Source organism: Neoarius graeffei, chromosome 4, assembly GCF_027579695.1.
Source record: "Neoarius graeffei isolate fNeoGra1 chromosome 4, fNeoGra1.pri, whole genome shotgun sequence".
Lineage (NCBI taxonomy): Eukaryota > Metazoa > Chordata > Actinopteri > Siluriformes > Ariidae > Neoarius > Neoarius graeffei.
The window spans coordinates 91,028,173-91,088,993 of NC_083572.1; the positions used below are offsets into that span (position 1 = coordinate 91,028,173).

The 60,821-nt window shown below is 40.8% G+C and overlaps 1 protein-coding gene across 4 annotated transcripts; it reads right to left on the reverse strand.

The window, feature by feature from the left end:
- Nucleotides 1–6,004: 6,004 nt before the first annotated feature.
- On the reverse strand, nt 6,005–54,759 carry pomgnt1 (protein O-linked mannose N-acetylglucosaminyltransferase 1 (beta 1,2-)). Of its 4 annotated transcripts, XR_009654584.1 has the most exons (23): nt 54,625–54,759; nt 46,109–46,262; nt 45,897–45,999; nt 42,252–42,367; nt 41,360–41,425; nt 30,429–30,542; nt 30,203–30,337; nt 29,912–30,005; nt 29,531–29,658; nt 27,887–27,957; nt 27,730–27,805; nt 21,190–21,273; nt 21,038–21,079; nt 20,883–20,941; nt 19,894–19,966; nt 15,915–16,043; nt 15,655–15,780; nt 11,525–11,589; nt 11,346–11,390; nt 10,940–11,075; nt 8,823–8,932; nt 8,452–8,725; nt 6,005–6,535 (listed from the first exon to the last, which is right to left on the reverse strand). XR_009654584.1 is itself a non-coding variant. In XM_060919999.1 (22 exons), the coding sequence occupies exons 2-22, from the start codon at nt 46,226–46,228 to the stop codon at nt 8,644–8,646; spliced, it is 1,962 nt and encodes a 653-aa protein (XP_060775982.1). In that variant the 5' UTR covers nt 46,229–46,262; nt 54,625–54,759; the 3' UTR covers nt 8,452–8,643. The 4 variants fall into 4 exon arrangements, 3 of the variants coding, with proteins under 3 accessions (XP_060775982.1, XP_060775984.1, XP_060775983.1); XM_060919999.1 differs by lacking the exon at nt 6,005–6,535 and having other exon boundaries at nt 29,912–30,010; nt 30,220–30,337; XM_060920001.1 differs by lacking the exons at nt 6,005–6,535; nt 41,360–41,425; nt 42,252–42,367; ... (1 more) ...; nt 46,109–46,262; nt 54,625–54,759 and adding an exon at nt 35,219–35,277.
- Nucleotides 54,760–60,821: the final 6,062 nt, after the last annotated feature.

Sequence of the window (60,821 nt, forward strand, 5' to 3'; positions counted from 1 at the left end):
AGTCACACTTTTATTTACCACCAAAAGTTGTAAAATGAATAGAAAATATAGTCAAGCCATTTTTCTGGCCATTTTGAGCATTTAATCGACCCCACAAATGTGATGCTCCAGAAACTCAATCTGCTCAAAGGAAGGTCAGTTTTATAGCTTCTCTAAAGAGCTCAACTGTTTTCAGCTGTGCTAACATGATTGTACAAGGGTTTTCTAATCATCCATTAGCCTTCTGAGGCAATGAGCAAACACATTGTACCATTAGAACACTGGAGTGAGAGTTGCTGGAAATGGGCCTCTATACACCTATGGAGATATTGCACCAAAAACCAGACATTTCATAGAATTTAGCTAGAATAGTCATTTACCACATTAGCAATGTATAGAGTTTATTTCTGATTAGTTTAAAGTGATCTTCATTGAAAAGAACAGTGCTTTTCTTTCAAAAATAAGGAAATTTCAAAGTGACCCCAAACTTTTGAACGGTAGTGTATATTTAAAAAAAAAAGTCAAACTTCAAAAGCTGCATATGCGCATGTATTAACAGTGTGGCGCAGACTTGTATCACTTCTCTATGCCGACTCATAAAATATTTTGTTTTGAAATGGATAAAATAAATCACAATTCCACCTTACCTTTGAATAGTTTTCGATCAACCTTCGTAGCATCTTTAGTGCTTTTAGGAACAGCGTCTTCTTTCGTAACTTGTAATTCTTCCTCACTTACGGTGACAAAGCGATTGGCTGCCATTTTGCTGAGTCACTCTAGGCGATTATCGAGAAATAGTCCAGATTTCTCCACCAATCAGCGTGTGCAATTTCCTATAAAATCACCTCTGTATTTATACTAATTCAAATTAGTGAAAGTCAAAGTTTGTAACACAAACTATATATGCACTACTGTTCAAAAGTTTGGAACCATTCAGAAAATGTCACAATTTTCATGAAAACTCATACTTTTAAGTTGCAACATAAACAAAAATATATATTGAAGACACCAACAAGGTTAGACAAACTGATTTCGACTTGAAATAACAACTCTGTGCTTAAAACTTTGCTTTCATCAAAGAATCCTCCATTTGCAGCAATGAGAGCCTTGTAGACCTTTGGGATTCTTGGTGTCCGTTTATTTGGAGAATATGCAGAAATTTCACTCCATGATTCCTGAAGCACCTCCCACAAGTTGGACTGGATGGCTGGTCAAGCTAGCCCTGCGATGATCTAGCGACTTGTCCAGGATGTACCCCACCTCTCACCCATAGTCAGCTGGGATAGGCTCCAGCTTGCCCACGACCCTGCACAAGATGAGCGGTTACAGATAATGGATGTATCTGGTGAAACTACTCCCAGAACAGCTGAATAAGGTTGAAATCTGGTGATTGTACTCGCCAGTCCATTACAGACAGAATTCCAGCTGACTGTTTCTTCCCTAAATTGGTCTTCTATCATGTTTAAGCAGTGCCTTAAGTCATTGTCTTGTCTTAAGATGACCATGGCTCCAACCAAGCACTGTTCACAGGTTACGGCATGGAGTTGGAAAACGGAGCGATGACCACCTTCTTTGTTTAAGATTCCTTTCACCCGATACAAATTTCCCACCATCAGTACTAAAGCACTCCTGGATCATCAAGCATTGCTCCAGCATCTTCGAATTTGTTCTGCGTCTCACAAACATTCTTCTGTCATGCAAACACCTCAAACTTTGATTCATCTGTCCACAGCATTTTTTCCAAATCATCCTCTGTCCAATTCTGCTGATTTTCATCTTTTATTGTCTAGTCACAGATATGGCTTTTTCTTTGAAACTCTGACCTGAAGGCCAGCATCCTGGAGTTTCCTCTTCACTGTTGAAGCATGGGGTTTCACAGGGACGGTTTATTAAAACTCCTAGTTGAGGATCTGTTTCTTAAACTAGAGACTCTGCTGTTTTTATCCTCCTACTAGTCTTTGAAAGGAGGAAGTACACACAGACACTTGTAAGATATCTTCAGTTTCTTGGGAATTCCTCACATACAATAGCCTTTATTTCTCAAAACAACAACAACAGGCTGGTGAGTTCCTGAAGAAAGCTCTTTTGTTCTTACCGTTTTGAGATCGTAATCAAACCCACAAACGCTGATGACCAAGATACTGTAGATACAAAAATGTAAAAACATTCTGTGCACTTTAAGTATATCATGTATACTCCCTCCGTCCAATCTTGTCAACTGTCTAAATGCAGTTAACAATTGGATGGTGCAGAGCTTTCTTAAATTAAATCAAGACAAAACAGAAGCCATCCTCATTTCCACCCCTTCTATCTTGAAAAAACTGGAGCACTCACAGTTATCTATTCCTGGTTATTTCACCTTCACGACTGTTGAAGTAAGAAATCTGGGTGTTATTCTGGACTCTACTCTCTCTTTCGACTCACACATTAAAAATATTACTAAAACAGCTTTCTTTCGCCTGAAAAGTCTCTCCAAACTCCGTCCCTCTTTAACTTCATCTGCAGCTGAAACGCTTATACATGCTTTTATCACCTCAAGATTGGACTACTGCAATGCCCTACTCGATGGCATTCCAGCCAAGCGACTAAATAGGCTGCAATATGTCCAAAACTCAGCTGCTAGGGTACTCACTCACACCAGGCCCTGGATCATATTACTCCTATTCTCTACAACCTGCACTGGCTCCCAGTCAAATACCGCATTCAGTACAAAATTATCCTACTTGTCTACAAATCCCTACATAACCTGGCCCCTCACTATTTATCAAATCTCCTAACTCCATATCAGCTACCTCTAAATCTTCGCTCCACAGATGTTCACCTATTAGCAGTCCCTTACTCTCGGCTCTGCTCTATGGGTGACAGGGCTTTCAGTGTAAATGGCCCCAAGTTGTGGAATGCCCTGCCACTAGCGTTGCGCCAATGCTCAACACTGTCCACTTTCAAAAAACAGCTAAAAACACATCTCTTTAGCTTGGCCTTTTCTCTTTGATTTTTAATAACGTTATTATATTGATTTCTCATGATCTTATTATATTGTTCTTATTCTATTGTTTTGCTTTTTATTGTTTGTTTTTTACTGTTCAGTGTCCTTGGGTACCTTGAAAGGCGCTTATAAATAAAATGTATTATTATCTCATCTCATCTCATCTCATCATCTCTAGCCGCTTTATCCTGTTCTACAGGGTTGCAGGCAAGCTGGAGCCTATCCCAGCTGACTACGGGCGAAAGGCGGGGTATTATTATTATTATTATTATTATGTACTGAATATTATTATTTTACCATTGTAAAATATGACAGCATGCAGACTGGAAACAGCTTTAAATGCTACTGTAGAGTTTGTGTTTTAATAATTGAAGCATGTTGATAAATTAGGTTTACAAGAAGAACCATAGTAGTAAGAACCAAGAGCCACGTTCTAAGATAGGTGCCAGTCCTGAGAGGAAAGATCAGCGATCATATATTCACTGCTGCAATCAATAAACACAACGTCTGCTCGTTATTTTGTTGTATGAAGCTTTTTAGATTCACTCACTGGAGGAAAGTCTATTGGCCATTAATTTTATAGAACTGCAGTGAATAAATGTTATTCGAGACAAAACAGATGAATGGCTATGGCTCCTGGTTAAATAATACAGCTTTCTGATGGAACGCAGATTTGGTTTATGGTCTTAAACAAATAAGCCCAAATGACGACAGGCGGCTGTCTACTGTTTCTGAACACAGCTAATATATTATAGATCATATAGAATATTAAAAAAAAAATCTTACGATAAAAACAAATGAAGATAAAAATTACTATAAAAGGGAAAAAATACTGCAAACGTTATTGTAAATGGAAAATGAAACTTACTGTAAAAGGTTGAGTTTAAAAAACAAAAACAACTTACTGGATAGGAACAAAAAATGTACTATACAATGGTAAATAAAAACCCTTACTCTAAATCTTATTCTGGGGGAATAAGGGGTAAAACAAAACAAACAACCCCTCATTTTACCATAAAAACTTTTGTAAACGAGCAAATTCAAACCATCAATCTGAATTAAAGTGTGACACTGTGACTATTTGTTGTTCCGAGTTATCTTAAATCTTAAATTTTCTTTCTGAGGTGGTAGGGAACTAATTTTTTTTTTTTTAAGTGGAAGCTGATGAATTCCTTTATTGTTATTTTTTTAATACCAGAATAAAGATATAAACTCAGTGGATTGTAAAACGTCCACGCAGATAAATCCACAGACCCAACTATATTTACATCAGAAACCGAGCTTAGGACAAATTTGCCTGGATTTTAATACCCACACAATTTCCTATTCAGAACTGATTTGCTTGCGGTGCTGTGCTTACCAGAACTGCAGTGAGTCACACGGTTCTGTATACACAACTTTCACGAGTAAAATACACAAAGAACTTTTGAGTATCAGTATCGCAATACAGCTATTAAAAGCTTACGAGTATAAAGACTTGATTCCCAGAGGAGTCTCTACAGAACTCCTGGTTAAATAAAGGCTGGGGGAAATGTGCAGAGTGGAGATGAGTTGAACAACAGAAATGAAGATAACCATCCAGTCGATGAAATGTCAGACGATAATCATGGCACTAAAATAATGTTTCCCAAGCCAGAGATTTTGACACCGCTATATGGAAACTATATTCGACACAGCTTCACTACTATGCTGAAGCAGCTAATTTCAATATATATCTGTTTACTCCAGAGTTTTTATTTGAGTAAATATTAGCATGACTAATTTATCAGATTATTTAAAAAAAAAAAATCTAATTTCGTGCAGGAAAAATAAAAAGCTTAGTGTAAAAAGGCAAACAAAGCAAAACAAAAACCCAACTTACTGTAAAGGATATATTTAAAAAAGAAACACTACGGGGGGAAAATACCCTAAAAGGAGAAAAAAAACCAACCCTTACTGTATTGGGGGGGGAATTATTGCAAAAGGGTAAATTAAAAATAAAACTTACTGTAAAGGGAAAAGAAAAAAACAAAACTTATTGAGGACTGGTAAATTTAAAAAGCTTACTGTAAAAGGCAAAATAAAAACACATTATAAAGGAAATTAAACAACTTCTTACAAAAGGGTAAATAAAAATAACTTGCTGTAAAAAAACCCTGTCAAATTAAAAATAAATACTATACAATCTTTTGTAAAGGGTAAAAAAAAAAAAAAAACTCTAAAAGGGTAAAAACAAAAACCTTACTGTAGAGGGCCAGTGTTGGACACAACTGTAAGCATAATGTGAATTTTTCTCTTAAAGTGCCATTCCACCATTGGATGTATTCTTTGGCATAAAATACAATATATTTTATGACAACATGACTAGACAGAGAAATCTTTTAGCTTCAAAATGATATGTCAAACATAATTTTTTGACAACGACAAGTATATTAATTTTGCGACCAAAGTCACCTACCCTTTTAATTTCCGCGCGGTAGTGAAACGTGATGTCATCGGCAGGTTCCCCTTCTTGGGTACCACGTCACGTGTGACGTGGCACAGATTATCAGCAATGGCGGATAGAACGCGATTTCCACTTGTCGATTGCTGTGCCGATATTCACCATCGACCGTCTCCTTTGGGCATCACTTGCTATTTTCCTTCGCTTCTTTTCCGAAGCTGACAATCGCGTTCTATCCGCCATTGCTGATAATCTGTGCCACGTCACACGTGACGTGGTACACAAGAAGGGGAACCTGCCGATGACATCACGTTTCACTACCGCGCGGAAATTAAAAGGGTAGGTGACTTTGGTCACAAAATTAATATACTTGTCGTTGTCAAAAAATGATGTTTGATATATCATTTTGAAGCTAAAAGATTTCTCTGTCTAGTCATGTTGTCATAAAATATATTGTATTTTATGCCAAAAAAATACATCCAATGGTGGAATGGCACTTTAACTCTAATGATGAAGCATCCCATTTTAACAGACGTCTATTAACTAGGTTTTATTTGAGTAAATATCAGCATGACTGGGTCAATTATTAGATTATAAAAAAAAATAGTAAGACATAATAAAACGCAAAAGCTTACAAACATTTAATTTATTAAAAAAAAAAAATCAACAGCAACATACAAAACAAATACAGAACAATAGAAAAATCAACAGGGAAATGTTTAAAGGACTTGAGGACTCGTGGCATCTCCGAATAAATTTCCAGTCAGTCAGTTTGAAATGGGGAAAACCAAACCTATTGCACATTTTTTGCAAACTAATATTACGGTGGAAGAACAACCTACAAAGTCAATACTTCCAGTTGTACCTTTATGATTTATTATAATAAAAATAATTTTAAAAAAAGTCAGTCATGAAATGATTTGAAAACATTATACGACGAGTTACATTAATAGCATAAAATCAAATGTCACAATACAGATAAACCTTGGAAGGAATTGAGACTGAATTGATAAAACAATATTATCAGTCTTTAGTGTTGTACAGACCGATGGCTGAACTCGTCAAAACCACAACACGACTTCAAGTAACCTCTGACTAATGCAAGCGTGTCAGAGCATCGATCCTAGATCAGGTAGAGGTGATGTTTTCTAGCAAACAAGACATACAAGAACTTTCTTCAGACTGTAAAAAAAGCCTATGGCTACATCATCAATGCACCTGCCAATTCTCCGGTCTGCTAGCTGCAGGTGCCTTCATGCAGCCTTGAACTCGAAAACTTCACCTCAGGCGATGGTGTACCAGACATTCGCTTTACCAATAATCAATCTCGGGTGATTAATAAATAAAACACACACCCGCTTCTCATCTGAAATGTGTGATCAAAAATATCTGTTTGTCGCAAAAATATATGCTTATAAAACTTTGTATTCAAAACACTGCTAGAACTAAGTACAATGATTTCACTGACCAAAAGAGAAAACTCGTAACACTTTATTTCAGGGTGGTGTTCATAGGGCTATATAACACCTTCATGGGTGCTTCAGGACGACTGGTACATTCCCTATATAAATATTTATTTCAACAGGTATCAGCTGTCATATAGACCGCGTTCATCAATTTGAAAAGTGACGAGTGGTATATTTGATGACGTAATGACACTTGACATTCGAATGGTGTCATGACAATTGACTTTATAGCTTGGTGTACACCCAGTTTTTCCATAGTGACGCAAAATAACTTGAATCTCATAATTCATCTTATTTTCTTCGCGGTCCGGTTTCCATCAAATCGTGCGCTCTGATTGGCTCGCGAGAGGTCCGGAACCCTACGATACGGACCTTTGGCGACTCGTTCACAACACCACACACAGCAGCAATTTTTTGTCAACATTTATTTTCGCATTTCTCAGTATAAAAGCGTTAATTTTACAGCATGGATAGCGATAACGACAGTGTTCACAGATAAAGCGAGTTTTACTACACTGATGAAAACGAAATAAAAGAAAACATTTTGGGAGAAAGCCGAAAACCTGTAACTGTTGCGAACGCCGAGCAAACCCGGCAGTTTATTGAGGAGCAAAGGGCAGAAAATACAACAAAAAAGACGACCTCAATGTCTTTGGGAAGTTCTGTCGAAACCTAAACGAAGGTCGAAAGGTGGAAGACGTACCTGGCGAAGAACTAAACATGTTGTTGTGCAACTTTTTCATGTCCGCAACAAAGAAAAATGCCGATGTGTACGAGCCGTCCTCGCTCACGTCTTTCCAGAGAAGGATCCAACACTATCTGAATCAGGTTTGTTCTAAATATGGTTTCCCTTTCAGGCGCCCTCATTTTCTGTTAGAATTTGGTAAAGAAAAAATACATGTATATTATTTACCAGCTTAAGGTCGGTTCATATCGTGAAATACCGTGACCTCGGCCTTGAAAATACTGACCGAGGCCCAGAGGCCTCGGTCAGTATTTTCAAGGCCGAGGTCACGGTATTTCACGATACAGACCGACCTTAAGCTGGTAAATAATATATATTTATTCTCCAGCCCATGAATGCTTATGGCAATATCATGGAACTTATGTCAGAGTTATTTACAGTTTCTTTGATATCTGATGTGGGACAATTACTGTTCTGGGAATGCGACATACAAAAAGGACACCAAGCTATAAAGCCATTATCACAACACTAGACTGTATCGAGACTGATACGATTAGCTTATCCCAATTAGCATTTATGAATATTTATGGAAACTTGGGTCAGACATCATGAAGGTCTCATGTAGGCTACATGTAGCCCTAGAAACACCATTCTTAAGTGTCACCAACGTCCTCACCTAGCTCGATACCAGCAAAATAAATAGACTTAAGTTAAAATGTATATACAGTACAGCCAAAAGCATTCAGTAGTGTTTAAAAATCAGATTAAATTTCATCCCTTCATGTCAACTTTTCCTGTTCATAGCTATTCTTCTTTCAGAAAATACACTGCCATTTTCTCTCATCGCTAACAGAACATGCACATTTCCCATTTCAGGACTCATTCCAGGGACTGGAATAGCTACTCTACTCACCATTTGCATTTTCCTCACTCACATAACGCAAGAGCTCCTAGTCGACACAGGCGGCATGTATCAGAGGATGCGCCAGTAGGGGAGCTGTAGCAGCTTACGCTGTGTTCTGCCTGAAGGCAGAAGGTTTTCTCAGCGCAGGCTGAGTGCAAGTGGGACCCTTTGTTTAATGAGACCTGTTCAACTGCAGCTGCACTAGAGCTGCTCCACAGGGGCTGCCTCGTCTTTAGGTGGAGGCTCCAGGTGAATAGGGGTAACATGGGCAGGTTTCCGAGTGCTGTAGGGGATATGTTTGTTTGTAAGGTCTACAAAAACATCCACAGAGAGAGACAGAGCTGCAAAAGAGCTTTTGGGATGTATCGACTCTGACTTACGAGTAAGGAGAGACTGGAACAGCAACAACAAGGACGTGGTTTTTCTTCCTGAAGAGCCTCCAGAGGCCTCTGTGATAGCCTCGCACGTCTAGGTCCCACACATGCAGGCACTACAGACGGAGAACACAAACCTCAGTCTCCACTTCTTTGTTTGTAATGGTAACATTTCTGAGCCACCACTAGAGGGCAGTATGCGGGGTGCAACATGATTTTGTTAGAGTACTGCAACTTCACACAGCAGTAAAGCTGCATCATTTGAAAAAACTAAAATAAAACAAAAGTACACTATAAAATACCAAAGTACAAAGGCTTAATCAGCATCCATGTGTATTTTATCAAGTGTCCCGATGAATTCCTATTTTACACTCACAGCTGACTATGAAGATGACTTTTCAAGATACAGTGGTGCTTGAAAGTTTGTGAACCCTTTCGAATTTTCTACATTTAGGCATAAACGTGACCTAAAACTTCATCAGATTTTCACACAAATCCTAAAAGTAGACAAAGAGAACCCAGTTAAACAAATGAGACAAAAATATTGTACTTGGTCATTTATTTATTGAGGAAAATGATCCAATATTACATATCTGTGAGTGGCAAAAGTATGTGAACCTCTAGGATTAGCAGTTAATTTGAAGGTGAAATTAGAGTCAGGTGTTTTCAATCAATGGGATGACAATCAGGTGTGAGTGGGCGCCCTGTTTTATTTAAAGAACAGGGATCTATCAAAGTCTGATCTTCACAACACATGTTTGTGGAAGTGTATCACGCACAAACAAAGGAGATTTCTGAGGACCTCAGAAAAAGCATTGTTGATGCTCATCAGGCTGGAAAAGGTTACAAAACCATCTCTAAAGGTGTTTGGACTCCACCCATCCACAGTCAGACAGACTGTGTACAAATGGAGGAAATTCAAGATCACTGTTACCCTCCCAAGGAGTGGTCGACCAACAACGATCACTCCAAGAGCAAGGCGTGTAATAGTCAGCGAGGTCACAAAGGACCCCAGGGTAACTTCTAAGCAACTGAAGGCCTCTCTCACATTGGCTAATGTTAATGTTCATGAGTCCACCATCAGGAGAACACTGAACAACAATGGTGCGCGTGGCAGGGTTGCAAGGAGAGAGCCACTGCTCTCCAAAAAGAACATTGCTGCTCGTCTGCAGTTTGCTAAAGATCACGTGGACAAGCCAGAAGGGTACTGGAAAAAGGTTTTATGGCCGGATGAGGCCAAAATAGAACTTTTTGGTTTAAATGAGAAGCATTATGTTTGGAGAAAGGAAAACACTGCATTCCAGCATAAGAACCTTATCCCATCTGTGAAACATGGTGGTGGTAGTATCATGGTTTGGACCCGTTTTGCTGCATCTGGGCCAGGAGGGCTTGCCATCATTGATGGAACAATGAATTCTGAATTATACCAGCGAATTCTAAATGAAAATGTCAGGACATCTGTTCATGAACTGAATCTCAAGAGAAGGTGGGTCATGCAGCAAGACAACGACCCTAAGCACACAAGTCGTTCAACCAAAGAATGGTTAAAGAAGAATAAAGTTAATGTTTTGGAATGGCCAAGTCAAAGTCCTGACCTTAATCCAATCGAAATGTTGTGGAAGGACCTGAAGCAAGCAGTTCATGTGAGGAAACCCACCAACATCCCAGAGTTGAAGCTGTTCTGTACGGAGCAATGGGCTAAAATTCCTCCAAGCCGGTGTGCAGGACTGATCAACGGTTACCGGAAATGTTTAGTTGCAGTTATTGCTGCACAAGGGGGTCACACCAGATACTGAAAGCAAAGGTTCACATACTTTTGCCACTCACAGATATGTAATATTGAATCATTTTCCTCAATAAATAAATGACCAAGTATAATATTTTTGTCTCATTTGTTTAAATTGGTTCTTTTTATCTACTTTTAGGACTTGTGTGAAAATCTGATGATGTTTTAGGTCATATTTATGCAGAAATAGAGAAAATTCTAAAGGGTTCACAAACTTTCAAGCACCACTGTAAATCCTGGAATGTGCTATTCTTCTTTCTTTAAGTTCAACATTAAAAGTATTGTTCTTTTGCCACCTGCTGATCTTCTACACTTCGTCATTAAATGTCAGTTGTACCTTGGCCAGTTCAGTCCAGGTGCTCGTATCCGTCTCCTGCTCCATCTTGATGAACATGACGTAGGTCTTTCCTTCAGTGTCTGGGATGAAGGCGTCTTCACATGGGTTCTTGCTGTGATCCAGAACTTCTGCCTCACTGCAATTAAACAAAACTACTATGACACTTTTCATGTGCAATGCTGAACTTTTTCTTACATTAATGAGAGCAGTTACAACGTGTTTCTCTTTGACAGGTCATATAGTGTATTCATTTCATATAAGACAAAAATAACACATTGAAATTGTCTTCCAAAATAAAAAAGTATTTAACGCTGGAATTAAAAAAAAAAAAAAAAAAAAAACACCACTAGCCTAAAGTCCGCCCCCCCGAGAAGCAAAATCAGCCTGTTGGACAAAGTGGATTTACCGTAACAGATTCTGGATCTCTACTTCATAGGCATCTTTCTTCAAGCTATTAACACAAATGTAGAACAGTACAAGTAAGTGAAAAATAAGTAAAAACAAACTTAAAAAAAAAAAATCTTAATTTGGTTTTACTTAAATAACTTAAATGTTATAAAGTTGACAGCTGAATCTCATACCTACCCATCAATATTTTTCAACTGAACATTTGGGACAGTGTTAAACTTATGCTTCTTAAAGTAGACTTCCTGCACAGAAAAAGAATGTTAGAATATGCAGAATTACACATTTTCAAGCTTTACTTGAATTTGAAGCCTTCAAAAAATAAACATACAAAACAAAAAAACCTTAAACAAACTGAACTCAATAAAATGGCAATATTTTAATTTCGACTGCAACAACTAATTGACAAAAATAGACAAGAGTGCTCTGAGAGCACAATATCCCCCGCTGGCAACTCTGCCATAACTCTGGTAAAATGGGACTGAATTGAACGAAATTGCAATATGCGCATTACCGACATATAACAAAGAATCCTGTCAAGTTTCATGAAATTCCTCCAAAAATTGTGAGAGGAGTTGATTTCAGAAGGTGAGTACCCTTCCCGGGACGGACGGAGGGATACCGCAACAACTTTGGGCCTTTCGGCCAGCGGGGGGTAATAAAAATTGTGAGGGAAGTTGATTTCAGAAAGCAAGCACACCTTGATGAAACTGCCAAAGTACAAGTTTGTTAATAATCGAGGGCATAACTCTGGTAAAATCTGCCCAAATTAAACGAAATTTCAATCTGCGTATAACTGTCATATAACAAAGCCTTTTGCCAAGTTTGGTGAAATTCCTCCACAAATTGTAAAAAGGAGTTGATTTCAGAAGAACGTACACCCTCATGAAATTCTCAGAGCACAAGTTATTTAATCAAGGATCAAAACTCTGGTAAAATTTTCACAAATGAAATTAAATCACAATATGCGTATTACCATCATATAACAAGGCCTTTTGCCAAGCTTTGAGAAATTCATCCAAAAATTGTGAGAGGAGTTGATGTCAGAAGGCGAGCACACCTTCATGAAATTGTCAAAGCACAAGGTTGTTAATCAAGGGCCACGACTCTGGTAAAATGTGACCGAACTGAACAAAATAATGTGTGTACTACCGACATATAACACTGCCTTTTGCCAAGTTTCATGAAATTCCTCCAAATATTGAGAGAGAAGTTGATTTCAGAAGGAAAACTCACACTCATGAAATTGTTAAAGTATAATTTTGTTAATCAAGGGCTGCAACTCTGGCAAAATGTGACCGAACTGAACGAAAATTACAATATGTGCAGTACTGACATATAACAAAGAATCCTGCCAAGTTTGGTGAAATTCCTCCAAAAATTGTGAGAGGAGTTGATTTCAGAAATGTGAGCACCCTTCCCGGGACCGATGGATGGAAATCGCCACGACAATCCCTTCTTGGGCCTTTCGGCCAGCAGGGGATAATAAAATTCGATGCTAAAACCAACTGAAATGCATTTAATGATGTCTAAGTTCAAATCAATTATCTCATAAATGGTTAAATTTTTTTTAAACCTAACAGCGCTGATATAATTTGACAACAACACTCAATAAAAAGGTGCTAGGAATCAGTCCCAGAGTTGATTCCATGTTTTAAAGCCCTGAAAGGTAAGAGTCAAGCCCAAAGCTTTGGAGTCAATTCGACACACCAAAAATTATTCACATCATGCAAACACAACAAAATCACGGCAAACAAACTTAATTCAGCATCTGAGTCTGTCAGTTAGTGAGACAGTTGGTAGATGACTGTCCTTTTTCTTGAATTTGGCTGGTTGGTTTTGGAACAATCAGAGACTGAAAATGCAGATCAGACGCAGTCACAGTAATTCAGACCAATGTTCTATCGGTCACAAAACAATACAGTAAAAAAAGTGCATGGAACAAAATAAAAAAACCATGCACAATGCCTTACCTTACATTAGTTTGGGTGTTTGATTTAAACAATTGATCTAATAAAAATACTTAATAATATCCTCATACCATGACAGATTGTCTGATAAAGATCTGTAATATTGTTTTGTAGTGAGCAATGTGTTATTTAATTTCTGCTGAAACAACTCATCCATACAAGAACAACAACTTTATTCATCACACATACACTTGTGAAATTCCTCTCTGCATTTAACCCATCTGAAGCAGTGAATACACACACGTGAGCAATGAGCACACACACATATCCGGAGCAGTGGGCAGCCATGCTAACAGCACCTGGGGAACAGTTCGGGGTTAGGTGCCTCGCTCAAGGGCACTTCAGCCCAAGGCCACCCCATGTTAACCTAACCACATGTCTTTGGACTGTGGGGGGAATCAGAGCATGTGCAGGAAACTCACGTAGACACGGGAAGAACATGCAAACTCCACACAGAAAGACCCCTGTCCTCAAACCCAGAACCTTCTTGCTGTGAGGCAACAGTGCTAACCATTACACCACTGTGCCACCCTTAATACCATTTTAAGTAATATACAAGCTGTATATTACTTAAAATGGTATTTTATATTGCACAGTACCAGTCAAAAGTCTGGACTAACCTTCTAATTCAATTGTTTTTCCTTTATTTTTATTTACTTTAAGATATGAAGTGACTGAGTGATGATGGATGTCGTTCCTCTTTACTTAGTTGAATGGTTCTTGACATAATATGGGTTGTGGAATAGGGCTATTTACTGTATTTATTATTTACTGCTTGATCATCACAAATGCGTTAAACAGGTATGCAACTGCACTAATTAACTTTTGACGAGACGTACCTGTTAATTGAAAAGCATTCCACCTCATGAAGCTGGTTAAGATCATGCCAATAGAGATCTTGCAGTCACGTGACCGGAAAGTACACAACCGCCATCTTGTCGGTCAAAAACACCGCTGAATACTGCTGCACTCGTGTACAGAATGGATCAATTTCAACCGACGGACTACACGGCTCATTTTTCTAATGAACAAATAACTAGATATATGTCTAAAATAAATGATCTACAGATTTGTGACCCTTATGGCTTACCGGACGGAGTTTTCACGACCGGATTTTGAACTGCCAGCGGAATACCCGGACGTGTATAATTACCTCATTAACTTTCCCTCGCTGCTCAGTGGTGAAGCACTGCGTGCTTATAAATCTCTGGACAGTTATCTCTACAGAAATTCAGGATTTGTCAGCGACTCAGATGTGGTATCTTGTAAACAAGAATACTCATTGGATGGGTAAGTCACTTAAGTATTGAGTATAGCACTGACCAGCCGATTATAGAATAGAATAAGGTAATTCCAAATCGTCCGTCTTGTTTACCTGGCGTTGGAGAGGTAGAGGCTTGGCAGTGGAGATTTGAGTGGCTGTTTTCTGAGCTTAGTCAACAGGCCGGCTCTGCAGCCTCGCTTTTGCTTCGGCTCCCGGCACCGCCTCCTTCGCTTTGCTTCCGATAACAATCCACGGAGACCCCGCTGGTCTCGCTATCTCGTCCGGAATGTTTTTTTTTTTTTCTCGTCCGGAATGTTGTGCATGCGATGGAAATCGCTACAAACCGTCATTTTCTGCTGGAAACCAATGTCCAGTAAGTCCATACGGTTGTAGTGGATATTGAAGTCCGGTACAGACGAACAACACGCAAAAATACACACAAAAAACATAAAAAACGTGCACAGGTAGGGAGAGCTTGTAGCCGCAGCCGTTGTAGTAGAATTGTATATAGTAGGGTTTTCCAGAAGAAAAGGTAGAAGTAAAAACAGAAGTAGAACCAGAAGTAGAAGTAGAAGGCGGAATATGGCGTTTGACCGACACGATGGCGTCTGTCACAATCTGGGTCGGCTGTGACGTCACATGCAAGTGCTCCATAGTGTGCAAAGCATCATCAAGGTAAACGCTGGCTACTTTAAAGAATCGAAATTATGAAACATTTTGTTGTTGTTTCACACTTTTTTTGTCTACCACATAATTCCAGATGTTATTTCATAGTTTTGATGTCTTCAGTATTGTTCTACAATGTAGAAAATACAAAATACAGAAACCCTTATGAATGAGTAGGGGTGTACAAACTTCTGACTGGTCCTGTATATTGAAATTATTGTTGTATGAAGGAATAAGGTGTCACTCTCCCAGGAGTAAGTTGTAATGCAGCATGTATTTTGCGTGTGCCTTGCAGTGTACGCACAGCTACAGATACAGATTGCTTGCAGTAATAATAAACTTTAACTCAAGCCTATTTTCATTCTCTGCAGATGATCATCAACCTACAAGCAACTGGCAAAATTACTCACATGGAAGTAACCGTTCATGTTGAGGCCAACGATGCCAAAGTGATAGGAGCGGGAGACGTCGGGAATTATGCACTCTCTGCCCTTCCTCTGCTCTGGCATGCGCATCCACATATCCCAGTCCCACAGCTACCACAGAGGAATCATATGAACATGAAGTGTGTGCGAAATGAACGTCTCTTATCAGATGTATTGTGTAGCACAACTGATTCACTTCTATGCTTAAAACAATTCAAATTATGGTCTAAATATTGCCTTCGGACCTTCTCAGGAGTGGGCCACTTGGGTTCGAGTTCATCCTTGTAGAGGCTCTTTTTCAGCACCCAGCCCAGGCCAGGCATACTCTCCACCCTGTATAGCAGTGATGGGTCCTCCGCTGTGTGCTCATAGCCCTAAAACAAAATCGATAAAATGCATTGCTTTAGTACGATATTAGAAACCATGTCTTTTAGTCACAATCAGATCAATCAAATTCTAATTTGACCATGCATTGCACAATAACAGCTCTATTCCATTGGACACTGGGGTATGGCACGGAGCAGTAATAAATACATTATCCATCATTTTGTTGTTATTTCAAATGCCAAGTGATCTATACAGTCACCAAATATTTGTCATGAAGTTGGTAATTAGCTTATCCGGCCGACAGATGATGATCTTATGCCATCACGTGCTGTCTGTTGTCCGTCCGGCGTCGTCCACATTTCACGAAAATCGCTTCTTCTGACTCAGTTCTTCACCGATTTTTATTCTTTTTGGCAGGAAGGTAGGTCTGCCTGGGGTGCATATAGCTTCTACCCAAATTTGCATAATTGTAATTAATAATGAAGATATGGAGTAATTAAGCCCGAACGAGCAGTTTCCACACAAATCGCTTCTTCTCCCTCAATTCTTCACCAATTTTGATTCTTTCTGGCATGAAGGTAGGGGTACCTAGGATGCATATAACTTCTAGAGAATATGAAAACTGTACACCAGATTTAATCAAAATCCGTTCACTATTTGAGTTATGTTGGGAATGAACACACACATCCAGATTTGCATCAAAATCTAATCAATTGTTCCTTGGCTCATGGTCCACCTTTCCTCAAAATTTCATCACTACTTTTTGAATTACATTGGGAACAGACAAACAAACAAAGGTGAAAACATAACCTCCTTCAACAAAGTTGGCAGAGGGAATTATAGTCTTCAGGATGCAGTAGTCTGAATTGCAGCAGGTACATGCCAAATATGATACTGGCTCTTTTTTATATACACACACACAGTCTCTAAGTACAGATTTTAAAGTATTGCTACTAGTTTTTAAAGGTCCCATGGCATGGTGGTTTGTTGATGCTTTAAACGGGCTCGTGGAGGCTTCCGGATGTTATATCCGCAGCCTTTCTCGAAATGAACCCTCGGCACGTAAATATAGCCACCTGGGAGAAAGCCCCATTTCAGCGCTTTTCCCAGTGCGTCGTTTTGCTAATGAGAAGCAGGAGGCGGGGAAGGGTAGAGGGTGGGGGCGGGCCATGGGGGGAGGGGGAGGGGCTTGACCAAGCTGCGCACACACATACTCGCTGCTATCAGCACCTGTAGCCACGCTGCTAAGACAAAACCCTGTTCTCCCTCGGACTCCTTTTGTAAACTCAACGTGACACAGAGAACAGAGAGTGAGAGTGTTCGGAGTGGTAGTTTACGAACGTATAATACCCTAGGCTTGAACACGCACTCCATAACCAAAGAGGATAGAAGCAGCAACTACAGCAACATAGCGCTTATCCAACAGAAGACATGCATTGCGGAGCAATAGTCAAACATAAGCTCATAAGTTACAGTCAATTTCCAGACTAAACTCAGTTTAACAGAGCATGCTGCATGCTCTTTAGTTTTGTAGCGCAGATTACCTGGCTAACTGCAGGAAGCGGTTAGCTGCACAGCTAATGTAGCCATTGCTAGGCTAACGCACCGATTTTAAAACACGGCAAAACGACCAGTTATACACTTACTTGTTCGGTGTTTGTTGCTGATGTGGCAGGGATGCTTGGTACGGACCCAGGCTTCAGTGACAGTTGATGTGCAAAACCTGCCCTGTACTGTCCCAAGTTGTGGAAACATTCCTCAGGAAAATGCTTCCGACAAACATACACCGTCTTAGGTAGACTCGACGGCGTATTATTGAAGTAAATAAAATTAAGCCACTGCGTCTTCAGGGGCTCTCCCGTCGGCAGTAAAAACAGACTCTTTTCTGTGTTGTCACATCCATGTACAGCGCAATTTCCATGTTTCGCTCGCTTAGGTGATGCCATGTTGTTGTGTCCTCTATGGTCTCCTCACTACAACTGGGCGGGGCAATCCATACAGTGGGTGGGAATCCAGAGGAGGGGCGTGGGGATCATCTCCCTTGCTGACGTAGTAAAGGGAAGAGCTTATCAACGTGCCGTTTTGACGCGCCATTCTCAAATGTTGGGCATAGTTTGGTTTACACATTATGAAATTTCTAGCCACTGGGGTGACTTAAGAAGGTCAGAGGAACTCATTTTAACGTTAAAAAACCTCAGAAAGTGAAAATTTCATGCCATGGGACCTTTAAAGCACCATCATACATTATGGATTGTTGATCTCTGTATGTTCCAAAGAGTTCAGCAAGATATACAGTATTATTGCAGGTTTTCTCAGTACATGCAAAGTTAACCAATAAAAAGCGACAAAGCCTCCTTACTTTAAGCCAGTTAGACATATTTTATACTTAAAATTTTTTATAGATGTGCGCGCACAACTTTTTTCCCCTTTCTCTATTTTCATGATTCATTCTGTTTTTATTACCCCTTATTCTCATTTTTGTCCTGTAGTGTCTGATCAAGTGTAAAGAAAAACACCACCGTGCTAACCACTTACACCACCGTGCCGCCGACTGTTAGCACAGTCGCCTCACAGCAAGAAAGTTCTGGGTTCGAGCCCAGTGACTGGCGGGGACCATTCTATGTGGAGTCTGCATGTTCTCCCCGTGTCTGTGTGGGTTTCCTTCGGGTGCTCCGGTTTCCCCCACAGTCCAAAGACACGCAGGTTCGGTTAATATGGGACGGCCTTGGGCTGAGGTGCCCTTGAGCGAGGCACCTAACTCACAACTGCTCCCCGGGCGCTGTTAGCATGGCTGCCCACTGCTCTGGATGTGTGTGTGTGTGCTCGTGTGTGTGTTCACTGCTTCAGATAGGTTAAATGCAGAGAGGAATTTCACAAGTTGTTGTTCTTCTGAAAATCCTTGCTGTCTGTCTTTAAACAACTCTAAACCAAAACGTCAAGGACGTAGTAGCTCATCTGGCCTGTCATCAAAACCATCATGACAACCAAAACATCAAACAGAACTGAAATGTGACAGAGAGAGAGGACCAACCTCCACGACAAATTGTTTACAACAGGAAAAGCAACAAAAGGACTACATTTTGTTCTCCGAGGGAAGATCTACCCAAAACATCCATCAGAACTGAATTTGCATGATAAATGAGAGAGGAGATACAATTCTAGTCAGAAAAAAATATGTTAAGTTGACCTCATTACTAATTTGTTAGCAATAAATTGACAATATAACGACCAGGGTTTGTACAGAAGGTCTAGTTCTTTCAAATAAAACAATCAGAACTGAAATCCATCGAGATCTGACGGAGGTGATAAGATTTAACTGAAAATAAACAAAGTTGTAAACAAATTATTTACAACATGAAAATCAACAAACAAACGACGAAGTTTTGTTTCTCAAGCGACGATCTACCCAAAACATCGATCAGAACTAGAATCAGATGAGAAATGAGAGCGGAGACATAATTCTAGTGAGAGGCCTGGAAAATTCGTTAATTTGGCCAAATTACTAACTCGTTAGCAAAAAATCTGACAAAACAATGACAATGTTTTGTGCAGAGTGATGAGTTCTTCACCCAAAACAATCAGAACGGAAATCCGTGGAGAACTGACAGAGGAGATACGATTTAACTGAATTGTGGATGACGCCATGGCAACAGCTCATCGGCCTTATGGACAGATGAGCTAACAATAAGAAGCATTTGTAGTATTTATCGACTCACATCATTATTAGATGGGAAACAAGCGCAGATATTCAACAAGCGTAGAAATAACTCTGAATTTAGATAAAACACCACTGTATGTTTACCACATTGTCCAGTAAAAAGTGCTATTATTGCACTTGTCTTGTACACAATATATTATAAAGACCAGACCAGACCAGACCGTTTCTGTAACACTCACCTGATCATTCCAGGCTGAAATGCAATAAATGCTCTCATCTTCATTCAGCAAATGAATGGTCTGACTGAGAAAACTAAAGAAAAAGTGACGGAGTTAAACAATTATCACTTAAAACGACAATAAATATGTTATCACTTGTCAAGGTCCACCTTTTCTATTTAGAAGTTTATGGTTTCTGCTCTCCAAATATAAATACTTATGGAAATTCCTCTCTCCAATCGTGGCTGGAACTCTTTCTGATGGAGCTTGCTGCCCTCTAGGGAGCATGACTATGTGCTGCAGACATTATGATGCTGTTAAAGTGCATATTCTGGACCAATTTTGGGGTTTTTTTTATATGAAAAGTATGTCCCTTTACACACTCATCCAGAAGGGTAATTTTGCACAAGGCCATCTGTCTACAGCAGAAAAAAATAAAATAACAAAACGCGTCTGGAAAAATCCCAAGGGAGTCTGGAGCCAGATTCGTGACGTTACCTGCGGAAGCGTGAGCAGGCTGCGTGAGCTTTGCACGGTTTCAGTGCACAGCCTGTGTAGACCAAGCGCTCCCATTTCTCTCTCATTGTCCGGTCTTTTGCGAAACGATGAGTACTAATCCCATCAAGATTGGTGTTGCTACACCCTCCTACGATACATCTGTTAACCATTTTAATAATTACGTGATAACGTTGAAGAAATTTGCAGAAAACCACCAGGTCGTTTTCTCATTAACAAACCAGCGCTGACGTAGGATTCAGAGGGAGGCGTCCCACACGCGACGTCACGAAAATCAATGTTTGCCGGGAAACCCAAATGCCAAGTTTTTTCAGAGGCGGACCAATTCGCCTCAAATGGCTTGATTTCAACTGAATTTTTCTGGTATTGCGCCAGGTAAAAAAACTGCAGAGAATGCAGAATGTTACAGATATTTAACCAAAGTTTAATATAAAATAGGAGAATTACATTGATCTTGCTCCTGAATTTACCTGTGATATGTACTTTAAACATACCTGTAGAAATCAATGGAAATATCCAGATCTTCCTCCAGGACAATAGCAAAGTTTGCATCCTGAAAACCAACAAAGATTTACCAAAAGCCATAAACATACAAACTCTTGTAATCGATTTCATAATTTTCAATCCTACTGGATGGAATGATCCTCACCGGATGAAGATTGAAAGTTGCAGTCAAACTTGCTTTGTAGTGCTAAGACAGAAGTAAATAGTGAATAAAGGATTACGCTGTAATATCCGTCAAGATTTCTTTCAATCTGTTATTGTATCAGGATATAAAACAATACAAGCCTGAGAAATCACCTGGGACACGCGGGCATTTTTAATGCTGATGGGTGTGTGCTGAACTCCTTTAAGCCCAAACAACTCCACCACATCCATGGGCTCCTATAGAATAAAGAATTGGGGAAAATAGGAGTTTGTGAAAATTTTATAAAAAAGAGATACAGACTTTATTAAACCTTAAATCAGAGATCAGGAATAACAAAAGGACAATTTTTTTTTTTACAGTATTCAAGGAGCTGCACTTTACAATCATACATCTCTCAAGTCATAAAGTGACTTAAGATCTGACGATCTAAATTGCTAACAAATCTACATTTTAACATAAGCGACAACAAGGATGAGAGATATCTCAGTAATCTATCTGCTGTTGTATACTGTACACTTTGCATTTATTTTAATGCAGTTTGTATTGGGACAACTAGAGGCTTTTATTCAGCTAGAATGCATCATCAGAGTTATTCACATACTAGCTAACATTTGAGAGATTATAAATAAAGCTATACCTAGTTTCACCTCAGGTAATGTTTTTTCACAATCCTTGGTGAAAGCGACACCAGTTTATCATCAGTAACTACAATCAGTGCATGATATGATTCAGACACTGTCTTTAGTGACTCTTCAACTTTTGCTTTAATACTTACTTCTTAATACAAATTTAAGAATGTAAATTTGTAATGGCTAGCAATCCAGTGACCCAAGTTCAAATCTCAGTGGGACCTCGCCCTTTTCTCTCTCTAATTATTCTGACCACCCTCTCCATCACGCACTGGATAGACAGAGGAGCAGCTTCTCCAAAAGACTGTTACAGCTTCACTGTCATAATAATAATCAACAACGGTTTAATATCAGTGTGGCAGCGGGGGCGTGGTCAAGCGTCGGTCTGTGACCGGAGGGCGGAGTCAGGGAAGGTAAGTGGCAGAATCACTACACCTGATGTCAACTAACCTGTGTTTGTGTGTCTTCCCCAGTGACCGCGCCCTATATAAGGAGAGAGAGAGAGAGCAGACAAAGAGAGCTCTCTCCCTGACCAGAAGACTGATGTGTGTGTGCGTGTCTGTATGACGGAGTTTGTAAAGCTGAAAATAAAGAGTTTTGAGAACTCAGTTCTGGCCTGCCGTACTTCTGTGCTCCACCCACCCACTCCAAGTCTTGCAGTGGTGCCAAAACCCGGGACGGAGCACAGAGGAGAACAGCCCCATGGAGTCCTCCCCCTTCGCGGACCTGATCCACGCCCCCGCCATGGCCCAACAGAGCCAGCACCAGGCGCTGGTCACCCTCCGAAAGGAGCAAGCGCAAAGGTTCGAGGCCCTGGTGCTGGCACAACAGTAAGATCATCAGGCATTCCGGCACCTCCTCGCATCAGTGGGGTCCACCACCTCCACGGGCCCTCCCCACCTCACCCTAATGAAGATGGGCCCGCACGACGGCCCCGAAGCCTTCCTAGCGCTCTTCGAGCAAGCAGCAGAGGCCTGGGGCTGGCCGGTGGAACAGCACGCGGCGCGCCTCCTCCCCCTCCTAACGGGCGAGGCGCAGCTGGCTGCACTACAGCTCCCTGCCGACAGCCGGCTGGTCTACGCGGACCTGCGCCAGGCCATCCTCCAGCGTGTGGGACGCACCCCAGAACAACAACGCCAGCGCTTCCACGCTCTACGCTTAGAGGAGGTCGGCCGGCCGTTCGCGTTTAGCCAGCAACTCCGGGACGCCTGCCGGTGGCGGCTGAGGGCTGACAACCGCGACGCCAAGGGAATCCTCAATCTAGTGGCACTGGAGCAGTTCATTGCCCGACTTCCTGAAGAGACCGCGTAGTGGGTCCAGTGCCATCGCCCGGCGTCGCTGGATCAGGCCATCGAGTTGGCGGAGGATCATTTGGCGGCTGTTCCCACGGCAGGAGCGCAGATCTCCTCTCTCTCTCTCTCTCCCCCTCCCCTTCTGTGTCTCATTCTCGCCCCCCCCCCTCTCCCCCTCCCCTTCTGTGTCTCATTCTCGCCCCGTTCCCCCACCGCGGAGGCCGGGGCCGGCTGCACCCCAACCGGCCTGTCGCACCCATGGTGCCCTCCCGTTTCCCACTTCCGTGTCTGTCTCTCCCCCCCAGGTGAGTGAGCCCCAGAGCGCCGGTGCAGAGAGAAAGCCCAGGCCGGGTTTGCTGGTGCTGCGGGGAGCCAGGGCACCTCCAGCATCAGTGCTCGGCAATGGAGGTGGGCGCGGTGGTCCGGATCCCCGACGCGCCAGGAACCGCCCTCGATCAGGCCGAAGCATATCGCATACCGGTGAGTGTCCAAGGGGATACGTATCAGGCTTTGGTGGACTCTGGCTGTAATCAGACCTCAATCCACCAAAGCCTGGTGCAAGACGAGGCATTGGGGGGAGCACAATTGGTGAAGGTGTTGTGTGTGCACAGGGATGTTCACGACTACCCTTTAGTATCGGTCCACATTCTATTTTGAGGAGAGAAAACTAGTGTAAAGGCGGCGGTTAATCCTCGCCTTACCCACTCGATGATTTTGGGGACTGATTGGCCGGGATTTCGGGAATCAATGAGTTATTTAGTGAAGAGTGGGTCCTGCCGTCGTTCAGCAGGGGGAGGTCCCGGTGTGGCATTGGCGGGAGCAGCTGTCACAGAGCCATCTACGTCATCACCGCATCAGAGTGAGGAGCAGCAGGCTCCTCCTCCCTCTCTCAGGGAATCTCTCGCGGATTTCCCGTTAGAACAGTCGCAAGACGAGACTCTGCGGCATGCATTTGACCAAGTGAGAGTAATCGATGGTCAAACGCTCCAGCCAAACGCCACCCCGTCCTTCCCCTATTTCTCTATTATGAAGGATAGATTATACTGAGTGACGCAGGACACTCACACAAAGAGCAGATCACGCAGCTTTTGATCCCAAAGAGCCGCCGGGAATTGGTATTCCAGGCGGCTCACTTTAATCCCATGGCTGGACACTTGGGGCAGGATAAGACACTAGCCCGAATAATGACCCGGTTCTATTGGCCAGGGATTCGCAGCGATGTCCGTAGGTGGTGTACGGCATGCCGCGAATGCCAATTAGTAAATCCAGCGGCCATTCCAAAAGCGCCTTTGTGCCCTCTACCATTAATCGAGACCCCGTTCGAAAGAATTGGGATGGATCTCGTCGGGCCATTAGATCGGTCAACACGAGGGTATCGCTTTATTTTAGTTCTGGTGGACTATGCAACGCGATACCCGGAAGCAGTGCCTCTTCGCAATATCTCACCACGCAGTATTGCGGAAGCACTCTTCCACGTCATCTCCCGAGTCGGAATCCCCAAGGAGATTCTGACTGATCAAGGCACTTCGTTTATGTCATGCACACTGTGCGAACTGTATGGGTTATTGGGAATTAAGCCGATCCGCATCAGCGTTTATCACCCACAAACGGACGGTTTAGTCGAACGGTTCAAATCGCACCCTCAAAAACATAATTAAAAAGTTTGTATGCAAGGACGCACACAATTGGGATAAATGGCTCGAAACCCTGTTATTCGCAGTGCGAGAGGTCCCACAAGCCTCCACGGGGTTCTCCCCGTTCAAATTATTATATGGGCGTAAGCCGCGCGGCATCCTAGATGTACTGTAGGAAAATTGGGAGGAAGGACCTTCACAGAGCAAAAACGAAATTCAATACGTTATTGACCTGCGTGCAAAACCACACACACACACACACCTAACCCAGGAGAATTTGTGGCAGGCCCAAGAACGGCAAATCCGCCTGTACGACAGGGGTACGCGCCTTAGGGAGTTCGCACCAGGAGATAAAGTACTCATACTGTTGCCCACGTCGAGCTCCAAATTGATCGCCAAGTGGCAAGGGCCCTTTGAGGTCACACGGCGAGTCGGGGACATTGACTATGAGGTGAGGCGAATGGACAGGGGTGGGGCGCTACAAATTTACCACCTCAATCTGCTCAAACTCTGGAACGAGGAGATCCCCATGGCGTTGGTGTTGTTGGTTCCAGAGAAGGCGGAGCTTGGGCCGGAGGTTCAAAAGGGAACATTGACATCACTTACCTCTCTGGTCCCCTGTGGAGACCACCTCTCCCCGACCCAACTCACAGAGGTTGCCCAGTTGCAGACCGAATTTTCGGACGTGTTCTCGCCCCTGCCCGGCCGTACCCGCCTCATAGAACACCACATTGAGACGCCCCCGGGGGTGGTAGTGCGCAGCCGCCCTTACAGGCTACCCAAACACAAGAAGGTGGTTCGGGAAGAACTCGAGGCCATGCTCAAAATGGGCATCGTCGAGGAGTCCCACAGTGACTGAAGCAGCCTGGTGCTCTTGGTTCCCAAGGCTAACGGGTCGGTCCGGTTCTGTGTGGACTATAGAAAAGTCAACGCGATGTCTAAATTCGATGCGTACCCAATGCCTTGTATTGATGAGTGGCTAGATCGACTAGGCACGGCTCGCTTTTATTCGACACTGGATTTGACAAAGGGTTATTGGCAGATCCCCTTGACTCCACTATCCCGAGAAAAAATGGCCTTTTCCACACCGTTTGGTTTACACCAATTTGTCACACTTCCTTTTGGGCTGTTTGGGGCGCCCGCTACCTTCCAGTGGCTTATGGACAGGGTCCTCCGCCCCCATGCCACCTATGCGGCCACATACTTAGACGACATCATAATCTATAGTAATGACTGGCCGCGGCACCTAAAACACCTGAGGGCCGTCCTTGGGGTGCCGAGGCGAGCGAGTCTCACAGCCAATCCAAATAAGTGTGCGATTGGGTGGGTGGAATTACGGTATCTGGGCTTCCACTTGGGCAATGGGCAGGCGCATCCCTAAATTAATAAGACAGTAGCGATTGCGGCCTGCCCAAGGCCCAAGACCAAAAAGGGGGTGAGATAGTTCCTGGGGCTGGCTGGCTACTATCATAGGTTTATACCTAATTATTCAGACGTCACCAGCCCGCTGACTGATCGCACTAAAAAGGGGGCACCAGAACCGGTCCAGTGGACGGAGCAATGCCAACGGGCTTTCTCGGAGGTGAAGGCTGCACTGTGTGGGGGACCACTGTTACACTCCCCTGACTTTTCTCTCCGCTTTATGTTGCAGACGGACATGTCGGAAAGGGGGCTGGGGGCTGTTCTGTCCCAGGAGGTGGAGGGGGAGGATCGCCCCGTGCCGTACATCAGCAGGAAGCTGTCGGTGCGTGAGGGGCGCTACAGCAAGATAGAGGAGGAGTACCTAGCCATCAAGTGGGCGGTCCTCGCCCTCTGCTACTACCGGCTGGGACGCCCTTTCACCCTCTGTTTGGACCACGCGCCCCTCCAGTGGCTCCACCGCATGAAGGATGCCAACGTGCGGATCACCCGTTGGTATCTGGCACTCCAGCCCTTTAACTTCAAGGTGATCTACAGGCCGGGGGCGCAGATGGTCGTGGCGGACTTCCTCTCCCGTCAAAGGGGGGGGTCGGCTGCAGCCCGAACAGCTGCCCGGCCTGAGTCGGGCGGTGGGGGTATGTGGCAGCGAGGGCGTGGTCAAGTGGCGGTCTGTGACCGGAGGGCGGAGTCAGGGAAGGTAAGTGGCAGATGTCAATTAACCTGTGTTTGTGTGTCTTCCCCAGTGACTGTAATTTGGTTAACCAAGGGCTGTAACTCTGGTAAAATGTGACCCAACTGAAAGAAATTACAATGTGTGTATTACAAACATAACACAAAGAATCCTGCCACGTTTTGTGAAATTCCTCCAAAAATTGTGAGAGGAGTTGATTTCAGAAGGTGAGCACCCTTCCAGGAATGGACGGAAATCGCCAAGACATAATCCCCCTTCGGGCCTTTTGGCCAACGGAGGATAAAAACTAAATATACATACTCTACTAATGTTAAAAATCCTGAACACCAAGTGTTAAACTTATAATGCTAAATATAAAAGATATGGACCTGTCATCGCGACCAATACAGGAAATCCTTCCTGCCCCAAGCCATCATCCTGTACAATAACTCACTTCTGTCTGACAAAGAGATCTCTGACCTCTCTGCTGTACAGTCCTGTTCATAACCCTGGTCCTGTAAATTTTGCACCGCCAGAGCTTATTTGTTTACTGTCATTAGTCACTTTGCACCAGAGTTTTTGTTTTATTTATTTATTTATCTTCCGTTCAATACTGCCACTTTTGCAGAGTTTTTAATTTTCATTTATCACAATTCTTGTTTTTTAGCAATATTAATGCACATTCATGTGTACAAAGCACATACATGGATCTATTTTTAATCATGACATTTTTATCTATATATCGTATAGTCGGCTTGTTCTTGGGATCTTTTTTTAAATTCTATTTTATGTCGTACAGTGTGTCTTTTCTTTTTGTATGTCTGATACCTTGCTGCTGCAACAGAATCATTTCCCAGTTTGGGATCTATAAAGTAAAAATCAATCTATCTATCTTCCCATTGGGATCAATAAAGCGGCATTGTATCTTTTCTGTTTTAATTTGACGCAAGAATTTGAAGCTGTACTTGAACCTCGTCTGAGCTCAATTAATTGTGTCAAGAGATCAAATGAGGAAAGGCAAATGTAGAGAAGACAAGAGAGAGCATACCTCATAATAACCATCTATAAAAACCGTGATCATTTGTGGGTTCACACCATGGGAGGACAGGAGAGAGCGCAACATCCTGCAGACACAAACAGTGCTGATTATTTATCAGACATACTCCACTTTGTATTCGGAAAACAGGATCGGACTCAGTACTAACCTGTACAGATAGTTTGGTCTATTCCCTGCGATAACAGCAACTGGGACGTTGTAGACATTATTGTTGGGAAGCTAAATAAGAAAAACCAAGGATTTAAACTCATGACATTTTGTTGTGTATACACATTAAATCAACACATATACACATATATATTAATTCTCCAAACAAAATAAAAATGTGAATAACCAACTGTGTGTGTGGTGGCCTGGAAAAATCAGAACATCAAGGACGTAGTCGCTCATCTGGCCTGCCATCAAAACAACCATGACTACTAAAACATCAAACAGAACTGAAATGTGACGATGTGAGAGAGGACCAACCTCCACGACAAACTGCTTACAACAGGAAAATCAACACAGGACTAAATGTTGTTCCCCGAGGGAAGATCTACCCAAAACATCCATCAGAACTGAATTTGCATGATAAACGAAAGAGGAGATACAATTCTAGTCAGAAGAAAATGTGTTAAGTTGACCTCATTACTAATTTGTTAGCAAAAAACTGACAATACAATGACCAAGGTTTGTGCAGAAGGTCTAGTTCTTTCAAATAAAACAATCAGAACTGAAATCCATCAGGAACTGAGGGAGGGGCCACAATTTAACCGAAAATAAACAAAAGTTGCTTACAACAAGAAAATTAACAAACAAAGGACCAAATTTTGTTCCTCATGGTAAGATCTACCCAAAACATTGATCAGAACTGGAATTGGATGAGAAATGAGAGAGAGGAGATAAAATTCTAGTGAAAAGTCCGAAAACTCGTTACGTTGACCTAATTACCAGTTCGTTCGCAAAAATTCGAAAAGACAATGACCAAGTTTTGTGCAGAAGGTCTAGTTCTTTCAAACAAAACAATCAGAACTGAAATCCATTGAGAACTCAGGAAGGAGATATGATTTAACTGAAAATAAACAAAAGTTGTAAACAAACTGTTTACAACAGGAAAAAAAAACAACAAACAAACGACCAAATTTTCTTCTTCCGAGGGAAGATCGACCCAAAATATCAATCAGAACTGGAATCGTATGATAAATGAGAGAGGAGATACAATTCTAGTCAGAAGAAAATGTGTTAAGTCGACCTCATTACTAGTTTGTTAGCAAAAAATTGACAATACAGTGACCGAGTTTTGTAAGAAGGTTGAGTTCTTTCAAATAAAACAAATCAGAACTGAAATCTATTGAGAACCGAGGAAGGAAATATGATTTAACTGAAAATAAACAAATTGTTTCCAACAGGAAAAATCAACAACCAAATGACCACGTTTTGTTCCTCGGGGGAAGATCTACCCAAAACAGAAACTGGATGAGAAATGAGAGAGGAGATACAAATCTAGTGAGAGGCCTGGAAAATTCATTAATTTGGCCTAATTACAAACTCATTAGCAAAAAATTTGACAAAACAACGACCAAGTGTTATACGGAGTGATGAGTTCTTTCAAATAAAACAATCGGAACGGAAACCTGTGGAGAACTGACGGAGGAGATACGATTTAACTGAATTGTGGATGCCACGCCACTAGCTCACTGGCTTTATGGCTAGATGAGTTAAACGTGCATATGGTGAAATATGGACATACTATACAGATTAAATTCCTATCTAAAAAAAAAAAAAGAAACTGGATAATTCAGTATGTACTTACTGGCTCTGGGTTGAACTCTATTGGTGCTGGATCCTTACAGCTGCAGATGCTGCCATAACCCTCCACTTTACTGCAGAACAGTTTCCTCCTTCGGTTCAGCTCCGTGTCTGCCCAGTGGCACTCTGCCTCTAGAAAACGACACACACAGATATGCTGTTAAAATACTGGAATGAACTCTGAGGGCTGACCATCATCCTGTTCACTCTCTTCACCAATGTCCAGCTCAAAGACATCCGAGACATAAAATAACCAGTCCAGTGGCTGAACATCTACACCTTTAAACCTGGTCATGATAATTAGGTACTGTACATTATAAAAGCAGAGCTAATCAACACGGAAAGACAATAAACATGGACTCAAACAAATAAGGCAGGTCTGTACCTTCAGCCGCCGTGAGCTGAACTTCGGTCTTCAGCAGCACAGGATCTCCCCAGGTGGAGAGAGCAGGTGATTTCGAGTGCTTCTCTCCATACACCTGCCCTAAGAACACCGTTTCAATATGTTGTGACTCCACGTGCTTCATTCAAATGGAAGCATGTTTAATGCTCCTAACATTCTTCCCCCCCCCCAAACATTTTGGTAATAGATTCAAAACTCGTGGACCCTACTGTACACATCATTAAATAAAGCAATGATTAAAAAAAAGCATCTTTGTGTTTGTGCTTTACAAACCGTAAGGAGGTCTTTACCTCCTTTCTTCACAACCAGAGTCCACATGTCTCTCCAGCTAAGAGTAGCAGCCACCTGACTGCCCAGTCCCTTCAACAGGTTCTTGGCAGCATCTTTCAAATGGAAGGTTCCTTCATCCTGAGTACAGGACACATCAATCAGCTATCATCCCACTACCAAACATATATATATATCGCTAATTAGACAAAAATGAAAGTTTGAGGATGACCTTAATGGTGAAGATTAGGACTCTGCCACGAGTGACCATATTAAGAAACAGGATCATAGCTTCATCCTCATGGGGCGAGTAGGTGTCAAACACTCGCTTAGCCATTACATGGCCCTGTGCAGGGAAAACAAGACATTACAGGATAACTTCATAACATCACCCGACATGATTTCGATCCTGTATAGTATCTGTATAATCAGGATATACAGAGGATATTACATGGTAGTGTGAAGACATGAAGTTTATCTTTGAGTGTTGAACAGATTCACGAGTGAGCGTAGTCAATGAGTGAAAATATTTTCAACACAAAAAGATAAACTTCATACAGTATCTTCGCGCCACCGTGTATTCTTTATATTATACGGACACATCCACCAAAAAAAAAAAAATATATATATATATATATATATATATATATATATATATAAAAAATATATATATATATATATATATATATATATATATATATATATATATATATGAGTGATTCCACGCTTATGGGTACTGAAATGGGGACATGAACTTATTTTTAAAAATTCACCTAAAACCATTTCTTTTTTTTACCATCAGGTCACAAAACATGTAATCTTTAATGAATGATATGTTAAAAGATAACTTTAATTTTCTGAGATGTAATAAAAACATATTTATATGCCAAAGTCAGAACGTAACAGAAGTGTTGTGGACATATATATTCTCAATTTTAACAATGTAGAATTACTTTTTGAAACATAGGAAGGTAATGTTTTAGCAAATATAATTAATAAACATGTGTAGTAGAATAAACATACACATTCTTTCAATAAGATTAACATGGTATATAGCTAGATTGTAATTAATTTGTAACAGACGCGAGATGGACAATCGTAACAGAAGTAATGTAACAGACATCATTTTGGAACTCATAGGCTTGACTTTGGCATATAAATGTTTTTATTACATCTCAGAAAATTAAAGTTATCTTTTAACATATCATTCATTAAAGATTACATGTTTTGTGACCTGATGGTAAAAAAAGAAATGGTTTTAGGTGAATAAGTTCATGTCCCCATTTCAGTACCCATAAGCGTGGAATCACTCATATATATATATATATATATATATATATATATATATATATATATATTAGGGCTGTCAAACGATTAAAAAATTTTTTTTTTTTAGATTTTTTTTGGGGGGCTTTTTTCACCTCTATTTGAATAGGACAGCGTAGAGACAGGAAATGAGCGGGAGGGAGAGAGATAGGGAGGGATCGGGAAATGACCTCGGGTCAGAACCGAACCCGGGTCCCCGGATTTATGGTATGGCGCCTTATCCACCTGAGCCACGACGCCCCCACGATTAAAAAATTTAATCGCGATTAATCTCAGGATTTCATATAGTTAATCGCGATGAATCGCATTTTTTTAAATCTATGTAAATGAATAAGGCTTTTAAAGTGAAATGTTACAATTAAAATGGTGAACACATTTTATGCTAAAAGTACTTGTTAAAAACTACTGGGACAAGAGAAAATGGTCACACTCTTCTTTTGAAATGAAACTTCCCGTTTAACAGACCTTTCTCCATCAGGGTTCTCACCAGGATTTTTTTTTAGCGTAATGGGTTATGGCGAGGGAGCGTAGCGACCGAGCGGGGGGATGGTGCGGAGATTTTGAAAAATCATGCCCAAAATTGGCCATATTTGACGTTCCTGGAGGGGATAAATTGCATTTTTTATGTTGTATATCCTTGATGGAAAATTGTTACATCTTTGGATCTTGGCAATGTGTTACCTACTGTTGTATTTCACTGAACTACAAAGGGTGTTGTCAAAAGATATGTAAACTCAGACACAACCAAAGAGATAATGAATGTTTTATTGTATTAAGAAATTAAGAAATGCCTGAGCACATAAAAATAAAAAAAAAACAAATTGCATTTTCATTCAGGCATAACATACACCCAGCCCCCTTAATAAATAATTAATATATAATCTAAAACTATTAAATGACATTTAATCTCCTCCTAGCCATTCCCTCCATCCTCTGCCCGTTTATCTGCTACCTCCTTTCCTCTGCCTCCTATGTCCTTTCCTTCATCTCCTCCAACCTCTCTTGTGCCTGTCTCCTTATAGAAATATAACGATGGATGGCATGCAGGCAGATTACCAGTGTGTTAATGTTAGCCACAGTGGGATCCAGTAAATTAGCGCTAATCATCCGATACGTGCGCCCTGTCATATTGCTAAACCTGCTTACAAAGTAGACGTTTTCATTCATCAAAGGGCTTTGGGTTAAGTTTTCAAGCGTGATGGAAAACCTGTAGAAGTGGTGCACTTACATTTCTAACTGTGAAGAAAGAGCGAATGTCTCTTTTTTTGTGAGGGGGTCCGTCATCCATTGTCATTCACCGAAGTCCAGTTCAAGAGAAAGTTATCGCCAGGATCTCTCTCTCTCTCTCTCTCTCTCTCTCTCGGAACTGATTTCCAGGCATGGGTTTCCTAACAAACGTAGGCTGATTTTGACACCTTGAAAACTGCTCAAGTGCGCAGGAAAAAAAAAAACTTTTGGCGATGGTGATGAACAACTGAAAACAACCGTTACGCTATATTAAAAATTTAGCGTAGCGGGGGGAAATTACCGTTGCGGTCTGAAATTTTAGCGTAGCGGGCCGCAACCATATAAAGCGCTGGCGAGAACCCTGTCCATAGACATATAAACATAGACGCCGCATTGAGCCTGCTGGCCCGTTGCTGGGATACGTCAGAGTGTCCGCCATATTGGATGTGGCAAATCTTTCCCGTAAACCAATGCAAGTAAATGGACTGAACTTCATAAAGCCACTTTCTACAATAATATTTAACTTGATGCCTTTTATTCACCCATTAAGACACACGTATATATTTGGGAAACAAACAGGCATCAAAACAACATATATAACTTTTAATGTGATGGTTATAAATAGTGTGCGAAATACCCTGTACGTTGCAAACTAGCAACAGATACGCGATAGATAGCTCAGGTAAGCTAATCAGTCAGCATACCGTAGCAAGCTACCAAAACCTGAGGCCACAATAACCAACCTACAAAACTGAATATGATAAATGATGGAAATAGTGGAAAAACTGGAAATAGTGAATGAAAATAAAAATTTACTCTTTTATTTATTGAGTCACCACACAGACCTACTCTCGTTGAATAAAGTGAGCTGAATGACCGCCAAATTGAGTTCGGCCAGGTTCTAACGCCATACCAAAACAAAATACATCACTGATTCCTTCACATTCAGAAAGGTTAAAAACATTCATCATACGTTCAAAAACGTTCATCACAGTGTGGCACTGTATTATCTAATTCTCACTGCTTATAACTCTACACCTACCCGGTGGAGATGAGCTGGGAAACTGAAGACAGAAGGAACAGTATTGAAAAGTATTTTTCCAGTCTCACCTGTGAAAGGTAATCCCATGTGATCTCGTTTAGACGGTAAACCTGTTGGTACAGTTAAACGCAGCACATGAATGAGGCATCTTTATTCTCGGCTACTGTCTAGACGCTATACCAGAGACGGTTGAAGAATCTCCACTTTGCCACATCCAATATGGCGGCGAGGATGACGTATGATTCTACGCAGAAGGCAGCGTCCATGTTTATATGTCTATGCCTTTCTCCGTCACTCACACTTACTCTTATTGAAGCAGCGCGCGACAAGCCTCAACAGGAACTACGGGTGACTCGCAGGGCCAAATTAGAATTTGCGTTAACGGCACTATTTTTTTTCATCGCAATAAATTGAGATCGCGTTAATGCGTTATTATCGCGTTAACTTTGACAGCCCTAATATATATGCAAGTTAATCAAAAGAATTTTCATTTTGAACCGGTTCGCCATGTTGACAAGGCAGGAAAACATTGGGAGTGACGTCATCAGAGTGAAATATTGGGAATTATTATACATCCAGGACACTTTTTCGATGGAATAAAAACACGTATTCTATATGTCCCTTCTAGCAGGTTTCGTTCATTTGGTTTGATACCATGCAATATTGTTAGCAAATATGGTTTACGATACTGCACATTGTCAAGACATGTCACACGTCGGAGCTGATGCGAATATCCAATATCCAAACTTTTCTGCTGCGCATGCACACAAGCATTTCTTTGTTTGCCGGGAAAGAGAAAGACTAGGCTAATCCAGTGCTAGGATTAGCTATGCTATAATTGAGCACTAAATAAATGAACTAAAAACTGAAACTAAAGATGCGTTGAACACCTGAAAGGCTACCAAAACTTCATTAGATATTCTTCACACAGTGGCGAACCAGTAGTATTAGACCTGGGACTTGAGCTCAGCCAAACCTTAGCCCGACACTAAAAAAGCAACAGGGCAAAGGATTTTGTAAGGGATTAACGGCAGGCTGCCAGGTTGCTCCGTTGTGTGTAATTGTCGATGTTGATTTTAAAAGTAACTCAGTAAATTACAGAGAGAAATGAATACTTAAGTATGAGTGAAAAATACTGTAGGTAACGTGCAGCATGGAAGAAGAGGTCTGGAGGCAGAAATCTTAGTTTCTCGGTCGTTAGCCTGTGCTACTTGTTCTCGATGGCACTGGCTTGACCGCTTTATTAGCATTCGCCAGCACTACTGATGAATGCTACACCGGCTGGAAGGTGACTTCACTGCTCTGTTGACAGTGCCGACTCATGGTTAAGCTCATATTGGCCTTCGAGGAGGCCTAGGGCGATACATTTTTGGTCCCTCCCACTATAAATCAAAATCTGATTAGTTAATTCATCTGTCACTTCGTACATAAATGTACACTGCCATGGCCTTCTGTCCCGGCAATGAAGTCCTAACCAATGAGTGAGCAGCTCTAAACTCTTCTCAGCCTAGAGACAACAAACAAACAAAAAAATCTTATTGGCTAACTCGATGTTAATGTTTTCAAGACAGTAACACTTTCATTTCTGAAGCAAATCTGATAGAAAATGAGGCCAAATTAGAAGAGAATCATTTTAATGAAATGATGAAAGAATGAAAGCAATTAAAGAATGAAAGAAATTAAATATAACATTTGAAATGCTGATATGTTTGGGTCGTCTCTGAATGTCTAGAAGGCCCTGACGGTTCCCCTCTGTTTACAAGAGAAAAACATGCCAACGGACATCGAAAAACTGGAAGAGAAAGTGTGTATGTATTATAATAATGGCTTTGCTTTCGTGATGTATCAGATATATTCCATTCAGTTAGCACGATACTGAACTCGTCTTCGACTCATCATGCCAGCTGAATGGAATATATCTGATATACCACGAAAACAAAGCCAGCCAACATTATTTAAATACAACCCCGATTCCAAAAAAGTTGGGAAAAAGTATAAATTGTAAATAAAAACGGAATGCAATGATGTGGAAGTTTCAAAATTCCATATTTTATTCAGAATAAAACATAGATGACATATCAAATGTTTAAACTGAGAAAATGTATCACTTAAAGAGAAAAATTAGGTGATTTTAAATTTCATGACAACAACACATCTCAAAAAAGTTGGGACAAGGCCATGTTTACCACTGTGAGACATCCCCTTTTCTCTTTACAACAGTCTGTAAACGTCTGGGGACTGAGGAGACAAGTTGCTCAAGTTTAGGGATAGGAATGTTAACCCATTCTTGTCTAATGTAGGATTCTAGTTGCTCAACTGTCTTAGGTCTTTTTTGTCGTATCTTCCGTTTTATGATGCGCCAAATGTTTTCTATGGGTGAAAGATCTGGACTGCAGGCTGGCCAGTTCAGTACCCGGACCCTTCTTCTACGCAGCCATGATGCTGTAATTCCTGGGTGCCCACTACGTCGATCGCGATCGACCGGTCGATCTCGAAGGCAGGGATGGTAGATCTCATGATTGATATGTAAATATTAATATATTTGTTATGAAATTAAAAAAAAAAAACGTCGTGGTCATTTTTACATGTAAACAAATTCGCTTTTTCCCTGAAGCGAAATGTCAGCCAAGCGCTGCATCAAAAAAAATGTTACATTAGGTTACCATGACAACCAGTAAAATGAAACTGCTGGTTTCAAAGATGCAGTGCCGTGATTTAGGAAACTTCCGAAACCTCGCCTCGGAGCTGGAGATGCAAGGGAGGGCGTTTGCGCAACTTAACAGTGCGCGCTACACTGAGCAGATTGAAATTCTCCAGTCAGAGTTTGAGAAGCGATTTCAAGACTTTGCTTTGCTCGAGCCACTAGCTACATTCATGTGTCACCCATTCGGGGAAGATACTGAGGTGGATTCCCTCGCCTCAAAAGTTGCGGCACTGTTTCAGCTGAACACGTCTGCTGTAATTGATGCAGTATGTGGTTTGGCATTGTCATGTTGGAAAATGCAAGATCTTCCCTGAAAGAGACATCGTCTGGATGGGAGCATACGTTGCTCTAGAACCTGGATATACCTTTCAGCATTGATGGTGTCTTTCCAGATGTGTAAGCTGCCCATGCCACACGCACTAATACCATCAGAGATGCAGGCTTCTGAACTGAGCGCTGATAACAACTTGGGTCGTCCTTCTCCTCTTTAGTCCGAATGACACGGCGTCCCTGAGTTCCAGAAAGAACTTCAAATTTTGATTCGTCTGACCACAGAACAGTTTTCCACTTTGCCACAGTCCATTTTAAATGAGCCTTGGCCCAGAGAAGACGTCTGCGCTTCTGGATCATGTTTAGATACGGCTTCTTCTTTGAACTATAGAGTTTTAGCTGGCAACGGCAGATGGCACGGTGAATTGTGTTCACAGATAATGTTCTCTGGAAATATTCCTGAGCCCATTTTGTGATTTCCAATACAGAATCATGCCTGTATGTGATGCAGTGCCGTCTAAGGGCCCGAAGATCACGGGCACCCAGTATGGTTTTCCGGCCTTGACCCTTACGCACAGAGATTCTTCCAGATTCTCTGAATCTTTTGATGATATTATGCACTGTAGATGATGACATGTTCAAACTCTGCAATTTTACACTGTCGAACTCCTTTCTGATATTACTCCACTATTTGTCGGCGCAGAATTAGGGGGATTGGTGATCCTCTTCCCATCTTTACTTCTGAGAGCCGCTGCCACTTCAAGATGCTCTTTTTATACCCAGTCATGTTAATGACCTATTGCCAATTGACCTAATGAGTTGCAATTTGGTCCTCCAGCTGTTCCTTTTTTGTACCTTTAACTTTTCCAGCCTCTTATTGCCCCTGTCCCAACTTTTTTGAGATATGTTGCTGTCATGAAATTTCAAATGAGCCAATATTTGGCATGAAATTTCAAAATGTCTCACTTTCGACATTTGATATGTTGTCTATGTTCTATTGTGAATACAATATCAGTTTTTGAGATTTGTAAATTATTGCATTCGATTTTAATTTACAATTTGTACTTTGTCCCAACTTTTTTGGAATCGGGGTTGTACGTCACGGTTGTAGTTTGTATGAAAAATATGAGTGGCATATCTCCCAGTTAAACACTCGTGTCTATGTAATATATAGGAATCACTACACAGTAACTCTAAAGATGTAGTGGGATTACAATCCTAACACAAACACTGGAATTTTTAGACTTTGACTAATTTTAATTATTTACCCAAAGTAATCTTCCCTTGTCACTAATATATGGCTAAAGTTTATATTCTTCACTCCGTTCAATCTTCAGCTATTCTTGTCCATTGCTGGGTTTCAGTCACGTGACTTTTCTTAGCGGTTTTACCGGAAGTGAAATAGCTGGTGGTCTAAACGGCTGCCGTAGTGTAAACAACTAGCGATAATTTATCAGAGTACGCTCATAACCTAGAAGCCACTGCTCGCTTTAGATATATTCAGAAGATTGCTATGTGCAATGGAATCGACACCTACAGTCTGGGAAAGAAGGATTTGTCATATGATCTTGAAAACTACCCTTCAGTTGAGTTCCCCGACATCTCGAACTATCTGGTGTTGCAGACGTCCTTCTACACCGCAAAACAGATGAAAGCGTGGAAGAGTACGGAGGCTTACAACTTTTTTGTATGTGGCTGGGTAAAGGACCTCGGTATCAAGTCGCTGCCAAATGAATCCTGTATTGTTTTTGCCCGTGTAAGTATGTGGGTTTTTTTTAAGCTTTTCGTTCACGTCTTTACAATGAAGCGCTGCAAGTTGAAGTGTAAACAAACAGTTCGCTTGATTCTCACTTGTGTTGGCTCTTATCTCTCAGGTAAATCATTCACAAAGATCATCAGAAACCCCTTTAAAGACCTGGATCTTAGTTAAACAAGACGGAGAAGTGATCACGGCGCATTGTAACTGTACGGCTGGGGAAGAATTTTGTCGCAACCTTCATGCATATGGACTTTGTGAGGAATAAACAAAGAAACAGCTGGGGACTTTAGCGCTTCGTGACTAAAAAGGTACCGTAAAATAACGACACACAGCAAGAAAAGTACTTGGAAAACACTAAGGACATGGCTGAGAGGGAGATACAAACCTTTCACCAAGTGAAACTCGAGCATGCTTCGACTCAACTCCCTTCGATTTCAGTGAGAGGTTCAAAAGCCACCTTTCTCGACGTCTTTTTGTGAAACCCTGTGTTCGTTCACCCTTTTTTATTCGTTCACAGGGAACCCTGAAGAAACTTTTATCAGTTTAATGGTTTGATTGATTCGAACAACCTAAAACAACGCAAGCGTAAGGCATTTTTCATGCGAGCAATGCACCTTCTCCATACAAACGCTTTGTCAGCCACCAGCTAAAGTTTTGAATAACTAATGAGGCGGATGTGACGTCAGGTGAAACCCAGCAATAAGCTATGTCTCAAATGGCTTCTTCAACGGAGTCACTGTACATGCTCATTACATCGGGTCTAACCTGCAACTTCCATTGAATATCACTTATAGGAAACATTTTAGAGATTAGGAAAATGAACAGAAAATGAAAGTGTTTTTTCAGCCGCATTTGTACATCAAGCAGCAAGACTCGTTTAAGCCCTGGAAATATAATAGGCTTAACAGGAGTCTTGTGTGCTCCTATGGTTTCACATTTCAATGTAAAATAAGCTATAGAGATCTTGCAGTCACGTGACCGGAAACTTAACAGCCGCCATCTTGTCGGTCAACAACACAGCTGAATACTGCTCCACTCGTGTACAGAATGGATCAATTTCAACCGACGGACTACACGGCTCATTTTTCTAATGAACAGATAACTAGATATATGTCTAAAATAAACGATCTACAGATTTGTGACCCTTATGGCTTTCCGGACGGAGTTTTCACGACCGTGTCAGTGGATATGGAACTGCCGGAGGTGGAATACCCAGACGTGTATTACCTCATTAACTTTCCCTCGCTGTTCAGTGGTGAAGCACTGCGTGCTTATAAATCTCTGGACAGTTATCTTTACAGAAATTCAGGATTTGTCAGCGACTCAGATGTGGCATCTTGTAAACAAGAAAATAACAACAATCCTCATTGGACGGGTAAGTAAGTCACTTAAGTATTGAGCATTAGAACTGATGCTAGATATATCAGTAGTATCTAGCATAGCACTGACCAGCCGATTATGGTTGAATATTTTATATTATCAGTTAGATCAAGTATCCGTAGTCTATCAGTATTACTGTATATATGGTAAACCTGTTTACTGTTTTTTTTTCGTACCACACCGCTAAAGACCCAATCCACCCCGCCCCAACCCTTTTCTCAGGCTCCCACTTCCCGGAATTTTTTTTTATTAGAGCAAGTCATAAACTTATGCTGCAAATAAGCACATGGATATACTGAAATAAATACATGACGAACCTGAGATGAAATGGTCACTGCACAGGCGCCAGTGATCGTTCCTTCCAGTCGGTACCCATGCCTTGTTCTTGTTGTTTGGATCAGCCCGGCCGATAGCAGCAATCCATTTTGCGCGCCTGTCAGGGTCCCGTGGCAGCCTATGAAACTAACTTCCCGTTTTCTGACCTCTCCTGTTGTGGCATTTATATGCCATGCAATTCTCCGGCATTGTGGCATGGTAATATTTGAATATTTCGGCGAAAAATAATGAAAGTCAGTGTCGGAAAGACGGCGGAAATATGGCGTTTAACCGACAAGATGGCGTTTGTCTACAATCTGGAGCGGATGTGACGTCACATGCAAGTGCTCCATTGGACTGCACTGCAAAAACCCGGCTTACAAAAACAAGAAAAAAAAGTAATAAAATTAGGAATATTTTACTTAAAATAAGCAAAATTATCTGTCAACAGAACAAGAAAATTTGACTTGGCAAGATTTTTAAAAACAAGTAAATATATCTAGCTTTAGAAAACCCACAGATGTCTTAAAACTAGTGTATTTATACTAAAAACAAGTAAAGTTGTACTACTCATTTTAACATGCTAGATACTTTGTCCCCCAACCAACAGTTTGACTATTTCATCTGGGCATATTGGTGTGCTCTGTTTAAGTAAGTGTTTATACCAACTGAGACCGCCAAATAAATCAAAATCAAAACAACAAACCAATCCATTTTGTAGCCTATTTTTGTTGCCAGATTGACAATACAACAATTCATTTCATTTAGTTATCTGTTTTGTGTTAAGAGATTAAAAGAAAGGATAAGATGCTTGAAATAAGAAATTCTGACTTTGACAAACTTGTCATGGTTAATAACACCGATGAAATTATGGTAATTCTCATTTTAAGATAGAACTTACTCATAACCAGTAATAAAATCTCAATAACAAGTTATAATACCTTATTCAGATAATTGAGGGAACAAATGCTTAAAGTAAGTGAAATACTCTTACACAAAACCTGCCTGGAAAGGAGAATTATCTTGGCAGACAAATAACAAGCATATTTTGTCTTCATTTAAGATATTTAATCTTGGTTAGATTTTACTTTTTGCAGTGTGCTTTTTCTTAAGATTAAGAAAATCTTAAGCTTTACTTACAGTAGCCTGATTGAGCACGATAACGTGTATGCCTCTTCCCTGCTCACGCATCTCATCCTCCAATACCTGAAGACAGCAGCCCACAATACACAGATTATTCTCATAAATGTTCAGAGATCATCTGAAGTCAGATGAACATGTCTGAGAGAAAATACAGTTATGCTACCGTCACAAAATTATGGGTTCTTACAAATTTCCAGTGTAGATGTAACAAAATTTGGGGTAACAGTACGTGAACTGAATCTTAACTGACAAACAAAGAAACTAAAGGACTGCCACAAAACAAGACAAACCGTGTCCGAAATCGCTCCCTACTCACTATATAGTGAGGACGCCATTTTGTAGTGCTGTCCGAAACCTTAGTGAGGATTATTTACACCCTATATAGTGCATTCAACGTATCCCTCAATGCATCACGAAAAATAGCGTACAACCAATGGTCACTAACCAAAGCAATAATATCCCATCATGCATTGTGGTCGCGCTGAAAGAAATCAAATTAAAAGTCTCAAATTTGATTTAATAAAAGGCAGTGGCAAAGAAGAAAGTATTCAGCCTTGATTTTAAAAAACTGAAAGATGCAGGTACTTTGTATTGATTAATGTGGGAAACATGCTCAGTATAATATGGATTTATCACAAAAATACATGCATGTATTTATTATTTTGAAAACCTACCAACCACCTGATCTAGCACGTTTTAATTGTGCGACAGTAATGACGTAAATACCAGCGCAACGGAGTAGTATCCGAAAGCGTTTTTTTTTCCTCTCCATTTTACCAATGAGCTCAGTCCTCTATATAGTAATTCCCTATATAGGGAGTAGTGAATGAGTGAGCGATTTTGGACACAGGGAAAGAGTAGGAACAGTTCAACAGAAAGAATCACTCACTGTGGTACCGTCCACAGCCACATAGACCTTTGAGCGACTGGAGTACACCTCGATGTCCAACACTTTGCGTCCGCTGGCTGGTCTTCGAGGCGTTTCCATATTAGCCAAGGCATCATCTGAGTAATAAAATGATAAGCATCGCATAAAATGAAAAGACAGAATAAGAAATAAACTAACCGGTTAAGAAAGCTGATCAGGAGAGTTTACGTGTTAGAGGAATCTGGTACAATGAAAACAACTCAATCCCTTATCGAATAAATTCGACTTGACCTGATTAAACAACAGAATGACCCTCAAGATAGCCAAGAAGACTAACTGTACGGAAAGTGGAAAGAGGGCTTTATAAGTGGTATCAGAACACAACCCAAGAAATAGTGATGCATTCGTGAGACACACTAGAAGCACTGTACCGCCATATTGGATTACTAACCGCTTCATAGCTTTAAATAAATCCTCAGAGCTTTTTCAACCTCATCTCTACCTATTGCATCTGTAGCAGGTGTGATTATCACAGGTAAGAAACTGGACATGATTCCAGTTCTGAGAAAATAATAGAAAACCTATTTAGGCAAAATTCATTTTTAATACATAGATGTCTAGCAGAAATCACAGAGTTTCAGGAAAATGTTTATGCCAAGCAAATCTTTCATGCAGTCAGTGGTATTTTATTAAGATTTAAATGTGCATCTTTTCAGCAATAGGATTATGTTTTTACAGGGAAGTGTGTGTGTGTGGTGACAAATTTAACTGTGTGTTTTAATAACGTATGTATATCACAAAACAATACGGGAACTTTTTTAGTAGACTGCTGTTGTTCAGCTGGATATGTAAGGAGTTAAACACTTGGAGGTGTGCTGTTATAAGAAAATAATCAGTGATGCCATGGTGTGATGTGGACAGACAAAAAAAGATGATTATTTTCCTGTAAAGTGTTCAGTATTTTGCCAACGATTAAAATTTTTAATACAGTGGTGCTTAAAAGTTTGTGAACCCTTTAGAATTTTCTATATTTCTGCATAAATATGACCTAAAACATCAGATTTTCACACAAGTCCTAAAAGTAGATAAAGAGAACCCGGTTAAACAAATGAGACAAAAATATTATAATTGGTCATTTATTTACTTGAGGAAAATGATCCAATATTACATATCTGTGAGTGGCAAAAGTATGTGAACCTCTAGGATTAGCAGTTAATTTGAAGGTGAAATTAGAGTCAGGTGTTTTCAATCAATGGGATGACAATCAGGTGTGAGTGGGCACCCTGTTTTATTTAAAGAACAGGGATCTATCAAAATCAGGTCTTCACAACACATGTTTGTGGAAGTGTATCATGGCACGAACAAAGGAGATTTCTGAGGACCTCAGAAAAAGCGTCGTTGATGCTCATCAGGCTGGAAAAGGTTATAAAACCATCTCTAAAGAGTTTGGACTCCAACAATCCACAGTCAGACAGATTGTGTACAAATGGAGGAAATTCAAGACCATTGTTACCCTCCCCAGGAGTGGTCGACCAACAAAGATCACTCCAAGAGCAAGGTGTGTAATAGTCGACGAGGTCACAAAGGACCCCAGGGTAACTTCTAAGCAACTGAAGGCCTCTCTCACATTGGCTAAGGTTAATGAGTCCACCATCAGGAGAACACTGAACAACAATGGTGTGCATGGCACGGTTGCAAGGAGGAAGCCACTGCTCTCCAAAAACAACATTGCTGCTCATCTGCAGTTTGCTAAAGATCACGTGGACAAGCCAGAAGGCTATTGGAAAAATGTTTTGCGGACGGATGAGACAAAAATACAACTTTATGGTTTAAATGAGAAGCATTCTGTTTGGAGAAAGGAAAACACTGCATTCCAGCATAAGAACCTTATCCCATCTGTGAAACATGGTGGTGGTAGTATCATGGTTTGGGCCTGTTTTGCTGCATCTGGGCCAGGACAGCTTGCCATCATTGATGGAACAATGAATTCTGAATTATACCAGCAAACTCCAAAGGAAAATGTCAGGACATCTGTCCATGAACTGAATCTCAAGAGAAGGTGGGTCATGCAGCAAGACAACGACCCTAAGCACACAAGTCATTTCTACCAAAGAATGGTTAAAGAAGAATAAAGTTAATGTTTTGGAATGGCCAAGTCAAAGTCCTGACCATAATCCAATCGAAATGTTGTGGAAGGACCTGAAGCAACCAGTTCATGTGAGGAAACCCACTGACATCCCAGAGTTGAAGCTGTTCTGTACGGAGGAATGGGCTAAAATTCCTCCAAGCCGGTGTGCAGGACTGATCAACAGTTACGGGAAATGTTTAGTTGCAGTTATTGCTGCACAAGGGGGTCACACCAGATACTGAAAGCAAAGGTTCACATACTTTTGCCACTCACAGATATGTAATATTGGATCATTTTCCTCAATAAATAAATTGCCAAATATAATATTTTTTGTCTCATTTGTTTAACTGGGTTCCCTTTATCTATTTTGAGGACTTGTGTGAAAATCTGATGATGTTTTAGGTCATATTTATGCACAAATATAGAAAATTCTAAAGGGTTCACAAACTTTCAAGCACCACTGTATATTAGTAAAACACCACGTCATGGTTTTAACTCTTTTTATTCAATCCACATTCACTGGATATGAGCAATCACGCGCTCTGGTTGGCTACTCTACTACTAGGCTATCAGCTCATATACCGTGAGTAGAGACAAACAAAATGGCGGAGCGTGTTGCTGAAACAACCGAGGACGAAATAAAAACTCTACTCGAAAACAAAATCCTAAAATACAAAAAAAAAAAAGCAACAAAATATAGAATAAAAGTATTTGATGGTAAGAACGGCTCTTTTTTTATTTTTCAAGAATTATTATTATCGCATTTTTCACAAATTGCTCCTGTCATTTCGCCGGTTTGTTTACATTCTTCATCTTGAAGCATAAAAATTTGTTGAATTTTTTTAGACTGGTTCAAAAGCTGAAAGAAGTTTGAAAATTACAGAACTGAAATGTCCAAGGAAGAATTAAATAAATGTCTAAAGCTATTCAATACCTCGACATGACAGCAAGACGGCACTTTCTACAGAAAAGCAACACTAAAGTCAATTCGTGCAGCCATCGATAGGTTTTTAAGAAGTCCGCCTAAACGGAAATGATTTTGTCAGACGTTTTGCGTAAACTTTTTAATTATCGAAGTTGCAAAAAATAAAAATGCTCCGTTTCTCAAAATCCAATGAATGTGGAGAGAATAAAACAGTTCTTCCACTCAATCTCGTCATACATGGCTTATAGCCGACTTGATTTCGTGGAATAATTGTTAAACATTTCATGTTGCATAACATCCAAACGAGGACGGTTCCTGTTCTCATTTACAGCAGCGATAACGGTCATGTCTCCTCTGTCACAGCTGCTGTTACACAAAAATTTATCGAGACTTCCTGACCAATCACAATCAAGAATTTCCCAGTGGTTCAGCATAAAACTAGATGTTAAAGTTGATTGTGTTCAACAGTCAGCTTTCCCTTCTTATTTCAGTAAAAGCAAATGTGTCAAACTCATTGTCTGTGGTTATCACATGCGCTACAGATGTGGCACAGCTGTTGAGACACGCTGGTGTATTCTTTGAAGTGTCAGTAATAGTCCACACTCAAGAGTACCGTAATCTGGAGCAGGATCTTCCTCGTTTGCTGCTCTCCTTGTTTCCAGAATAAGCTTGATGTTCACGATCACGGTAATGAACAAGAACAGGACTGCACCACCCTGACGACACACACACAAAAAAAAAAAAAATCACCACACTTCAAAAGTGCACAATGATGCAGTCACGTTAAACATTATACACATTCCAGATGGAAATGAAAGCGGTTACCTGGCAAATTCGGCGGAGAGCCCGTTTGTTGGCGAGTTTGTATTTCCAGGTAAGGTAAAGGCTGCGCTGCTGTCGGGGGATGAAGGGCTTGGCTCGGGGGTTCGGGGTCCAGGAGTCCATTATCCCTGTAACTCACTGCCCACTCCTGCTGTTACTGAAGGCAAAAAAAAAGGGCCCCAGACAAATTATTTATGTGCACATTAATTAATTTTCACATAAATTCATAATGGGCGGCACGGTGGTGTAGTGGTTAGCGCTGTCGCCTCACAGCAAGGTCCTGGGTTCGAGCCCCGGGGCTGGCGAGGGCCTTTCTGTGTGGAGTTTGCATGTTCTCCCCGTGGGTTTCCTCCGGGTGCTCCGGTTTCCCCCACAGTCCAAAGACATGCAGGTTAGGTTAACTGGTGACTCTAAATTGACCGTAGGTGTGAATGTGAGTGTGAATGGTTGTCTGTGTCTATGTGTCAGCCCTGTGATGACCTGGCGACTTGTCCAGGGTGTACCCCGCCTTTCGCCCGTAGTCAGCTGGGATAGGCTCCAGCTTGCCTGTGACCCTGTAGAAGGATAAAGCGGCTAGAGATAATGAGATGAGATGAATTCATAATCAGTCACCCTGTTTTAACACAGCTGATAATTAGGGATCCGAGAAGTTGAATCAAGTGATGTTAAAGGTGAAATGTGATTTTAAGTGTAAATGATTTGTCCAAAATAACAGACAACATGGCATGCTTTTATCGGAAAATAATCAATGAAAGGAGTCTGGCATTATTGTTACCACCCAAAGATTATCTTCCAATAACAGCAGGTTCAGTGTTAGTGCAGCAGATAACATAATATTTCAGAGGAATCTTTCAAATTGTGATACAAGCACCAAATTCGGCACAGGTACTCCTTAGACGTTATTCTTTTGAAAAAGTACGCGGGCCACTTGAAATTCAAGATGGCTGCCCATTTTAAAGATGGCCGCCATGTCCAGTACACAAATATGTCGTTTTGCCATAACTATGCACAGACTTGTCCGATATGGATGATTCTGGCATCAAATTATACATTTTTGACCATGTAGAATCCAAATCTGGGAGAATAAAATCACTCAGAAGGTACTTTTGCCTTATTCTTGGCCTTTTGCAAAATAGTCCACTAACATAGCTAGCATGCATGTTTGTATAGACTGTAGCAATAATTATAGTTTGGGGTGTAGGGTGTAGCAGTAGAGGTAGAGGATGTCCTCGTCATATCAAATCAAATCAAGTTTATTTGTATAGCGCTTTTAACAATAAACATTGTCACAAAGCAGCTTTACAGAATTTGAACGACTTAAAACATGAGCTAATTTGATCCCTAATCTATCCCCAATGAGCAAGCCTGTGGTGACGGTGGCAAGGAAAAACTCCCTCAGACGACATGAGGAAGAAACCTCGAGAGGAACCAGACTCAAAAGGGAACCCATCCTCATTTGGGCAACAACAGACAGCCTGACTATAATATTAACAGTTTTAACAGGTATAATCCTCAACTGTCCTCATGGGGCCGTCCTTCACAGGAGCGGTGCGATAAAACTCCGACCAGACACAAGGCACCAGGATGGATCAAGCAGGTCCGAGGGGGGCCAGAAGAGGCCAGCATCCCAATCCCAGGATCAACATGTAACTCAGAGGGACAGATTGGGGGGGGGGGGGAAGAAAACACGTTGTTAGGTATGCCCTAAAAATGACAAGTATTAAATCTGTGTGGTAGGCTCGCAGAGACAAGAGTCTTTACATCAGGCATAACACACAACAATGGCATGTTAATATGGTAAAATATATCATGACCTGCTCTGGCTGGATAGCAATCAGTGTTCTGCCTCTCCTTCAAGGGATTGGTCTGCACCAGTTGTGGGTGGCCTTTGGCCAAGGACGGAACCTGAGATGGATTCCTGTACATGACCTGCACCTCTCTTTAGGACTGGAGAAGAGCAAAGGAATACTCTTCTTCCATGCCTTCACTGGTTGCGATGTTGTATCAGGCTTCCGCAGCAAAGGGAAGAAGTCTGCATGGCAAACCTGGGATGTGTATGCTGATGTCTTTGCCAAGCTCAGCCAGTACCCACCAACAGTAGATGATGATGATCTGGAGGTCCTGGAGAAGTTTGTGGTGACAATGTATGACAGGTCCAGTACAGTTGCATGTGTTGATGATGCCAGGCTGAATATGTTTGCTCGAAAGCAGAGGCCATATGAAGCCATCCCTCCAACTCAAGCAGCACTTCTTCAGCATGCAAAGCGCGCTGCCTATCAAGCAGGCTGTATATGGAGTCAGTCAACACTGCGCCAACCAGAAACACAAAGTCCTGCTGACTGGGGATGGACAAAGAGTGGAGACACATGGAAGGTCTTCTGGACAACGCTTCCACCTATTGCCGAGAGTTGCCAACAGCTGACCAAATGTGGATGCAAATCTGAATGCCATGGAAGGTGCAAATGCTACCGATTCAGTCTCACCTGCACCGGACTATGTAGCTGCAAATGTGAGGACAAGTGAAACCATGCAGCTCACTGTTGGGGTGAACAGTGCATTTGTGAGTTTTGTATTTGACTCATTGCACTCTGCAGTGACAAACATTGACCATAACTAAACATTCCAGTTGTGCATTTAAAAATAACAAATAAACAAAATGGTTTGTAGGATATGTTCTGGTCTATGTATATTTTTCATCATATTTTTGCTAGAAATGGCAGAAAGGGGCTCCCTAGAAGGTTAAGAGTGGGATTTTTAGATTTCTCATAGTCAAAAACCTACTTTTAGACACCAAGATCATTCAAATCGGTCAAAGTGGCCAGATCATATCCCATTTTCAAGTCTGCAGCGGTGGCCATCTTGAAAATAAGCAGCCATCTTGAATTTCAGGTGGCCCGCGTACTTTTTCAAAAGAATAATGTCTAAGGAGTATTTGTGCCAAGTTTGGTGCTTGTATCACCATTTGAAAGATTGTTTCAGTTATCTGCTACACTATGTTGTGTTTTATTCCTCTTATACCACAGAAATGTTGTCAACATCTAAAATTTATTTATTACAGAACGACACATTTTCATCCATTTAAACTTACAGTGAATGCTGTAAGTTTAAATGGATGAAGATGTGTTTAAAATTTTGAAGACCATTTATCATTTTCGTTTCACTTCACAATTATATGCTACTCTGCGTTGGTCTATCACATAAAATCCCAATAAAAAACTTTTAAGTTCGTGGTTGTAAGGTGGAAAAATGTGAAAAAGTTCAAGGGGTATGAATACTTTTTCAAGGCACTGTATACCCTGAAACACATCACTAATAAATGTGCACGTTTCATGTTTCCAGATGAAGTTTTGTACATTGGTCTAATTAAAACAATTATGTTGTGGACGGGCGGCATGGTGGTGTAGTGGTTAGCGCTGTCGCCTCACAGCAAGAAGGTCCGGGTTCGAGCCCCGTGGCCGGCGAGGGCCTTTCTGTGCGGAGTTTGCATGTTCTCCCCATGTCCACGTGGGTTTCCTCCGGGTGCTCCGGTTTCCCCCACAGTCCAAAGACATGCAGGTTAGGTTAACTGGTGACTCTAAATTGACCGTAGGTGTGAATGTGAGTGTGAATGGTTGTCTGTGTCTATGTGTCAGCCCTGTGATGACCTGGCGACTTGTCCAGGGTGTACCCCGCCTTTCGCCCGTAGTCAGCTGGGATAGGCTCCAGCTTGCCTGCGACCCTGTAGAACAGGATAAAGCGGCTAGAGATAATGAGATGAGATGTTGTGGACATCATTTTATTTATTTTCATGTACATTTAGGCCTGCTTGATTATTTTTATACTATATTTTAATACATTTCTATTTTAATGAAGACGTTTGTCTCCTTTTTTTGAGGAGTGGGTTTCGGCTGATAATATCGGTTATTGAAAATCAAAGACTTTTTTTAGCGTTATTGTTATAATAATGCTATTCTTTCATTTTTATAGTGTTATTATAGCTTTTTAAATTTTTTTTAAGCATTATTACGCTTATTTTTGTATTTTCCGGGTTTAAACCTCATGGCCGACAGAGGCCTTTCTGTGTGGAGTTTGCATGTTCTCCCAGTGTTGACGTAGGTTTCCTCTGGGTGCTCTGGTTTCCTCCACAGTTCAAAAGACATGCAGATTAGGCAAAAATCCCCAGCCACTGCACAAGTCAGTGCATACTTAATGCCGGTCCCAAGCTCAGATAGATTGGGGAGGGTTGCGTCAGGAAGGGCATCCGGTGTAAAAAACCTGTGCCAAATCAAATATGCAGATCATGATGATCTGGTATGGCGACCCCTAATGGAAGCAGCCGAAAGAAGAAGAAATAGTACTAGAGCGGCAGCTACAATTATCGACACCTTTTCAGATTTACCAATTAAAAAATATTTTACAAAGGTGAGTTTCAGTTACAACAGTTATTATTGGTTAATCAATCAACCGGAAGACCCGCCTCACCCTTTGACCTTGTCGTCTGATGACACAGCTCGTTACCTGAGACAGAATTTTTTTTAGCACGATCAGCAATTTGAGGAAAATCTAGATGTCATCATCGCAGGTAAGCATGGTGGAAAGATCATGGACATGTTTTTACTTCTCAAATTCACCGACATTTCATGATCTCCTTGTCGAAACCTACTTTGTTTCTTACTCTTTCGTTTGACAGTCGCCATTTTGTATCTAAGCGTGTTTGAGAAGTCACGTGAGGTGTCGATAATAGTGATCACTTTCACCGGTGTCCACCATTATCGACACCCTGTGGAATTAAGTGACATTTACAACTGTTATGGATCGATCTTTGTGCAACATTGTTGAAGTAGATGAAGTACTCTAAAAAAAAAAATAAAAGTGCTGTGATTTATAATAATTTTTTTCTGATTCGTAACAGAATGGAATGTTTATAGAGTATTTGGAATCCTATTGCAATAAATAGAATTAGACCAGAATTAAATTCCTAGCATATAAAAAAAAAATTACATGCTTTAAATATTCAGATTTTTCTACTCTATTCAGGAAATATATTTTTTGTAGTTTGTTGTAAATATCAACCACATATTACAATATCAGTAGACATTTTATATTTTGGTTAAAGGAAGGACATGCGCCCTTTGACCTGGATTTTCACGTGGTTACAAAAAGTGTCTCCCATAGCCCAGAACGGAAAGTATGAACCGGAACGGGACGGTACATTACAATAACATTACATTTTCTAAATATTCAGGGGTTTCATACTTAACATCTTGTACTCACACGTATCACTGTCATGTATTCTTTGATTATCCAGTATTATTATATCCAGTCACATTGTATTAACATGATATTCACGATATTTTCAATCGAAATTGATCTAAAAGCCCGGAACTCCAATTACGGAATATACCTCGGTGTGACGTCACAAAGAAATCCCGTGTGGCAGAACGAGTGCCATCTCGAGTAAAATGTGGTTTCACCCTGATTGAAAACGTAGGTCATAAAACAGAAGCACAGATCAAAAAAAGATAAGAACTTGAAATGTATACAATATCAGCTGAAGAAACGAAAAGGTAGAGGTAGGGAAAAAGGCAAAAAAATTGTAAAATAGATGAATAAATAGTAGTTAAGTTATATGTTTTGACAATAAAACAACAACAATATATTCTGTTTTTCTTCTAACTTTATTTATCATACGTGACGGGACAGGTTCATCGATAAAGGCGGGATGACTAATGTAAGTACCGATTAATAAAATGGTGGACGTGACGGACGTCTCTGAAACTGGAACAAAAAAGGTAAGATTATACATTATGTAAATAAATGCCACAAAAATGGTATTGCGGGACAGAACACTTGTTATAAATGGGACAGAACAGCATATAAAAACCCGGAAGGCAAATGTAAGAAAATACGTGACACCACATTAAAATACATGACGGTACTGCTCCGTCCCGTTCTGTTCCGTACCAGGTTATAGGAGATGTGTGGTTACAATGTCAATTGCCTGTTGACATTGATTGGTAAAACGACAAAACTAGAAATTAATACAAACAACAACGTATGATTAACAAAATATGATCTATGAAAATACTTACAAAGTGGGTAGAAAGTGGAACAAAAAGATTTTCTGACACAGGTTAAACATTATTAGTTAATTTGTTTACAAACATTAGAATTACTTCCTCATTTACGTAAACACCGACACTGATATATTTATATAAAAGATATTTGTACTGAATATGTCTATGAAAAACACATTTTAAATAAAAACTATGTTTTGTTAACTTAATACCACATACCAATTTTTTGTTAAAATAAATAATAATCTGGATGGCAATAATTGTGGAATGGTGTCAATAACTGTGGACAAAGGTGTCGATAATCGTGGAACGGTGTCGATAACTGTGGACAAAGGTGTCGATAATCGTGGAACGGTGTCGATAACTGTGGACAAAGGTGTAGATAATCATGGAACGGGGTCGATAACTGTGGACAAAGGTGTCGATAATCGTGGAATGGAGTCAATAACTGTGGACAAAGGTGTCGATAATCATGGAATGGGGTCGATAACTGTAGACAAAGGTGTCGATAATCATGGGCAAAGGTGTCGATAAGACAAAGGTGTCGATAATCGTGGAATGGAGTCGATAACTGTGGACAAAGGTGTCGATAATCATGGAATGGGGTCGATAACTGTAGACAAAGGTGTCGATAATCATGGGCAAAGGTGTCGATAAGACAAAGGTGTCGATAATCGTGGAACGGTGTCGATAACTGTGGACAAAGGTGTCGATAATCGTGGACAAAGGTGTCGATAATCATGGAACAGGGTCGATAACTGTGGACAAAGGTGTCAATCATGGAACGGGGTCGATAACTGGACAAAGGTGTCGATAATCGTGGAATGGGGTCGATAAATGTGGACAAAGGTGTCGATAATCGTGGAACGCGGGTCGATAACTGTGGACAAAGGTGTCGATAATTGTGCAACAGGGTCGATAACTGGACAAAGGTGTCGATAATCGTGTTGATAACTGTGGACAAAGGTGTCGATAATTGTGGAACAGGGTCGATAACTGGACAAAGGTGTCGATAATCGTGGAACGGTGTCGATAACTGTGGACAAAGGTGTCGATAATCGTGGAACGGTGTCGATAACTGTGGACAAAGGTGTCAATAATCATGGAATGGGGTCGATAACTGTAGACAAAGGTGTCGATAATCGTGGAACGGTGTCGATAACTGTGGACAAAGGTGTCGATAATCGTGGAACGGTGTCGATAACTGTGGACAAAGGTGTCGATAATCATGGAACGGTGTCGATAACTGTGGACAAAGGTATCGATAATCTTGGAACGGTGTCACATGATCTGATACACTAAGTAATCGGGAATCAACTCTTTTTTTTCCAGTGGAAGTTTGAGTAATTATTCATGCACAATTACTGTGCATGAATAACTGTGGACAAAGGTGTCGATAATCGTGGAACGGTGTCGATAACTGTGGACAAAGGTGTTGATAATTATGGAATGGGGTCGATAACTGTAGACAAAGGTGTCGATAATCGTGGGCAAAGGTGTCGATAACTGTGGACAAAGGTGTCGATAATCATGGAACAGTGTCGATAACTGTGGACAAAGGTGTCGATAATCATGGAACGGTGTCGATAACTGTGGACAAAGGTGTCGATAATCGTGGAACGGTGTTGATAACTGTGGACAAAGGTGTCGATAATTGTGGAACGGTGTCGATAACTGTGGACAAAGGTGTCGATAATCGTGGAACGGTGTCGATAATTGTGGAACGGTGTCGATAACTGTGGACAAAGGTGTCGATAATCGTGGAACGGTGTCACATGATCTGATACACTAAGTAATCGGGAATTAACTCTTTTTTTTTTTTCCAGTGGAAGTTTGAGTAATTATTCATGCACAATTTACGTATTGAACGTCTTTTCTACTTTTGCAACGGCCAAAAAAGCATTAAGGTGTAGATAATTGTAGCCACGCTCCAGTAGTAGTTGTTATCAGCGTTATAAAGTGATGACACTGGAGCCGCCGGCCCAAAACGCCCAATAGACACCTAATAAAAACCTCTCCATAATAATAATAATGATGATGATGATGATTACACACACTTTTAATCAGCTTGCCCAAAGCAACCACAACCTATTTGAACGCGCGGATTGATATAAACCTGTGATTCGCCTTTCAGCCGGAACTTACTGACACCTTCTGACCAATCAGAATGGAGAATTCAGCAGCGCTGCGTTATCCAGCAGTAACTCTAGTTCCTACCGTTCCTGAACTGTTTGCTGTATTTCGCTGAGGTTTATTTCTCTCTTCGAATGAAATAAGCAAACGGACCCAAATATATAATATACAGATATGCAACAGGATACAGTTCTAACATTTTATAGCACACAAACAAACACTTTCTCTCCATCTGTGTGGAGCTTCAGTCCAGATCACCTCCGCTGGTTTTCTACCGTTAGCAAGAAAGTAAACATTAATCACTATACATGTTATACTAAAAGAGTTTACCGTTCCTGCAGGTTATGTTCCGCCCATATTCACGCAGACTGTTCTGTATTACATTTTACAAATTTTACTGTTAGCAGCTGAACGCTGGATGTACAAGAATGAAAACAGCAAATGTTATTAAAAGGTACAATGGCGGCCGCGTGTCCTGTTTCCATAATAAAAGTCCCGTGTTTGGAGCATTAAGAGTTTGTATCATCAGTACTGTGTTAGTCCTAGTGCATCTCAAAAAATTAGAATATTGTGAAAAAGTTCAATATTTTCCATCAGTTATTTAAGAAAGTGAAAATGTTATATATTATAGACTCATTACACAGAAACTAAAATGTTTCAAGCATTTTTCTATTTTAATTTTAATCAGTATGGCATACAGTACAAAAACATAAAAAAAAATCTCAAAATAATAGAATATTTCATTTCAAGTTTGAGTAAAACAGTATGAACACAGTGTATCTCTCGGTCTAGTTCAGTACACACAACCACAATCATGGGGAAGACTGCTGACTTGACTGTTGTCCAGAAGATGATCACTGATGCCCTCCAAAAGGAGGGTAAGCCACAAAAGGTCATTGCTGAAAAGGGTGGCTGGAAAAGGTGCACAAGCAACAGGGATGGCCGCAGTCTTGAGAGGATTGTCAAGAAAAATTGATTCAAGAACTTGGGAGAGCTTCACAAGGAGTGGACTGAGGCTGGTGTCAGTGTATCAAGACCCATCACGAACAGACATCTTCAAGAAAGGGGATGTCAACTTTCGCATTCCTAATATCAAGCTACTCCTGAGCCAGAGACAATGTCAGAAGTGTCTTATCTGGGCTAAGGAGAGAAAGAAATGGACTGTTGCTCAGTGGTCCAAAGTCCTCTTTTCAGATGAAAGTACATTTTGCATTTAATTTGGAAATCACGGTTCTAGAGTCTGGAGGAAGAATGGAGAGGCACAGAATCCAAGGTGTTTGAAGCCCAGTGTGAAGTTTCCACAGTCTGTGATGATTTGGGATGCCATGTCATCTGCTGGTGTTGGTCCACTGTATTTTATCAAGTCCAAAGTCAACACAGCCATCTACCAGGAGATTTTAGAGCACTTCATGCTTCCATCTGCTGACGAGCTTTTTTGGAGATGCTGATTTCCTTTTCCAGCAGGACTTAGCACCTACCCACAGTGCCAAAACTACTACCAAATGATTTGCTGACCATGATATTACTGTGTTTGATTGGCCAGCCAACTTGCCTGACCTGAACCCCATAGAGAATCTATGGGGTATTGTCAAGAGGAAGATGAGAAACACCCGACCCAAAAATACAGATATGCTGAAGGCCGCTATCAAAGCAACCTGGGCTTCAATAACACCTCGGCAGTGCCACAGACTGGTCACCTCCATGCCACACCGCATTGATACAGTAATTCATGGTAAAGGAGCCCCAACCAAGTATTGAGTGTATAAATGAATAAACTTTTCAGAAGTTGGACATTTCTGTATTGTAAATCCTTTTTTTGATTGATCTAAGGGAATATTCTAATAATTTGAGATACTGGATTTCTGATTTTCATGAGCTATAAGCCATAATCATCAAAATTAACACAAAAAAGGCTTTAAATATTTCACTTTACATGTAATGAATATAGAATATATGAAAGTTTACCTTTTTGAATTAAATTATGAAAAAAGGGAACTTTTTCATGGTATTCTAATTTTTTGAGATGCACTAGTAAGTGATATATATATATATATATATATATATATATATATATATATATATATATATATATACACACAAACAGGTGGACAGTAGCGAAGTACGTTTACTTGAGTACTGTACTTAAGTACACTTTTTGAGTATCTGTACTTTACTCGAGTATTTTTTTTATTTTTGGAAACTTATGACTTTAACTTCACTACATTTGAAAGACAAATATCATACTTTTCACTCCACTACATTTCTATCAAGCTCCTCGTTACTCATTACTATAAAGCAGCTTTGAAAGTGAATGTTTTTTTCTCATCTCATCTCATTATCTCTTGCCGCTTTATCCTGTTCTACAGGGTCGCAGGCAAGCTGGAGCCTATCCCAGCTGACTACGGGCGAAAGGTGGGGTACACCCTGGACAAGTCATTAGGTCATCACAGGGCTGACACATAGACACAGACAACCATTCACACTCACATTCACACCTACGGTCAATTTAGAGTCACCAGTTAACCTAACCTGCATGTCTTTGGACTGTGGGGGAAACCGGAGCACCCGGAGGAAACCCATGCGGACACAGGGAGAACATGCAAACTCCACACAGAAAGGGCCTCGCCGGCCATGGGGCTCGAACCCGGACCTTCTTGCTGTGAGGCAACAGCGCTAACCACTACACCACCGTGCCGCCCCCATGTTTTTTTCTTTTCTTTTCTAAAATGTGATGGTTTTTTCACAGGTGACACTGATACGGCCTATCAGTAATCACTAGGGTCACGTCACGTCCACAGACTGGATAAAATAAAGTTCAGTGATTTCTCAACAGCATTATTTAACATGATCAGTTGATGGTAGAATAGGAGGAGGCGGTTCTTCTGGAGAACGCACACACCCATGGCCATACCTAAAACCCATATTTCAGTTTTCTGAAAGGATTAAAGAGTTGTTTCATTTTAAATGTTTGTTTTGTTTGCCGAAAACAAACAAACCATATCACGGCCTACAAAAACTTGCTGTCCAACCTGTGGAAGCATATTGAGGAATGTGACCGTTTTGTTCCAAGAGAAAGCTTGCAGTGAAGTTGTCTGTGCTTTTAGAGCTAGCAATAACGTTGCAAACGTAGCTATGCAATCTGGTTAGTCAAATGACTTTCTATGGATTTGGCCGCCAAGTTGCCATTGCCTTGTCCACGGCTAACGATAACACATAGCTAGTTAACTTGGACACTGTTAGTTAGCATGTAAAAATGGAGTTACGCTAACATGAATAATGTTAATTTATCTGAAGTCCTTTCAGAAATATGTTTATCATAATCTTGCCAAATAAACAGAATGTAGAAATCTTTTTCTTGTAACGCTAGATACCCAATATGATTTCGAGTTTGAAAAGCGTTTGCTAGCATGTCAGGTGGAGCTTCACTGACTAGCTAGCTTAATGTTAAACCACCATGATGGCACAGCATGCGTTCATTTTGTGAATTCACAAAATAATCCAGTAGGTTGCTTCAGATGCATTAGTTTTGTCAGGTATTGTGACAATAATACAACAATGCATTGACAGAAAATATACTTTTAATACTTAAGTATTTTTAAAAGCAAGTACAACCCCGATTCCAAAAAAGTTGGGACAAAGTACAAATTGTAAATAAAAACAGAATGCAATGATGTGGAAGTTTCAAAATTCCATATTTTTTTCAGAATAGAACATAGATGACATATCAAATGTTTAAACTGAGAAAATGTATCATTTAAAGAGAAAAATTAGGTGATTTTAAATTTCATGACAACAACACATCTCAAAAAAGTTGGGACAAGGCCATGTTTACCACTGTGAGACATCCCCTTTTCTCTTTACAACACTCTGTAAACGTCTGGGGACTGAGGAGACAAGTTGCTCAAGTTTAGGGATAGGAATGTTAACTCATTCTTGTCTAATGTAGGATTCTAGTTGCTCAACTGTCTTAGGTCTTTTTTGTCATATCTTCCGTTTTATGATGCGCCAAATGTTTTCTATGGGTGAAAGATCTGGACTGTAGGCTGGCCAGTTCAGTACCCGGATCCTTCTTCTACGCAGCCATGATGCTGTAATTGATGCAGTATGTGGTTTGGCATTGTGTTGTTGGAAAATGCAAGGTCTTCCCTGAAAGAGACGTCGTCTGGATGGGAGCATATGTTGCTCTAGAACCTGGATATACCTTTCAGCATTGATGGTGTCTTTCCAGATGTGTAAGCTGCCCATGCCACATACACTAATGCAACCCCATACCATCAGAGATGCAGGCTTCTGAACTGAGCGCTGATAACAACTTGGGTCGTCCTTCTCCTCTTTAGTCCGAATGACACGGTGTCCCTGATTTCCATAAAGAACTTCAAATTTTGATTCGTCTGACCACAGAACAGTTTTCCACTTTGCCACAGTCCATTTTAAATGAGCCTTGGCCCAGAGAAGACGTCTGCGCTTCTGGATCATGTTTAGATACGGCTTCTTCTTTGAACTATAGAGTTTTAGCTGGCAACGGCGGACGGCACGGTGAATTGTGTTCACAGATAATGTTCTCTGGAAATATTCCTGAGCCCATTTTGTGATTTCCAATACAGAAGCATGCCTGTAGGTGATGCAGTGCCGTCTAAGGGCCCGAAGATCACGGGCACCCAGTATGGTTTTCCGGCCTTGACCCTTACGCACAGCGATTCTTCCAGATTCTCTGAATCTTTTGATGATATTATGCACTGTAGATGATGATATGTTCAAACTCATTGCAATTTTACACTGTCGAAGTGCTTTCTTATTGATCCACTATTTGTCAGCACAGAATTAGGGGGATTGGTGATCCTCTTCCCATCTTTACTTCTGAGAGCCGCTGCCACTCCAACATGCTCTTTTTATACCCAGTCATGTTAATTACCTATTGCCAGTTGACCTAATGAGTTGCAATTTGGTCCTCCAGCTGTCCCTTTTTTGTACCTTTAACTTTTCCAGCCTCTTATTGCCCCTGTCCCAACTTTTTTGAGATGTGTTGCTGTCATGAAATTTCAAATGAGCCAATATTTGGCACAAAATTTCAAAATGTCTCACTTTCGACATTTGATATGTTGTCTATGTTCTATTGTGAATACAATCAGTTTTTGAGATTTGTAAATTATTGCATTCCGTTTTTATTTACAATTTGTACTTTGTCCCAACTTTTTTGGAATCGGGGTTGTAGAACAGGATAAAGCGGCTCGAGATAATGAGATGTGGTTATTCAGTTAACAAAGCAGTTTTTATTTAAAATTTGTTTTATATAACAGTGGTGCTTGAAAGTTTGTGAACCCTTTAGAATTTTCTATATTTTTGCATTAATATGACCTAAAACATCATCAGATTTTCACACAAGTCCTAAAAGTAGATAAAGAGAACCCCGTTAAACAAATGAGACAAAAATATTATATTTGGTCATTTATTTATTGAGGAAAATGATCCAATATTACACATCTGTGAGTGGCAAAAGTATGTGAACCTCTAGGATTAGCAGTTAATTTGAAGGTGAAATTAGAGTCAAGTGTTTTTCAATCAGTGGGATGACAGTCAGGTGTGAGTGGGCACCCTGTTTTATTTAAAGAACAGGGATCTATCAAAGTCTGATCTTTACAACACATGTTTGTGGAAGTGTATCATGGCACGAATAAAGGAGATTTCTGAGGATCTCAGAAAAAGCGTTGCTGATGCTCATCAGGCTGGAAAAGGTTATAAAACCATCTCTAAAGAATTTGGACTCCACCAATCCACAGTCAGACAGATTGTGTACAAATGGAGGAAATTCAAGACCATTGTTACCCTCCCCAGGATTGGTCAACCAACAAAGATCATTCCAAGAGCAAGGTGTGTAATAGTCGGTGAGGTCACAAAGGACCCCAGGGTAACTTCTAAGTGACTGAAGGCCTCGCTCACATTGGATAATGTTAATGTTCATGAGTCCACCATCAGGAAAACACTGAACAACAATGGTGTGCATGGCAGGGTTGCAAGGAGAAAGCCATTGCTCTCCAAAAAGAACATTACTGCTCGTCTGCAGTTTGCTAAAGATCACGTGGACAAGCCAGAAGGCTATTGGAAAAATGTTTTGTGGACAGATGAGACCAAAATAGAACTTTTTGGTTTAAATGAGAAGCGTTACATTTGGAGAAAGAAAAACATTCCATTCCAGCATAAGAACCTCATCCCATCTGTGAAACATGGTGGTGGTAGTATCATGGTTTGAGCCTGTTTTACTGCATCTGGGCCAGGACAGCTTGTCATCACTGATGGAACAATGAATTCTGAATTATACCAGAGAATTCTAAAGGAAAATGTCAGGACATCTGTCCATGAACTGAATCTCAAGAGAAGGTGGGTCATGCAGCAAGACAACGACCCTAAGCACACAAGTCATTCTCCCAAAGAATGGTTAAAGAAGAATAAAGTTAATGTTTTGGAATGGCCAAGTCAAAGTCCTGACCTTAATCCAATGGAAATGTTGTGGAAGGACCTGAAGCGAGCAG

Excerpts from the sequence above, each read along its gene's own strand:
- pomgnt1 (XM_060919999.1), bottom strand. The coding sequence starts at position 46,228 with ATGGACTCCTGGACCCCGAACCCCCGAGCCAAGCCCTTCATCCCCCGA. Across the intron at positions 30,338-30,428 it reads TCCTAATCTTCACCATTAAG|GATGAAGGAACCTTCCATTT; the intron begins GTCATCCTCAAA and ends TCCTGTACTCAG. Across the intron at positions 8,726-8,822 it reads GTTCCAGTCTCTCCTTACTC|CACTCGGAAACCTGCCCATG; the intron begins GTAAGTCAGAGT and ends TATCCCCTACAG.